General features: G+C 32.9%; 4 protein-coding genes across 4 annotated transcripts; 1 reads left to right on the forward strand and 3 right to left on the reverse strand.

Annotated features, from left to right (window-relative positions):
- The first annotated feature begins 18,359 nt into the window (after positions 1-18,359).
- Positions 18,360-19,136, forward strand: LOC135130519 (phospholipase A2-like). Its single transcript, XM_064057914.1, has 4 exons — positions 18,360-18,435; positions 18,543-18,644; positions 18,693-19,005; positions 19,061-19,136. Exons 2-4 carry the CDS (start codon positions 18,545-18,547, stop codon positions 19,134-19,136), a joined length of 489 nt encoding a protein of 162 aa, XP_063913984.1. The 5' UTR covers positions 18,360-18,435; positions 18,543-18,544.
- Positions 19,137-38,334: 19,198 nt separating this feature from the next.
- LOC135130273 (uncharacterized) lies at positions 38,335-40,097 on the reverse strand. Its single transcript, XM_064057629.1, has 4 exons — positions 39,975-40,097; positions 39,186-39,651; positions 38,800-39,136; positions 38,335-38,753 (listed from the first exon to the last, which is right to left on the reverse strand). Exons 1-4 carry the CDS (start codon positions 40,020-40,022, stop codon positions 38,669-38,671), a joined length of 936 nt encoding a protein of 311 aa, XP_063913699.1. The 5' UTR covers positions 40,023-40,097; the 3' UTR covers positions 38,335-38,668.
- A 173-nt stretch (positions 40,098-40,270) lies between these two features.
- On the reverse strand, positions 40,271-41,576 carry LOC135130419 (phospholipase A2-like). The gene is made up of 5 exons (XM_064057798.1): positions 41,494-41,576; positions 41,008-41,101; positions 40,826-40,957; positions 40,422-40,758; positions 40,271-40,373 (listed from the first exon to the last, which is right to left on the reverse strand). Exons 1-5 carry the CDS (start codon positions 41,548-41,550, stop codon positions 40,289-40,291), a joined length of 705 nt encoding a protein of 234 aa, XP_063913868.1. The 5' UTR covers positions 41,551-41,576; the 3' UTR covers positions 40,271-40,288.
- A 352-nt stretch (positions 41,577-41,928) lies between these two features.
- On the reverse strand, positions 41,929-42,678 carry LOC135130578 (phospholipase A2-like). The gene is made up of 3 exons (XM_064057980.1): positions 42,617-42,678; positions 42,403-42,510; positions 41,929-42,356 (listed from the first exon to the last, which is right to left on the reverse strand). Exons 1-3 carry the CDS (start codon positions 42,675-42,677, stop codon positions 41,929-41,931), a joined length of 597 nt encoding a protein of 198 aa, XP_063914050.1. The 5' UTR covers position 42,678.
- Between the last annotated feature and the right edge of the window lie 29,411 nt (positions 42,679-72,089).

Consider the following 72,089-nt stretch of genomic DNA (forward strand, 5'->3'; position numbering starts at 1 on the left):
CCAAGTCATTAGTGTCGTTTGAAATTTTATTCCCACGATTATCGCTGCTAATTTTGTTTTTTTCTGTTTTATGGTTTATCGATTATGTAGGATGTGACTCATAAACGCGGCTTTTGTGAAGCTACCGCTCTCCCAATCAAAATATTTTAATTATCTGTTTGTTTTGATCGTTGATCTTATTTATTAACCAGAATTACAAAAAGTCGAATTAAAAATAAATGTAGTCTACCTTACTCGAAATGTTTGTTGTCACCCCTGACCCTAATTCGTTGGTAATTTTTATGTTGTCTCTAACCTAAATTCCATAAAGGCAGATAATCAGTAATCAAGCATTTTTATTATTTTTTTAAATTGTTAATTGTATGCGCCGGTTGAATTTACACAGTAAAGTGTAAATACTAAGTTAAAACTGGATATGAAGCATAAACTCTTCTAATTTTAAACAAAGTTTACCATGTGTTACGTAATTTTTGTACATAGCTACAAAAAATTGTTATTCACTTTAACGATTTCGTGTTATGGCATCATTTTTCATAATTATTTATTCAAATTATTAAAATAAGTCAAACAAATGGGTATTTTAAGATTACTTTTAAATAAGTAGTTTGGTCTTATTCTTCCTTGATATTACGTACCTACTTATAATTTATTATTAAAAAGGAAGTGTACTGTTAAATTTCTGAAAAACTAGAAGGTGGAAAAGACACTAAAATAATTATTGTCTGAGAATTAAATGATAAGATCAAAATTTAAATGAAAATTAAAATAAAATACGGCAATTTTTAGGATTTAAAAAATAACTGCCTCCAATCTAATATTTTTAAAACTTGCTCTAGAACTATAAAGATGCTAAAATTTTAGAATTAATAAGTCGACATTTGTTTTCCAAATTTTTTGTAGATTTTTAGACAACTTGTTCAAAAGCTCAAAATTACCCATATGAAAATCGACCTCTTTTCGACAACTTTCAAAAATTATTTAAATAAAATTATGATTTTGTATATTTCCACCTCCAGAAGTTGCTTTCGGTCTTGTTTCTTTGGAAACTTTTACAAATTTTCCAGGATCACCAAACAAAATATTTCAATTTTTGATTTTTTTTTAAATTGTATTTGAAGCTGAACATTTCTAAAATTTTGCTTCGGAGCCATAAACAATCTATATTTTTGGAATCAGTTCGTAGAGATCTGTTTTTCAGAATTTTTTATGAATTTTTACGCAACGTTTTGAAAATAAGTTATTTTCGGTCTCATTTCTTCGAAAACTCCTACCATTTTTCTAAAATCACACAAGAAAAAATGTCAGTTTTTTTGATTAAAAAAAAATGTAATTTCAAGTCAAATATTTTTAAAATCTTGCTTCTGGATAGTAGATGCCGTTTGTCGAATCAGTACGTCGAGATCTGTTTTTCAGATTTTTTTGTGGATTTTTAGATATTTTTTTCAAAAGCTCAAAATTTCAATAAAAATGAAAATAAAATACGGCAAGTTTTAGGATTTAAAAAATAACTGCCTCGGGACCAATACTTTTAAAACTTGCTCTAGAATCATAAATATGCTATTACTTCCGAACCAATACGTCGACATCTATTTTTCAAATTTTTTTGTAGATTTTGAGACAACTTCTTCAAAAGCTCAAAATTTCCCATATGAAAATCGACCTCTTTTCGATAAGTTTCGAAAATTATCTAAATAGAATTATGATTTTGTGTATTTCCGCCTCCAGAAGTTGCTTTTGATATTCTTCGGAAATTTTTACAATTTTTCCAGAATCACCTAACAAAATATATCAATTTTTGTTTTTTTCTTTAAATTGTATTTGAAGCCGAACATTTCTAAAATTTTGTTTCGGAGCCATAAACAATTTATATTTTTGGAATCAGTTCGTAGAAATCTGTTTTCCAGAATTTTTTATGAATTTTTACACAACGTCTTGAAAATAAGTCATTTTGGGCATCATTTCTTCGAAAACTCCTACCATTTTTCTAAAATCACCCAACAAAAAATGTCAGTAATTATGATTAAAAAAAAAATGTAACTTCAAGCTAAATATTTTTAAAATCTTGCTTCTGGATAGTAAACATGCCGTTTGACGAATCAGTACGTCGATATTTGTTTCTCAGATTTTTTTGTGGATTTTTAGGTATCTCTTTCAAAAGCTCAAAATTTCAATGAAAATTAAAATAAAATACGGCAATTTTTAGGATTTAAAAGATAACTGCCTTCAACCTAATATTTTTAAAACTTGCTCTAGAACCATAAAGACGCTATAATTTTCGAATTAATACGTCGACATCTGTTTTCCAAATTTTTTTGTAGATTTTTAGACAACTTCTTCAAAAGCTCAAAATTTCCCATATGAAAATCGACGTCTTTTCGACAACTTTCGAAAATTATCTAAATAGAATTATGATTTTGTATATTTCCATCTCCAGAAGTTGCTTTCGGTCTTGCTTCTTCGGAAAATTTTACAATTTTTCCAGAATCACCTAACAAAATATATCAGTTTCTGATTTTTTTTAAATTGTATTTGAAGCCGAACATTTCTAAAACTTTGCTTTGGAGCCATAAACAATCTATATTTTTGGAATCAGCTCGTAGAGAACTGTTTTCCATAATTTTTTATGAATTTTTACACAACGTTTTGAAAATAAGTCACTTTGGGCCTCATTTCTTCGAAAACTCCTAAAATTTTTCTAAAATCACCCAAGAAAAAATGGCAGTTTTTATGATTAAAAAAAAATGTAACTTCAAGCCAAAATATTTTTAAAATCTTGCTTCTGGATAGTACATGCCATTTGTCGAATCAGTACGTCGAGATCTGTTTTTCAGATTTTTTTGTGGATTTTTAGATATCTTTTTCAAAAGCTCAAAATTTCAATGAAAATTAAAATAAAATACGGCAATTTTTTGAATTTAAAAAATAACTGCCCCCAACCTAATATTTTTAAAACTTGCTCTAGAACCATAAAGATGCTATAATTTTCGAATCAATATGTCAACATCTGTTTTTCAAATTTTTTTGTAGATTTTTATACAACTTCTTCAAAAGCTCAAAATTTCCCATATGAAAATCGACCTCTTTTCGACAACTTTCGAAAATTATCTAAATAGAATTATGATTTTGTATATTTCCATCTCCAGAAGTTGCTTTCGGTCTTGCTTCTTCGGAAACTTTTACAATTTTTCCAAAATCACCTAACAAAATATATCAATTTTTGATTTTTTTGAAAATTGAATTTCAAGCCGACCATTTCTAAAATATTGCTTCGGAACCATAAAAGTGCTAGATTTTTCGAATCAATAAGTCAATATCTGTATTCTAGATTTTTTTGTAAAAATTTTGCCCCTTTTTTCATCACTTTTGAAAATTATCTAAATAGAATTAAGTTTAAATTGTATGAAAATATATGTTTCGAATCAGTACGTCGAGATCTCTGTTACAGAATTTTTTATATATTTCCATACAACGTGGGTAAAAACTCAAAATTTCGATAATCACCCTTATAAAGATTTAGACCTTTTTTTGACTATTTTCGAAAATTATCTAAATAGATTTTTTTTAAATTCGATTTCCAGAAGTTCCTTTCGGTCTCATTTATTCCAAAAATTCCTACCATTTTTCCAGAATCACTGAACAAAACGGAATTATAAACATGTTTGTATTTTTCGCATTAGTACGTCAAGATCTGTATTCCAGAATAGTTTTGTGGATTATTAGACGATTTTTTCAAAAGCTGAAAGTTTCAGTATACTCCCCTAATGAAAATTTGGACCTTTCTTCGACCGCTTTCGAAAATTACCTAAATAGAATAATGTTTTTATATATTTCGATTTCTACAGGTTACTTTTGGTCTGATTTCTTCGAAAACTATTACCATTTTTCCAGAACCACCTAGCAAAATATGTCAGCTTTTTTTATTTGAAAAAAAAAACAAGCATTTCAAGCCGCATATTTCCAAAATTTTGCTTCGGCTATATTTTTCGAATTAGAACGTTGAAATCTGTATTCCAGAATTTTCCTAGATTTTTAAATAACTTTTTCAAAAGATAAAAATTTTAATAGTCGCCTTTAATCGACCACTTTCGAAAATTACCTAAATCGATTTTTATGTAGATTTTGATCTCCAGAATTTACTTTCGGCCTCATTTATTCGAATACTTTTACCATTTTTCCATGATAACTTACCAAAATATTTTAGTTTTTGTTATTTAAAAAAAAAATTGATCAGGTTGAACATTTCTAAAAATTTTGCTTCGGACCATAAACATGCTATATTTTTCGTGCATCGAGATGTGCATTCCAGAATTTTGTATGAATTTTTACAGATCAAAATTTCAATATTCCCAGTTAGGAAAATTTGGACACTTTTTAGACCATTGTCGAAAATTGCCAAAATCCCAATATGTCCATTTTTATTTGTTAAAACAATTAAATTTGAAGTCCAATTTTTCTAAAATCTTGCTAGGGGACAATAAACACGCAATATTTTTCGAATTAGTAAGCCGAGATCTGTACTCCCAAATTTTTTGTAGATTTTTAGACAATTCTTTTTAAAAGATCAAAATTTTAACATTTTCCCGTTATAAAAATTTTGACATTTTTTTCAATCACTTTTGAAAATTATTTAAATAGAATTAAGTTTTGATACATGTTGACTTTTAAAAGTTACTTTCGGTCCCATTTCTTCTAAAACTCCTATCATTTTTCCAAGAATCACTCAACAAAATATATTAATATGTATGATTAAAAAAAAAAAATGCATTTCAAGACGAATAATTCTAAAACCTTGTTCTGGAACTATAAACATGCTATATGTTTCGAATCAGTACGTCAAGATCTGGGTTATAGAAGTTTTTATGGATTTTTAATGTTTTCAAAAGCTCAAAATTTCGATAATCCCATTATAAAAATATCAAGTTTCTTCGACCATTTTCGAAAATTGTCTAAATAGATTTTTTTGTAAATTTTGATCTCCCGAAGTTGCTTTTGGGCTCATTTATGCCAAAACTCCTACCATTTTTTAAGGATCATTGAACAAAATATGTCAATTATTGTTTTTTCAAAAAATTGAATTTCAATCCCAATATTTCTGAAATGTGCTTCGGGACTATAAACAAGTTTATATTTTTTTCGAATTAGTACGTCAAGATTTGTATTCCAGAATTTTTTTGTGAATTATTGGACAATTTTTTCAAAAGTTCAAAATTTCAGTATTCTCCCATTATGAAAATTTTGACCGTTTTTCGACCGCTTTCGAAAATTAACAAAACAGAATCATGGTTTTATCGTCTAACAAAATATGTTGGCTTTTCCGATTAAAAAAAAATGTATTTCAAGCTGGATATTTCCAAAATTTTGCTTCGGGACCATAATTTTTTTTATACGTTGAAATCTGTATTGCAGATTTTTAGACAACTTTTCCAAAGAATCAAATTTCAGTTCTCCCGCCTTATATTTTTTTCGACAACTTTCGAAAATTTCTTCGAAAACTCTAGAATTGCCGAATTAATTTATGCCAATTTTTAGGACCCTTAAAAAAAAGAACTTTCCGACCCAAATTTCTAAAAACTTGCTCCGAGATCATAAACACGCTATATTTTTCAAATCAATGCGTCAAGATCTGTGTTACAGAATTTTTTTGTGGATTTTTACACAACGTTTTCAAAAGCTCAAAATTTTGATAATCACCTTATAAAGATCTCGACTTTTTTCGACCACTTTCGAAAATGATCGAAATAGATTTTTTTTGTAAATTTTGATCTCCAGAAGTTGCTTTCGGTCTCATTTATTCGAAAACTCCTACCATTTTTCCAGATCACTGAACAAAATATTTCAGTTTTTGTTTTTTTCAAAAAGTTTAATTTCAAGTCCAACATTCCTGAAATTGTGCTTCGGTACTATAAACATGTTTATATTTTTCGAATTGCTGCGTCAAGAACTGTATTTCAGAATTTTTTTGTTTGATTATTTATTAGACAATTTTTTCAAAAAGTCAAAATTTCATTATTCTTCTCTTTCGAAAATTTTGACTGTTTTTCGACCGCTTTCGAAAATTACCTAAATAGAATCATGTTTTTAATTATTTCGACTTCCAGACGTTACTTTTGGCTTTATTTCTTCGAAAACTATTACCGTTTTTCCAGAATCATCCAACAAACTATGTCAGCTTTTTTGATTAAAAAAAAACTATATATTTCAAGCAGAATATTTTCAAAATTTTGCTTCGGGACCATCAGCTTGCTATATATTTTGAATTTTTTTGTGGATTTTTCCAAACAATTAAATTTCAGTTCTCCCTCCTTATAGTTCGACTTTGTTTCGACCACTTTTGAAAATTTCTTCGAAAACTCTAGATGTGCCGAATGCATTAAAATATAGCAATTTTTTAGACTCTTAAAAAAAACTTTCCAACCCAATATTTCTAAAATCTTGTTCCGGGATCATAAACACGGATTTACTTTATATATCTTAAAAATGTTTAGATTCTGAACCAACTTTTCAAAACCTCAAATTTTTCTTATGAAAGCTTTTTTCGACCTTTCGAAAGTAGATTCTTCGACCTTCAGAAGTTAATTTTGGCCTCATTTCTTCGAAAACTGATACAATTTTTTTTGAATCGCCCAATATAAAACATGGCAGTTTTTAGAACTAAAAAATGTATTGAGTATTATTCGATTCAATTTTCAGTACAACAATTATTTAACTTAAATATTAACAGCAAACGTTATTACTTATTATGCAACGTTCGTGTTCCGCTCTATAATAATAACGGACATGAGTAGTCCTTAAGTCCCCAGCATAGTGATAGTAAAATAATTACTATTGTTACTTACTTTGAAAAAATGCAAATTTAAAACAGATATGGAATATTTTTCGATAAAAAACGGCATTTGCAATTTTGATCAGTTCTTGTCAGGTATATAAGGCTCTTCACACCTAGTATTTTTTAGTTTCCATACCCTCATCGTACAGCAATGGCGAAGAAATTATTGGTAAGAACACAATTTTTTTTTTAATTTTCATACTCTTATTCTTGATTTTATTTCTTTCAGTTAGTCTTACTGTTAGTTGCTGCAGCTTTAGCTGCCAGAAACGACCGCCCGGGAATCACCCGTTGATTTTAAATACACCATCGTGGAGTAAAAATAAAATGTTTTCCACGTAACGAAACTAAAATTATTTCTATCCTTCCTTTCCCAAAGTAGTTACATACTGCAAGATTCATCTATCATAGAACTGTTATTGTTTTTGAATGACATTAGTTGTCGTTCACTAAAAGAAAAAAATGGTCCAAAGTTACTATGACAGAACTTTCCTGGCCCTTTTTTCGATTGTTTATGTTTATACATCGAAAGAATGTCACGTAGAAATTTGTTTAATTTGAACGAGTTGTCTGCTCAAAACAGAGGCATAAAGTTATTAATTAAACCACATTTCTGAAATTGTGCTTCGGTATTACAAACATGTTTATATTTTTCGCATTAGTACGTCAAGATCTGTATTCCAGAATTTTTTTGTGGATTATTAGACAATTTTTTGAAAATTTCAAAATTTCAGTATTCTTCGCTTTTGAAAATTTGAAGCTTTCTTCAACCGCTTTCGAAAATTACCTAAATAGAATCATGTTTTTATATATTTCGACTTCCAGACGTTACTTTTGGTCTCATTTCTTCACTTAGCAAAAAATGTATTTCAAGCGGCATATTTCCAAAATTTTCCTTCGGGACCATCAGCATTGCTACATTTTTCGAATCAGTACGTTGAAATCTGTATTCCAGAATTTTTGTAGATTTTTAGACAACTTTTTCAAAAGCCAAAATTTTAATGGTCCTTTTTTTTATGAAAATTTCAAACTTTTTTAGACCACCTACGAAAATGGCCTAAATCGATGTTTCTGTATATCTTGGCCTCCAGAAATTACTTTCGGTCTCATTTATTCGAAAACTTTTACTATTTTTCCAGAATAACTTACCAAAATATTTCAGTTTTTATTATTAAAAAAAAAATTGAATGTCAAGTCGAACACTTCTAAAAATTTTGCTTCGGAATCCTAAACATGCTATATTTTTCGTATATCGAGATCTGTATTCCAGAATTTTGTATGAATTTTTGCAGCTCAAAATTTCAATGTTATGAAAATTTGGACATTTTTTCGACCACTTTCGAAAATTGCCAAAATCACCCAATCAAATGTGTCAATTTATATTTGTTAAAAAAATGAAATTTCAAGTCGAATTTTTCTAAAACCTTGTTTCGAGACAATAAACACACAATATTTTTCGAATCATTAAGTCGAGATCTGTATTTCCAAATTTGTTGTAAATTTTTAGACAACTTTTTTTAAAAGATCAAAATTTCTACATTTTCCCGTTATAAAAATTTTGACATTTTTTTCAACCAGTTTTGAAAACTATCTGAATAGAATTAAGTTTTTGTACATGTTAATTTTCAGAAGTTACTTTCGGCCTCATTTCTTCTAAAACTCCTATCATTTTTCCAGAATCACTCAACAAAATACATTAATTTTTATGATTAAAAAAAAAAGTGTTTCAAGATGAATAATTCTAAAACCTTGTTCCGGAATCATAAACAATAAACATGGTATATATTTAGAATCAGTACGTCAAGATCTGTGTTATAGAATTTTTTATGGATTTTTATACAACGTTTTCAAAAGCTCAAAATTTTGATAATCACCTTCTAAAGATCTAAACTTTTTTTGATCATTTTCGAAAATTTCCGAAATAGATTTTTTTTGTAAATTTTGATCTCCAGAAGATGATTTCAGTCTCATTTATTCGAAAACTCCTGCCATTTTTCGATAATTACTAAACAAAATATGTCAATTTGAAAAAATTTAATTTCAAACCCAATATTTCTCAAATTCTGCTTCGGGGTTATAAACATGTATGTTTTTCGAGAATTAGTACGTCAAGACCTGTATTCCAGAATTTTTTTGTGGATTAAGTATTAGAGAATTTTTTCAAACGCTAAAAATTTTAGTATTCTCCCCTTATGAAAATTTAGACCTTTTTTCGACTGCTTTCGAAAATTACCTAAATACAGTAATGTTTTTATATATTTCGACTTCCAAATGTTTCTTTTGGCTTCATTTCGAGAATTATTACCATTTTTCAGAATCACCTAACAAAATGTCAGCTTTAAAAGAAAAATGCATTTCAAGCCGAATTTTTCCAAAATTTTGCTTCAGGATAATCAACTTGCTATATTTTTCGAATCAGTACGTTGAAATCTGTATTTCGGAATTTTTGTAGGTTTTTTGATAACTTTTTCAAAAGCCAAAATTTTAATAGTCACCTTTTATGAAAATTTCCAACTTTTTTCGACCACTTTCGAAAATGACCTAAATAGATTTTTTTTTATATTTTGACCTCCTGAATTTAATTTCGGTCTCATTTATTCGAAAACTTTTACCATTTTTCCAGAATAACTTACCAAATATTTCAGATTTTATTATTTAAAAATTGAATTTCAAGTCGAATTTTTCTAAAATTTCGCTTCGGGACAACAAACACACAATATTTTTCGAATCAGTAAGTCGAGATTTGCATTCCAGAGTTTGTGGATTTTTTGAAAAATTTTTTAAAAGGTCAAAATTTCAACACTTCCTGGGTAAAAAAATTCGAAAATTACCTAAAAAGTATCATGTTTTTAATTATTTGGACTTCCAGACGTTACTTTTGGCTTTATTTCTTCGAAAACTATTACCTTTTGTACAGAATCACCCACCAAAATATGTTAGCTTTTTTGATTAAAAAAAATAAGTATATATATTTCAAGTACAATATTTCCAAAGTTTTGCTTCGGGACCATCAGTATGCTATATATTTTGAATACGTTGAAATCTGTATTCCAAATTTTTTCATGGATTTTTCCAAAGAATAAAATTTCAGTTCTCCCGCTTTATACTTCGACTTTTTTTCGACAACTTTTGAAAATTTCTTTGCAAACTCTTGAATTGCCCAATGAATTTATGGGAATTTTTAGCACTCTTAAAAAAAACTTTCCAACCCAATATTTCTAATATCTTATTCCGGGACCATAAACACAGATTTTTTTTTATATATCTCAAAAATGTTCAGATTTTGAACCAACTTATCAAAACCTAAAATTTTTCTTATTAAAGCTTTTTTCGACTTTCGGAAGTAGATTTTTTTGTATACTTCGACCTTCAGAAGTTAATTTTTGTCTCATTTCTTCGAAAACTGATACCATTTTTTTTTAATAGCCCAAAATATAAAACATGGCAGTTTTTAGAATTAAAAAAATGTATTTAGTATTTTTCGATTCAATTTTCAGTATAATAATAATTATTTAACTTAAATATTAACAGCAAGCGTTATTACTTATTCGTGTTCCGCTCTATAACAATAACGGACATGAGTAGTCCTTAAGTCCCCAGCATAGTGATAGTAAAATAATTACTATTTTTACTTACTTTGAAAAAATGCAAATTTTAAACAGGTATGGAACATTTTTCGATAAAAAACGGCATTTGCAATTTTGATCAGTTCTTGTCAGGTATATAAGGCTCTTCACGCCTAGTATTTTTTAGTTTCCATACCCTCATCGTACAACAATGGCGAAGAAATTATTGGTAAGAACACAATTTTTTTTTTTTAATTTTCATACTCTTATTCTTGATTTTATTTCTTTCAGTTGGTCTTACTGTTAGTCGCTGCAGCTTTAGCTGCCAGAAACAACCGCCCGGGAATCACCCGTTGATTTTAAATACACCATCGTGGAGTAAAAATAAAATGTTTTCCACGTAACGAAACTAAAATTATTTCTATCCCTCCTTTCCCAAAGTAGTTACATACTACAAGATTCATTTATCATAGAACTGTTATTGTTTTTGAATGACATTAGTTGTCGTTCACTAAAAGAAAAAAATGGTCCAAGGTTACTACGACAGAACTTTCCTGGCCCTTTTTTCGATTGTTTATGTTTATACATCGAAAGAATGTCACGTAGAAATTTGTTTAATTTGAACAAGTTGTCTCCTCAAAACAGAGGCTTAAAGTTATTAATTAAACCACAATGGAACAAAATGTTTTGAATATTATTATCATTGTTCCTAAAATATGTATACCATTCATTGCTACAATTTTCATTAAGTTTCCATACATATTTCAATATTTCATATCAGTGAAGTAACGATAAGTAACCTAAAGTTATTTTTATTATCTTTTTTTATAGAATTGCCTCCAGTGAAACACTTTTATATTTTCGACACATTAAATTGTCCCGATTTTTTCCAAAATGCGTACTCAAAAATTTCTAGAAAATTGGAAAAAATATACAAAACACGATGAAGTAGAATCATTTTTATTTTTGGTATTAAAAAAATCGTTGAGATTTTCTTAATATCCTTTTTCTACCGCCCACGTTTTTTGGTTTTCTAATAGAGCTATTAACGCACAGCAGTTCGTTAATAGCGGAAAGGCGTTCTTTAATAGATCTGGTGTAATTTAGATCGGTAAGATTGGTAGCCATGACGAGAAATGTCAGGTAAATGTCAGTGGCAAATGTAAACTTAAAATTTCCCATGTTTCCGGACGCATAACTTCTTCACAAGACGTTTTAACCAATTTTAAAATACAAAAACTCGAATTGATTCGAATTACAGTTGTTGTTGTGAAAATTCGAACCTCAAATATTTCGTGGTTAGTGTCAGACCAACCCATCACCAACCACGACAAAAGTCCCCAGATTAAAAAAAATGCAAATTTCAATTAAATTTTGGGAAAAAACGTGTGCGGTAGAAAAAATAGTATAAATAACTCGTTCATAAGGCCATTGAGGCACTCATCCTTTATATAACTCGCGGCTTCGCCGCTCGTTCTATAAACTTGGATTCGTGCCTCACTATTTGCCTTATGAAACTCGTTCTTTAATATACTATAAAATGGTTTAATTTAGTAATCGTGTTTTTTGTTTTGTTTTATTTAATTATAGTCATAAATGTAGATCAAAGTTATTAAAAAATACTTTCAAGGTGTTTCGTCCAAATTTAATATTTTTAGTGTCCAACTGTTGGTTTTTGTTACTACTTAAAACCACTTGAGGAATAATTATTCTAATTACGGACACATTAAAATTAATGAGTTCCAACAAAGAAGTTAAAAAGGCCATTAAATTTAAAAATATAATCTATTTGGACACTTTAAAAGAAGTTGTAAACTTAAAATTAAACGGCTACATAAAAGAAAAAAAGAAACGTAATTTAATAATTTTAGAACAATTTTTACGTATCCATTTGACAGTTATTAACAAAAAATCTAAAATCTTGCTCCCTGACCAACACGCTATATTTTTTTAATCACTATGTCGAGATCAATATCCCAGATTTTTTTGTGGATTTTTATATAACTTTTTCAAAAGCTTAGTTTTCAAAGGTGTCAACTTGGAATAATAAAAAATTAAGTGCCCGTTTAGGGTCGTATAACAATATTAAGGGTCAACGTTCATGTTCCGCTCTACAACAATAACGGACAGTGAGTAGTCCCTGAGTCGCCAACCTAGTGATAGCAAAATAATTATTACTTAACTTTAAAGTAACTTTTATCTACTCGTAAGACTTAAGTGCAAAGTCATACGACGTACTTGTTAAAATTCAGGTGAATCAGCTGGTATAATTTATGCCGTTTTGGTCTTGACCAATATTATATACAGTGTTGGGGACAGATACTTTTAAAAGTATCTAGATACAGATTGTTTTCGATTTTTTCGAAATGTATCTAGATACAGATACAAGAAAAGAGATAATTTTTGAAGCTTTGGCGAATAAAATAACTGAAAACATGTTTATGTATTTTTTATATATTGTTTAATGAATTTTTTAAAATTAACAACATTTCGAACGTATTGTCACCTAAATTATTTCTTCTTGGTGTCAGAATTTGGTTTCCGCTACTAAACACCCGTTCCACAGGTGCAGAAGAAGGGATTGTGGTATTAAATTTAAAAAATAAATATTTTACTGTAGCATAGTTATTCAAGACTGAAAAATCTTTTCTTTTTTCCTGTAATAGGCCATCGCTTCGCTGTTTGATGTGTCGCAAATTATGCAATATTTATTACGTACCTTTAAAAAGAGTTTTTTTTTTTATTCCCATACTACAGTGTGCAAATTGTGTTTGAGTATATCTAATAATTATCTCCAGCATTAAAATTAATATTTCAAAAGAATAGGGGAAATGATGATTTTGTGCTGAAGGTCTGTTGTCGGCAACGTGTCATAAATTATTATTCTTCAATATCGGCTTACGATGTTTTTATGACCATGTCGGGTAATCGTCTATCCCGGTGTGGCAGGTATATACATTTTAGGAAGAATTGCTGGTTCCGTTTAAGACAAAATAAGTACAATTTCTTAGAAAGGTTTTTAAACCCCTTACAGGATCAAAGGCTGCCTGGCAGGCCGGAATCACCAGAGTACAACTTTAAATTTTCAGATTTTTGTTGAAACTGATTTTATTTTAATCTCGTTTCACGATTTCTGAGAATATATCACGATAAATTATTCTACCGAGGGTTGTAAAAATATTAATTTTATTGCCCAAGATTAACACTTAAACATAATCGGCACATTCTAGGGCAAAACGGACCTGCCAAGCCCACCTCGCGTTAGGTCCAACACTAAAAAAGTGAAGAAATGACACATGTGGCAACAGGAAAAGATGCTACATTTGTCTGAAAAATCAAGGTATAAAACAGTAACAAATATGCGATTTATGCGAGAGAAATGTATGTATTGAACATTCGATTAGTCGATTAAAAAACTAATTTGTGCTAATTGAAAAAATTAATCATTATGTAACACGCAATTATTATTTTATAAAAATAATAACATACCTTAAACAAATATTTTTACTATTAAAATTACTCTTATTTAATAACAGAAATACAACCAGCGGGCCTACCGGACCGGGGTTGCTCAGGTACACAGATAAAATGCATTGCCCCGATAAGCGTAAAACGTAGTGTATAGTGAATTGTGGTTTATGGTTTTTAAAATACGATCTTACCATGGCTTAGATTTATTACTCCTCAAGTCCTCAGGATTATATTTAAGATGTATAAGTACTGAAGGCTACAATGTAGGAAATGATGGTATTTAAAATATGAAAATTTCCGTGACTGAACACTATTAGTGGACTTCTTACCTCTATTTTTGTTTATGTGACCAAAATCACCAACATGAAGTATCAAAAATTACTACTAGTATAACTCGGTACCACGTCAATTCGTCGCGCACAATTCGTCGCGCGACAACTGATCGCAAACAACTGTTCGCAGCGTCAATTGATCGCAGCGACAACTGGTCGCAACGACAACTGGTCGCAGTCACAATTCATCGCAACACAATTCGTCGCAAGTACAACTGGTCGCATGCGACAATTGATCACAGGCGAAAAATGATAGCGTTTATAGAGAAAATAAGTAATTGTTATGAATGAGGAAAATAAAATAAAGTGCTATATTCTCAAAAATTTCATTATTTCTAAAAAAGTGTCAAAATAAATACAGACAGTTCCATAAAAACAGTAACTATTAGGCTCATTTCCGAATAAACCAAAGTGCAAAAAAATGAAAATATTGTAAAATATTTTTTTTAATGCTGACACATATTTCGTCGGTATGCTACTGTAATGTTCATTTGGATTATTCGTCTTGTTAATTAGACACTTAAGTAAATGATTCATGCTTTTTTTCTCACAAGTTTGAAGTTTGTCAATTAAAAGAGTGAAAAAAATAGCTTTCAAAACGTGTTACACACGTCATTTTTTTTTAATAAAAAATGGATTTTAAATTATTACAAGTGTCAAATTAAAAATTTATAGATTTATCATAATCAATGAAATCGTGAAAAAACCCTCGTTACAGTTTTAAGTCAAAAAGAATTATTTTCATTACGTTTGATAGTTTAAAAAATTAAATAATATCCGTTCGCAAAACTCCCGCACTGTCAGAATGACATTCAGTTGGTATGAGAAATAATCCCCTAAAAGATTTTTAAGTTTATATGATTACCGCCTTGAATTTCAAATTTTCAAAATTAATTAATGAAAAATTAAATGTTTATTAACTATTTTAACTTTTTGATTTGCTGAAGTGTTCAATGTGTTTAAAGAACTTGTCAGTAATTCAAACAAATTGTAGCACCAGAAGCGTAGAAATGGACAGTAAGGTCAAAAATATATATTATTCAAAAAAAGCTTTCGTTGTCGTTCGTGTGTCATACTATTTCTTTACTTGAATTGATAAAAATCTTCAGTTAATGTGCTTTTGACATTTTTATTTGACAAGTTATTTTTAGTTACTAATTTGTCACTAGATTGCAATTTTGCAACATATTGTACAGGTTTTCACATCTTACCACTGAGTACACTCAGGTCATTTTTTCCAAATCTGACACTGACAGTGCGGGAGTTTTGCGAACGGATATTATATATATATATATATATTTTTTATAAATTTGGTGCAGAGAAATGTGAATTTATATATTAACAATTAATCTTAGAATTTATTGGATTCTTTGCAGACAATTTTTTGGTCACTACAAATTAGTTCTGAATTATCTTTAATCCATGATGATAAAACCAAAGATGTTTTTTCATTTAGAACTTTTTTGAACGCTCACACTGTTAATGAGGCGCTTGTAGATACGAAAGAATGAATAATTTATCTCATTCCCTTTGCCAAGTACCTACATACCAATCTCCACTTTTACGCCATTTGTGTAAACAAGATCGTAAAAAGATTAGTTTTGACCATGGAACAAAGAATATACTCATATTGGAGGAAGTGCCAGGCATAAAATGTGGGTTTCGAGCCAAACCGGTGAAGTGTCATAAACAGTACCCCTCATTACCCAGATAAGACTGCCGATGACTGTAACCTACAGTTTTTTTTTTGAAGCGGCCCATGGAATAAAAATTGTTGAACAAAACAACGCACATAACAGATTTATATTATCTATTATTAATATTATTTAAAATATTTAAATCAATCAATACATCACGAGTAACAAGTAATTGTTAACTGTTAAATTTTTTTTGTAAAAAAATTAAATGTACATATATTAGCGTTTTCTAATAACGTTGAATTTTACAACCATTTACAGCCATCATGAAAAAGAAATTAATGAAACGTAAAATCGTAATCCGAGAAGCGGGCCACATCTAAATTTCACCACGGCATCTTTGTTATAGGACGCTTAATTAATTATTTATTATAATAGACTGTGTGGTTTCTAAGATCAACTAGTTACAAAATGTTATTGTTATTACACTATTTTTAAGTCTTTTCCAAAAATTCATTTGCACAAAGTGTAGTAAATTGTGTACACGAATCAATTTTAAAGTGAAGCGTTTGTGATCCTTTTTAAAATGGGTGGCGACATCTAGAAATATTTTGGACAACGACCACCGATGACGGCTTAAAATTCGGGTCAGAAAGATCAAAGGCACCGACACGAGTTGTCTCTACTGATTGATTTCTATACTGTGCTCAAAGCATTCAGTTAGTATCAAGTGGTACACGGTATTTGTATTTTGGGTTGCGTAAAAATAATTTTCAGAAGTAATTGTGATGTATTTTTTACACCCACATATGGTACAACTGAATTTTTCTTCAGTACAATACTAGTCACATAATAATAATTAAAAAGTAAGCTTTTAGTTGCATAAGTACCTACATTTCTTAGATTTCCCGGTAACACAAAATTATTCTTGACGCTCTAACAAACGTTTTTGCAATATATATTTACAATACACGTAAACCTCTCTCAAACCTTATAAAAGATCCGCTGCAATTTACAAAGGATTAAAATAAGCATTATATCCGTCCAGTGGAATTTTCATTCGCTGCATATGAATACACTAGATGTACTATTAGTTCATAAATTTTATTGTTTGGTGATATGTATAAAGGCAAGAATAGACAATAGAGGCAATTCTGTACCAAAATGTGTTAAAATTTAAAAGTTGTTAAAAATATGATTTTTTAAATAATTGTATAATAAATCTAGTTAAGACCAATAAACACTTTTTTATGTTGAGTACTTATTGTAATGAAGCAAGTTCCTATAATATAATAGGTAAAATAAGCAACGACATAAATAGTAACAATCTCTTAAAAAAAATAGCCAAAATGATAATTTATTAATAAAAAATCTTATGTAACAAGGTGTTTACGCTCGTATTTTTTAATTTTTAAAGTGGAACTACAAACCTCGTCACTTATCTATATTCAACTTGTTTTTAATTCGATATTTACACGTTACCTGATTGCTAAATTTATTGCAACTTAAAATTCAGAATACAAAATATTTAGTTTTAATAAAAGAACATACTTCCCGATGAATTTTACCTTCCGATCAATTGACGCTGCGATAAATTTACGTGCTATCAATTGTCGCTGCGATTAATTTACGTGCGATCAATTGTCGCTACGATCAATTGTCGCCGCGATCAGTTGTCGCGTGCGACCAACTGTGCTGCGACGAGTTGTTTGCGATCAATTGTCGCGCGATCAGTTGTTTGCGACCAGTTGTCGTAGAATCGTATAACTCAACTAATAACTACTGAAAAAAAAGTGAAATAAAAAATGTATCTGTATCTGTGCTATTAATTTTGTATCTAGATACAGATATTTTGTGCTTAAATTCGATGTTATCTAGAGACAGATACTAGATACCCAAAAATATATCTAGATACTGCCCAGACTGATTATATATTTACTATTTGATTTTTTTAGTTCTCACTTCTCTTCAGTTTTTATCTGGCATTATTTTTTTACCAGTACAGTAACAGGTATACAATAAAAAAATATGTTTGAAACAAACCCTGAAGTTATTAGTTTGCGGTTTATTTATAACAGGGTATGTATTTTCGGAAATTAAATAGGCAACCAAATATACTTTAAAACATAGGTATTTTCATCATTACTATCTTAAATGCAGTCGGGTTGACAGATAATTGTCATTTGCCTTTTGTACATCCGTTTTAAGTTTTTTATTGCATTTTTTCACTTTTTTATGGTTTACGGATTTTTAGAATGCCGTATTTTTTTAGAACAAAAATAAATCGACAAAACTAAATTTTTAAAAATGTTCAAAGTAAGTATATTTTTGTGCAATTATCATTATCAGTTTCTGGGCATACGTAAAGTATTTCTATTATCTACATATTGTTTGATAGTATGGTAGGCGAACTTGTTTAGATAAGTCTCGCTGTCTAATTGCTTTGCCAGGGAAAATAGTTGTTCAAATTCGTTATTGCATAACGTAGAAATACATACATAAAATGTTAGACAGAAGTTCACTCTCATTTATAATAGTGTGTTTGTTGTTTGTTATAGTGTACCCCAAAGAGGATAACTTAAGCAAAAGATACGTTTCTACAAGTATGTATGTATTAAATTTTTACATTTTAAGTATATTGTGAAAACAACATTTCTGTAAATATGTAAGTAGATGTCTTTTAGACTATATTAATCTCGTTTTGCTGCAGAGATGTTCCACCACAATGTAAAAAGAACAGAAAAATCTGAAACAGGTATAACATTTCGTACCCTCCAACAGACTAATACTAAGATAAGAATCTCATTTCCTGGTACTTTTTTAATGTTTGTCAATATTTAGTCCTAAGTATTTTGTTTAGGTACAAAGTGGTGCGGGCCCGGTTTCATTGCAAAGTATTTCGAAGATTTGGGAGAAAAAAAGGAACTTGATAAATGCTGCCGAGCTCATGATCTGTGTCCACAATATATCGAACCCGGACGCAAAAAGTTCGGACTGCGGAATTTCAGTTTAAGCACAAAAAGTCATTGCAGCTGCGATGAAAAACTTTATAGGTGTTTGAAAGGTGTACAAGATGGTTGTGCCAAAGGGATCGGTCGTCTATATTTTCAATTTTTTAATACGAAGTGTTTTAAGAAAAGTTCGGTCTGTACGGGATGTGCTAAGAGAGTGAGGTGACTGCTGTATAACTCGTATTTTTTTATTGTAATGTATCTGTTTGCTTTGTAGTGGGAGATGTGTTGAGTATGATGTTGATAAAAACAGCAAACAAAATTTCCAGTGGTTCGACAATCCTAAGTTTTAAAGAATACTATGAGTTGTGTTAATTTTAAAATATGTTTGGTTTTTAATTTGTTAAGTTGTACCTAATTATAATTGTTCTGTTGCATAAATGGTGCTGTTTGTTGCTCAATTACTATAGAGAAATTACTAAAGATCAAGCGTGATTAAAATTAAATGAAAATAATTTAAAAATATTATTTGACGAATAAACGTCAAGTAAATTAGATAATTGACTTACACTTAAAATTATCAAAAAACATATCAATATTAAGGTGATGCATAATACAATTATATAATCTTAACCAAGCAATAAATGAACTGTCGAAGTGGTGGAAGGTATTTGGTATTTTATAGTAGAACATGTTAGGAGTTCTACAGTTTGTCCAAGGAACACAAAAACTTATTTCATTAAATAAATCCACGCATTTGACTTCACCATTAACAATCTTTTGTAAGAATATTAACCTAAGTACATTTCTCCTTGCAAAGAGAGGTTTTTCATTTATAATATTTAAAAGTACATTTTGTTCACAGTGCCTCTGCGGGTATGACCCAAACATTTTAAAATATAAGTACTACAGAATTTCCGACGCACATTTTCAATATGTGATATATGATTTTGTTGATAGGGACACCATACTACGCAACAATATTCCAACTTTGATCTAACTAAGCTAAAGTACAACAACTTAATACTAAAAATATCCTTAAAATCTTTGGTGTTTCTTATAATAAATCCTAATAATCTCAAATTTTTTAAATGTCCGGAAATATGTTTTTCATTTTTTCAATTCTGGAAAAAATGTTGTAATTTTCTGGGAAATGAAACCAAAAATTACTTCTACAAGTCGAAATGTACAGAAAATGTCAAAAATTCAATTCAACGATTCTCGAAAATGGGACTTAAAAATTATTATATTTAATAAAAAATATAGATATTTATTTTAGGCAGGTCCTCAACCTTGAAGATGACAACAAGGAAAATGAGTTTAAATTCGAAACAGGCACAGTCGAATATTTCAAAATTCGACAGTTTTTTGGACTAGAAAATCATCAAATTTTTAACAAATTTCGTTAAGCCTTTGATAGATTTGATTTCACAGTCGATGCTGCTCATTTTTTCATATTCATATCTAGTACTAGCTGACCCCGTGAACTTCGTTTCACCTACAATTTAATTTTGAATCTGCAAAATCGAATGCTTTGAAATCTTGCAGATGTTTTAAACATATGACAAGCATAATAAATTTTTATTCAAAATATATTTACTTATCCCCTCCAAAAAATTGATGACGTCAGCCCAAAATTTTCCCAAATGAATCCTATCTAAAATGTCTAAAATAGGATGAGACTATACTTGTGATTTATCATTCCATTCATATTTTTTAGTTTTGCTTATAGGGGGTGTCTCAAAAAAATTATCACTGAGTCAATTTATTTTATTGATTGAATCAAGAATTGCAAAACTGAATTTTGAAATATTGCAGAGGTTTTGAAGTTACTGTTTGACATGGTAGGTTTTCAATCAAAATATATCTGTTTATCAAGCCCAAAAACTTAAAGACGTCATCTCAAGATTTTGCCGAATAAATCCTATCTAAAATGTGGAAAATATCATCAGTACATTTTCGTAATTTATCATTGCATTCATATTTTTTAGATTTGCTTTTACAGTGACTCAAAAAAATATATGGATCAGTCAATTTATTTTAGTGAATAACTCAAGAGTTGCAAAAATGAATACTTTGAGATCTTGCAGACGTTTTAAAGTTATTGTAAGCATGGTAAATTGTTAAGAATATTTATCTATTGCCCCCAAAAAATTGATGGAATGGCTCACTCGATTTTCGCAGATAATTTTGGGAATACAATACAGTTATTTTTAGTATTACACTGCACCAATCCAAGGTGGTATACGTGTTGATCGTAAATGTTGATTAGGTCATCACAAAATTGTGTGAAGAAAAGACTCAACTCGAAAATGCTGAATATGTTTCATTATACTTTTGGTGCGAAGGAAGTTCTGTCGAAACAACGTTCGATCAACTTTTTGACAATGGTTGATATAAATAAAACTCAGTAGATGCTCATACTCGAAATACGAAGTATCTACTCGAATATCAAATCAAAATATTTCTAGTTTTTCTAGATGACATTAATACTTGAGTAGGGAACAGTTGATGCTCAAGTAGCATCTCGATACAACAAAAAAGGACAACAGTGACAGTGTTCAACCATCAAAGCAAAAATCGAGTCACCAAAATATAAGTTAGTATGGGGTAGACACCTTGAGATGGGAATCTCTATGACCAGTGTTATAAAAAACGCACTGCACAATTTATGCATAAATAAAAGTTAATTACCTGAAAAGTTTTCGATATTCCTGCTCCTAATGTGTTTTTCAAACTAAATGCACCTTTTGACGACGTTCCATGTTCATGGAAGTCGCCATGTTTAGTTAAAATTCACTCTTACAACGATCCTGCTCGTTTTCTAAGCTGCTTTACAGACAGCTCAGTTATTTGCCACGCCGATCCTCATTTTTAGATTAAATGCTCACAAAACGCGTAGATGTTCTATTTGTGTCCGGGGAGATACAATGTTTCCAAGTAGGTACTCAGTACATAGAGTAGCTGCTCAGGTATATAAGAGTAATAATGGAGTAGGTACTTCGTACTTCGAATATGAGTATCTACTCAGTTTTATTCATAGAGTTCCCTCAAACATATAAGGCGTTTATGAGTTCACACCAATTTGGCTCCCATTATAATTCAATAGGCCGTGACAACCGGATGTCTTAAACCCGCTCACCGATACCTACCTGAAAAGACCTTGTCTGGTAAAAGCACAGGGCAGGACAGAGTTTTGCATTTACCGACAACTGCGCCTTTCGATTTTTTTATTTTAAGCAAAAACAAAGTAACTTTGTACTCAATGATTTTTTATTACAGCAAATTAGTTAGAATTTTGACATACACAACTAATTACTTATTAAGTACTACTGCTTATTTATTGATCGAAATAGTCACTGTCATCATCACTCGACTCTTCTAAATTAACAATTAACGGTTTTATCAACCGTGCCCTGTACTGGTCTTTTACTGAATTTATTCTTCAAGAAGGCACTGTGTTTTGTAGCTTCTGCTACAAACCGCATTTCTATTTACAAATATATGTTTTCGGATCGTCGGCAAAATTTTTTGCTACAATATTTCGAAAAGTATTTAAGAATAAATTGCTACAAAAATACTAATTAAATGATCTATTATTACTAATTTTTATTTATTTGTCACTATTTAGTGTAAGACAATAATTTTTAAAAATTTTATTTATCCATGTATTTTTTTAATTTTTTATTAAAAAAATTAAGCTTGATAAACCTGTTTTTATAATTTGTAAATAAATTTAGTTGTGTTATTACACTTCTTTTCAATTTTTGGAGGATATGCAACTGCATATCTCTGCATATATTAATAAAGTTACAGCATATTTGCATAAATTTCATGCATATTACATGGTCATATTTCTCAAAATTTTGCTGCATACTTTTCGCTCTCTAGTCGTGTATTATTTTTAATATAACAGCAATATGAATGTACCCTCTGGATTTGAAACAAAGGACGGTGACATCGTCAAAATTATTTGATTTATCAAAAAACTTAATGGACCAGTTTTCTATGATTGCGATCGTTCTTATTAAAGATTTTATGTTTTTTGGTTTCAGTATCTTAATAATATTTTCAAATGTGCAGAATAATGATTAATTAATTAAGGTACGGAAGAAACGTTAAAAACAAAATTACTCTTAGTCCGGTCCTTCGCGTCTCGGCCGTCCCTGGCACGTGGCATGGTTTACATTTACTAAGCTTTATGAAGGGTCGGGTGTAAAGTACTTTAAACGTCAAAGCCATAAACGCCTTATAGGTTTGAGGAAACTATACCACCCAATGTCTTGCTTTAATGTTTGATTATGTTGATTATGAGCACAACGTTGATCAACTTCCATATCCGAATTACCCATGAAATAAATCATTGCGGTTTGCACCTGAGGTAGTTCGTCGCACATTTGATTGACTTCGAGGACCTATGTGAGGTTGTCGTCTTCTCGGAATTTTAATGAACTTCATAAAACGACACATAATTATTTTCACAGTCAATCAAATCTGTAAATTTTGTCTTGAGAATTTTAAAATATTGAAAACTTCAAATTAAATCCTCGAATAACGGTTTTGTCGAAACCAACAAAGTGAATATAGGTAAATAGAATGGCAGATCAAAATTAATAAGAAACTTTCGCAATGTGTAATTATAATTAAATTCACTTTAACCAAGACTTTTCTTAAAATAAACGACGTTTTTTTCTTACGAAAAAACCAAAAACGACTTGAAATGCAATATACTTTTCACAATTACACGGAAGAATTAGTTTTGTATGACACGTCAGTTAGACGACAGGTCCGTCATAAACGCCAACTATTGAAATTAATTCGAAGTGGCGATTCCCATACAAAATTTTTAGAATTTTTTTATTTTTTAACTGTTCTTTTAAGTTTTCCTTATTTTTTTTATTTATAAACCATTCCCGTAATATAAAAAATTCTTCAAATCGGTCAAGCCGTTTTTGAGTCTTAGCGAGACTAACAGGAACAGCAATTGATTTTTATTATATAGACGATTAAAAAATGGGGGTTGGTGGTAGAAAGGTGAAAATTTAGGGTTATGTGTATTTTTTGATGCCAATTCTTAAAAAAATAAAAATAAAAAATTTTGTCCAAAAAATAGACAAACATTTTTTAGGGTGGGCCACCCTTATGACTTAGGGGTTTAAAAAATAGTTTACAACCTATTCTCAGACCTACCGAATATACATAAAACATTTCATACAAATCGGTCAACCCATTTCGGAGAAGTTCGGTTACAAACACTGTGACGCGAGAATTTTATACATAATGCATTATTATTTTAGAACAAATTTCATTACCATAAAAAAGGTTATACTGACTCGACCTTAAAAGATAGACATATGCTGTCGGGGACTTTTCTTTAGAACTTTTAGAGGGGAACAATTTCGTCATACATGATTTTTACGTAACTTTAACCGTTTAAGCAGCGTAAGCAACGGAAGCTGTCAAAGGAGGAATAATTTTCCCGTTTTTCCGAATTTTTCATTGCTACTTTGCTCCTAATGATCGTAGCGTGATGTTATATAGCCTATATGTAGACATGATACATGGACTATCCAACACAAAAAGATTTTTTGAATTTGAACCAGTAGTTTCTGAGATTAACGTGTTCAAATAAACAAAAGCTTCAGCTTTATTATATAAGTATAGATTTGCTAATTCTTCAAGATATAGACTATACGTATATTAAAAAAATTGGTCTAAAGAGTTTAGACAGTACTTCCCTCGCTGTCGGAAACTTGACGACTGCATGCCTATTGTGTGTGTGAGTAAAGTAAATTTACGCTTTCATTTATTTTCTTGAATCACCCTGTATATGCAAATCCAAAAAATATGAATGGAGTGATAGATCACAAGTACAGACTGATCATATTTTGTACATTTTAGATATGATTTATTCGGCAAATTTTCGAGCTGACGTCATCAAGTTTTTGGAGGGGATAAGCAAATATATTTTGACTAAACATTTATTATGCTCTTTATAACCTTAAAACATCTGCAAGATGTCAGAGCATTCCGTTTTGTAGTTCCTGATTAAATCAATAAAATATATTTACGCATTCATTAATTTTTTTGAGTCACTCTGTATATGCAAATCCAAAAAATATGAATGGAGTGATAAATGACAAGTACAGCCTCATCATATTTTGTACATTTTAGATATGATTTATTCGGCAAACTTTCGAGCTGACGTCATCAAGTTTTTGGAGGGGATAAGCAAATATATTTTGACTAAACATTTATTATGCTCTTTATGACCTTAAAACATCTGCAAGATTTCAGAGCATTCGGTTTTGTAGTTCCTGATTAAATCAATAAAATATATTTACGCATTCATTAATTTTTTTGAGTCACCCTGTATATGCAAATCCAAAAAATATGAATGGAGTGATAGATCACAAGTACAGACTCATCATATTTTGTACATTTTAGATATGATTTATTCCACAAACTTTTGAGCTGACGTCATCAAGTTTTTGGAGGGGATAAGCAAATATTTTTTGACTAAAGATTTATGATGCTCTTTATAGCCTTAAAACATCTGCAACATTTCAAAGCATTCTGGTTAGCAGATTAAAAATTAAATTTCAAAATGTTGTTTTATAATTTTGATTTTTTTTTCAAAAATCTGGACGTTTCGGGTGAAAAGTCGATTCAGAGTTGTAAACTACATGTGTAGGACTATGTTATTTTATACAATTGAAAACCCATTTACTATGTACAATTTTGAAGTGACGTCATCGCATTAGTGGTGGGGATGATTAGACAAATTTTGGTTAGCGTTTTACCATCTACATGATATTCTTAATATAAGTACAAAATTTCACAACAATCGGTCGAGTACTTTCGGAGATTATCTGTCTAATAAAAATCCGGGACAACAGACGGACAGACGGACGGACAGACGGACAGACGGACAGACGGACAGACGGACAGACGGACGGACAGACGGACAGACGGACAGACAGACGGAAATGGGAGACCTATTTCTTCGTCTTCTAGGGGTCATGAAAGATCGAGAAAACGTAAAAGTAGAGAGTCGGCCGACGGACTCGATTACAATACTTCCTTTGCTTACGCTCGGGAAGTAAAAAGGGCAAAATATAAACCCCGCCCACCCACCCTCGTCTCAATTTCGATGATTTTTTCATTCATTGCCAGACAGACGGGCGGAGCATAACTGCAAAATCCATATTTGTCTACAAAAATTTGCCAATTTGGACAAGTTTTAAGTTTTTCGTTGCGAAAAGAAAACTACGAAAATTAAGAAAAACAAGGCAAAATGTAAAAACTTGTTCAAAATGGTCAATTCTTGTATGGAAACATGAATTCTGTCATTATGCTCCTCCCCCTCGTTCTGAAAACGAATAAATATCCATCACAATTCAGATTGGGGCGGGTCTAGACCTAGGTGGGGCTTAACCTTTGGCTTTTGCAGTTAAGCTCCGCCCCCAGCTAACGAGGAATAAAAAACATCGTCACAATTGAGATAAGGCGGGTGGGTGGGGCTTGCATTTTGGCTTGTTTTTCTTAATATCGTAGTCTTCTTTCTACAACAAAAAACCTAAAACTTGTTCAAAATGGTAATTTTTGTAGGGAAATGTGAATTCAGACATTATGCTCCGCCCCTTTACTTGAAAACGAATGAAAAATTCATCACAATTTAGCTGGGGCGGGTGAAGGTGGGGCTTAACCTTTGGCTCTCTTTTTCACTTAATACACATAGTTTCCTTGAACAACACAGTTAATTAAGAACTTGTTTTACTGGTAATTTCTTATAGAAAAATAAGGATTTTGCAATTAAGCTCCGCCCTCGGTTTACAACGAATGAAAATCGTCATAGTCCCGATTGAGATAGGGTGGGTGGGCGGGGTTTGCATTTTGTCTTGATTTTATTAATATCATAGTCTTCATTTCACAACACAAATCTTAAAACTTGTTCAAAATGTAAAATTTTTGTAGCGAAATATGAATTCTGTTATTATGCTCCTCCCCTCGGTCTGACAACGAGTAAAATATTCATCACATTTTAAAGGTGGGCGGCTCTAGGTGGGGCTTAATCTTTGACTTTCTTTTTTACTTAATATATATAGTTTCCTTGGACAACACAGTTACTTAAAAATTTGTTTGACATGATAATTTCTTGTAGAGAAATAAAGATTTTGCAATTAAGCTCCGCCCCCGGTTCACGACGAATGAAAAACATCATAATCCCGATTGAGATAGGGTGGGTGGGCGGGGCTTGCAATTGGCCTTGATTTTCTTAATATCACAGTCTTCTTTTCACAACAAAAAACTTAAAACTTGTTCAAAATTGGTCACTAGTAAACCAAGGAGGGTAATATTGGCGGTGGAAATTTGAGGGAGAATCTGTTTGCATAATTAGGAGTATTGAAATTACCTATCACTAAAAATAATTTGTACCTGTAATTGGTGTAACACTGTTTACACTCTTGGTCAATAAAATAATATTATTAATAGTAATAATAATAATAATATAAATAAATGTGTAGTGACGGCACCATGGGAAAAGCCGCAGAGAATCAGACTACGAATCATTACCTCGAGTGCCATAAATTAAAAATTCGGGTTAAACGAGCCGAAATTCTGGGTTACCTCCAAAAACAGCCATAATTTTTGGCTGAACAACATGGGCCCTCTCGCTGACCCCTGCGTGCCGCATCCGGGTCCGCCGCCGTTGTTGGCTATCCAAGCAGAGCGCCATTAACGGTTCCGCGCAAAAAACCTCATTCAAAATACTGAAATCATCTGCCAGTTTTACAGAATGATCAAAGGCAATATTTTGCTCAAGATACTCTAATAATTTCACGTATTTTGCGCAGGAAGAAGCTAGAGGCACATAGACAACTAAAACTGACAGTATTATATCATATATAATCACTTTTACACCGATAAGTTCAATATTGTTTGGAGAGTTAGGTAGATTAATATTTTTTACGTTTATTTTATTTTTGACAGCTGTCAACAATCTTCCTCTTCTACCATTTGTACGATCATATAATATCTAAATACTTTATATCCAATTTGCGAGGAAAAAGTTCATTGGAGAAGACATCTTCATGCAACCAGGTCTCAGTTAATAATACAAGATCTACATCCGCTTCACAAACATTAAGAAAAAAATTTTGAGTTTTTGTATTTAATCCTCTTGTATTTTAGTATAATATGTTGGTTGTCTGTTTTTTAATTTTAGATTTACCTCACCATTATTGGTGCGAGTTTTGAACTCCTTACGAATCAGATACGCATTGTTCTGTTGTTGTCGAGTAAGGTCTCTATTAACATAAATTTTGTTTGTTATTTTGTAATTTGCAATTATATTATAAGCAAGATTGGCCGAAGTAAGTACAACTCGAACTGGTCGACACTTATTTTGAGATTTTTTGCCAATGCAGTAGCATTTAATAATTTCAGCATTTTTTGAAGCCCTTTGATAATGTCAAATAAGTTGCGACCTTTACATAGATATTTAATTTGTCGATTCCCATTTTTTAGGCAAACAATCTCTTGTCGTGTTGTTATCAGAACACTACCTACTACATCAACGGACGAATATAATTTTGACGTATGCAATAGAAACGGCAAATATCACGAAAGGAAAAGAAGCTAAGCTGCAAGTATTCGAGAGAAAAGTATAATAAGAACGATAATAGGCCCAAAAGTAACAGAAGATAGGGAAACAAGAAAACATAGGCAGATTTTGCAAAGCACAGAAGATAAGATGGTACGGTCATATTTTCAGAAAAACCAAAAACGATCCAATAAGAATTTTAACGGAATGGAAACGGCGAGAGATTATCAAGAGAAAAACCAAGGAGCAGATGGAGAGAACAAGTGGAGAATGATATAAAAGAAATGAATGTGGGCAACAGAAACAAAAGCATCAGTAACAGAAAAGAATGGAGGAAGATTGTACAACAAGCGAAAATTTACCAGCGGCTATGAAGAGAAATGAACGGAGAATATGGACTGATCCACCAGTAAAAAAGATTGCAAGCGTCCGCAAGGATAGTTACTATTTCACTTGAAATGTATAACTAGTTAATAAAAAAAATCCTTTTGGTGTGGAAATTGACATTTGAATAGTACTTATTGATCATTGTGCGATTTTGTGCTCTGTGATTTTGTGATTATATTACTGGTTATCTTACGAAAATTAATCAAATTTCTTGAAGAAATATCCTATCTGGATGGTCTGTTGAAGTTACTACGCTTTCCATTTTGCTCAAGATAAGTGCATTTTGTTTAGATCGGTTGTGTTTATTGTCCTCAGCCTTGAGGTTTTTTACCTTCCACTATCAGTTTCTTTACTTGCGCTCAGCTGATAGCCTATATAGCTGTTTTTCTAACACCTTATACGAGGGGCGTGTAAATTTGGATCTCGGGAGGCGCGTATAACATGTTTTGCTTGTAAAAAAATCTCTCACGCAACATCGCAAAATTTGATTTCCAAAGATTTACTGATGGTAACTCCTCATGGCTTTGTGAGAAGTGCTCCGATAGTGGTTCTGGAGATAAGAATTCGCAGACCTCAACACCTGAGCCGTTAAATACTACTCATTTCCATGCTATCATGAATAAGATCGAGTAATTATGCAAGGAAGTTTCCACTTTAAAAACTTCTCAAATGGCACTATCTAATGATATTGCTAAATGCAATGCAACACTTGTAGCGGAAACAAAAATTTTATAAACTCATACTGAGCAACTGACTGTCCACGAAAAATCAATTGCTGACCTTCAGTCGGCTAATAAAGACCTTTTGGTACGTGTTGATAGTGTCACTGACGCATTGGAATCATTTAATCAGGATGTGAGGGCTTCTCCTTTTAGTGCCGACTTAGCTTCTTCAACAGATAATGTCATAAGTGAAGCTGTGGAACAAGCTCGCAGATCCAATAACATTATTATCTATGGTATCACTGATACAGACAACACCGAGCTTGACAAGGCAGTTGTTTCCAGACTATTAGACTGTTTTGCCATCGATCTTTCTACCGTCGCCTCTTTTAGCAGGATGGGCAATTTCTCCACGTCAGCTAAGAAGCCTAGAGCTTTAAAAATAATGTTTACCAACTCGCAAGTGGCTAGAACCATTCTGATAAAGAGGGTGACATGTTTATCCAATACGGAGTTCTCTAAATTGCAATTCTCAGATGATAAAACCCCAAAACAATTATCTTACCTTAAATCTATGAGAACTGAACTGAAGGGTCGTCAGGAAAAGGGTGAAAACGATATCACTATCAAATTCATCAAGGGTGTTCCCAAAATTATTAATATTATAAAAAACTAACTGCTGTTAGTGTTACTGAATACTGACACTTACTTATACTAATCTTTGTTCTCTTCCAGCTATAACGAATTTCTAGCATATATTCAACTTTCTAAACCTTCAATAATTCTAATTTCCGAAACGTGGCTTCATCTTGATTATACTGATCTAATTATAACAATTCCTGGGTATACTATGGTGGTGGTATTTGTGCCTATTTGAATAATTTTATTATCTCGTCTTTTTTGGTGTCAACTGTCAATATTTCCACGCCTACTACTGAAGCATTATCGATATTATGCAAATCTTCTACTCTGTCCTTTGTAATCATCTGTGTCTATCGTCCCAAATACGCTACTACTGAGGGTGACGCCATTTTATATAATAACATCCATAATGAATTGTTACAGTCAAATTGTCATAACCATTTCGTATTTGGAGACTTCAACTTCCCTATGATTAAATGGGATACTGGTATCTGTCCGGATTCTGTAGGTCCTTCTAAATTTATTGAATTTCTTCATAATAACAATTTATCTCAACTTATAGACAGACCTACTAGATACAGAGACGGAGATACTCCCTCAACTCTTAATTTATTACTAACTAGTGATCCCAATTTGATTTCCACTCTCGATTTTGATCCCCCCATTGGTAAATCTGATCATGTTGTCGTTAAAGCCACCATGCAGACCATCAGCTATAGCAATAAACAGAAAGTGACTGGGTATAAACGAGTGATACATTTTCCTAAAGTGGAGCGAGATATAAATGTGGTTAACTGGGAGACTTCGTTCTCATAACAGACTCTTCTTCATTGCTGGTGGTATTTTGTTAGTATCGTTATTTCCAACAGTAAGCTAAATCCATTTACCTACAACCCTGTTAAACCTTGGATTGATGATCATGTTTTCAATCTCATTAAAGTTAAACGCAAATTATGGCACAAATTTAAAAGAACTGGCTCCGTAGTCGATTACAGAGCTCACAGAGCATTTTCCAATGAATTATGTAAAACGATCTTTAATAAAAAAAAACATACTAGGAAAATCTCCTATCATATAACAACAACAAATTTTTTAAGTATGTGAGGTCGTCTTTAAGTTCCGAAGTTTCTCATCCTATACTTAGAACGAGTGACGGAAAGGTTACAGATGATAAGGCCCTCATTGCTAATATGTTTGTTGAAGCATTTACCAAATCTTACACCAGTATTTCCAAGTCTGTGAGTTACCCTAACATTTTATCTATGAGAATTGTTGACTCGCTTACTTCAATAATCTTTGATTCCAAAACGGTTGAAGATCTCTTGAATAAGATAAAAATAACAACATCTCCAGGGCTTGATCTTCTCTCGCCGCTACTACTCAAGAGTTGCTCTCGATATAGACTCATTAGTTTAAACCCTATTGTTACTAAAATTATGGAACGTATAATTGTTACTAACATGTATAGATTTTGCGCTCAACATAATATAATACCTAAAACGCAACATGGATTTATGCCAGGCAGATCAGTCGTTACTAATCTTTTAATCTGCATTAATGATTGGACCCTTGCTCTCAACAATAATCATCCGATTGATGTGATTTATTTAGATTTCTAGAAAGCATTTGATAAAGTACCACATGCTGTTTTGCTGCTTAAGCTTGATCATACTGGTTTCCGTGGCCAACTTTATCCTGGATTAAAGTATACCTTTCTGATCGTAAATTTTGTGTACGTGTTGGGGATCATTTCTCAGATTTTACTGCGGTTTCTAGTGGGGTCCCACAAGGTTCCGTCCTTGGACCATTACTATTTCTAATTTATGTTGCCGACCTTTCTCTGCACGTTAAATGCAAAATTTCTTCTTTTGAGGACGATAGTAAATTATATGGTAATCCACTTTCCGATTAAGCACGGTTGCAAAACGATCTCGATCAGATCTCCCTCGGGTGCGCTAGTTGGCAGTTGCCACTAAATGAGACTAAATGCTTGGTCCTATATTTGGGAAAGAATAATCCTAAATTGAATTATACCATTAATTCTGTAATTTTAACCAGTTCCGATTGTTATTGTGATTTAGGTGTCACTGTCTCTCATGATATATCGTGGTCACTACATATAACTTCAATATGTAAGAAAGCAAGATCAATGCTATTTCTAATCTCAAAGGCCTTTAAAACACTATCCCCATCCGCATTTGTTCGCCTTTTCTGTCAATATTGTCGTCCACTTTTTGAATATGGATGCATAGTCTGGAGTGTAGATTGGATCAAAGATCTAAACCTTATCGGAAATCTTTCTTCGTATAATGTTCTGGATTATCTTCTATTTCGTCTACACTCTCAGTAAATAACTATCATATCTAACTTTTCGGCATTGCTGAATCTTCCGTTTTCCATTCTTTGACACTACGATCTTTTATTTATTTTAATCTAGAAGTGACAAGCCAGAACACGAAAATAAAAGGTAACTTTTTGCTTGAGAAAGGCCATCGTATTTTTTTTTTAAATTCACAAGCCTTTTAAAGTTTCTAGATGAATACTGTTAAATTCAGTCATATATCATTGAAAAAAGAAGAAATGCTCTCTTTTATAGTACCACAAATTGTAGTCTTTTAGATTTAGAAAAAAAGTTGATGTCATTTCCGCAAAAATTGAAACGATCTCTGCTTAACGAATTTAAATCAATTAACTTCCAATCTTTAGTGATTCAAAAATAAAGGATGAAATTTACTCAAATTACCTGCTAATTAAATTAATCTTTGAAGAACAAGCAGGCCCTCGCTTTTTCATCTAATCGCAGTAGAACATAGCATAACCTAATAAAATATTTTGTGTAGTTTGTGCATTTATTCAGTTTAAATTGACCTACAATAATCGTCAGATTGGATCAAATAATTGAATTCGAGTCGTTCAGCGATTACTGAGTGAGGCAGCGAGAGTACATTTCTAGCTTGACGGGCTCCCAGGACATGTCACAATGCTGCCGATGGGGTTTTCAGGAAGACCCGCTGCTCTTCATCTCGGGCTTTTTGGATACTGCCTGAGTGTAGTTCGAGATGGCTCGTTTGACGGGGTCGGGCACTATGACGAATGAATGGATCAATTTGTGCATTTATTTCGTTTAATTTGTCCTACAATAATCATCACACCTCTATTTTCTCAGAGGGTATATCATTTGCCAAAATCGTTCTTATCTTATCAAGTACTAGCCCCGCCCACTCACCCTTTCCTTTCTTAGAAGATATATCATTTGCCAAAATTATTCTTATCTTATCAAATACTAGCCCCGCCCACCTGCCCTCTATTTTCTCAGAGCATATAGCATTTGCCGAAATCGTTTTTATCTTATAAAGTATTAGCCCCGCCCACCCACCCTTTCCTCTCTTAGAAGAAATATCATTTGCCAAAATCATTCTTATCTTATCAAGTACTATATTATATAGGTACACTAGGTTAATCCAAAGACACGATCGCCGAACTTCTACAGTGCGACGGAACATTGGATCGGGCGCGAAGTTCAAAATACGATTTTTAAAACCTTTTTACAGTAAATGAGCGCGATGCAACGAGTTTGCCATGTTAATTCCCTATGTCCAGACTTGGATGCGGCACCCTGTATATTGAATATGCCTAAGTTAATAATAATAATAATAATAATAATACGCGAAGTCTAGCCATAGGCTATTCCACTTAACCTTAGATTTACAAGAAAATACAACTAACCAAACAGTTTGTACAGAAAAACGGATTAAATATCTAGACAGGAGTCAGCTAGGTAATGATCAAATTAAACAATTTAAACTAATTAAATCTAAATTAAATTAAATTGAATTAAATTAAATAATCCATAATTAGAAACTAAATTTATACAAATAATAATAATAATAATAACAAAAAGTTAACAACAAGCAAGATAACCACAATAATAAACTTAAACCTAAGTATTAATCAAGCATTTTTTAATTTTTTTTCCTAAAACAATTGATGGAAGAACTTGAATTAAACTCTAATAAAAATTTATTGTAAACTTTGATAATATTGTACGTGAAAGATCTCTGAAAGATAGATGTATAATGCTTTGGCATTGACAGTTCTTTAAGATTCCTTAATGGAAGACTTGAGTTTAACATATTTTTCTTGTATGAAATTTACAACGCAAGTACGGCGGAGAGTTAGAGGAAAATAACTTGAAAGCAAAGATAGATAGGTGATACTGAAACAATTTGTCAATTTTCATCCAACCAAGCTCACAGATTTTCTGAGACACATGATCAAATTTCCTCAAACCAAAAATGAAACGACAACAATTATTCTGGATTTTTTGAAGACGGTATTTATCAATACTGTCAAGACATGGGTAATATATTATTAGGCAATAATTTATATATGACAAGACAAGAGACTCACATAATTTCTTCCTCAATTTAAAATTGAGTAAAAGGTAATTTGAATAAAGAAGTTTCAATGCTACATAAGATTTTTTAATAATGCTAGAAATATGAGTCTTAAAACGAAAATCGTCATCAATCACCAATCCCAAATTTCTTACAGTATGTAAAACTGGTAGTTTTATGTTATCAAATTTAACATTAATATTGTCAAAAAGAACATTTTTAAATTTTCGGGGAGCGAAGCAAATAACTTTGCATTTATTTATATTCAGTTGGAGGTTAATATCAGATGAAACATTTGCTATATTTTGTAAGTCATTATTTATATGGTTAGATGCTATATCAACTTCGTTAGGTAGGAAATGATGCTGCATTTGGGTGTCATCTGCAAAGGCTCTCTTTTTAGATACTGAAGGTATCTGCAACAATTGGGAAGTATATATAGTGAAAAGAATTGGGCCTAAGACCGAGCCTTGCGGTACGCCTGATGTTATTAAGCCAATTTTAGATTTACCAGACTCGGTTACAACTTGTTGATGTCGATTTTGTAAATATGATTTAAAAAAAGAAACAGAAATTTGATCGAACCCATAATATTCCAGTTTTGTGCAGAGGAGTTGGTGGTCCAAAGTATCAAAAGCTTTTGAATAATCCAAAAGAGTTACAATACTTGCGTGGTTTTTGTCAAGTTCCATCAGGCAATCATCGATAACAGAAGCTAAAGCTGTCGTTGTGCTATATCCCTTGCGAAAACCAGATTGATCTTCAGATAATATCTCTTCTTTTACTATAAAATTAAAGATTTGATTATAGATACATTTTTCTAAGCCTTTAGATAATGTTGGAAGAATACTTATTGGTCTTAGGTCTTCTGGAGAGTTTACCTCGTCGATTTTGGGAATAGGATGAATTAAAGCCACTTTCCATAATTCTGGAAAGTATTCAGTCTCCAGACAGCAATTAATAATGTGAGTAATTCGCTGAACTATATTAGGACAACATAATTTAATCATATAAGCAGAGATACCATCAATACCCATAGCATTAGATTTCAAGCTATTTATGATTTGAAACACTTCCTCCTCAGTGGCCAATGAAAATTTAAAGTTACTATTTGGTTTATATTTGATACCTTTTATGTTATTAACAGCTTCAACACAGTTTTGGTGAGGAGTGAATACTGACAAAAAATATTCATTTATTTCATCAGCACTGAATGTAGATAGATCACATCCTTTAACTTTTTTTTGAATATTTAACTTTTTTAGTGCAACCCATAGTCTTTTTTTGTTTGAAGCATTACTTTCATAATCTAAGTACGCTTTTTTTTCCCGTTTCAGTGCAGCAACCGTAGAATTTCTTAGCTGCTTATAAAATAGCCAGTGCTGAGCAGATTTAGTTTGCTTATAAGTATAAACTTAATGCTCGATTTCTTTGTTTCATCAATTCTTTAATAGAAGGGGTGAGCCAAGGTGTATAGGGCTTTGAAATGAACGAGGTTTTGAACGGAGCGTGATAGTCAAATAATTCTAACACAGTTGTGTTAAGGTACCTGATTTTATCTTCAATATTGAGGATGTAATAAATGTTATCCAAAGAATTTTTATTTAAGTCTAACATAAATTTATCATGCAAGAAGTTTTTAAAGTCTCTGTATGTAGTATATTTAGGAGTCATTTTAGGAATATTTATGTCTAATATGCAAAAGGCTAGACGATGATCAGATATTAGATCAGCATTTATAACTCCACTTCTACGAAATAATGCATTATTATTGATAAAAATAGGTTCGATCAACGTCTCAGAATTTCGCGTAACTCTGGTACTTTCAGAGATGATTTGTTGAAAACCATAGGCAACAAAACAATCATTTAGCTTATTATTGAAATGAAAATCTTCATTCAGGTCGCCAGTTATTAATATATTATCGTACTGTGGAGTAATAAAAGATAAAAAGTTGTCAAAGAATTCGGTGGCATCGTTTAAAGAAGAAGCATATTTATAGAATACACAAATGAGCAGCGAATGTTTATTTAGTTGAAGTCTGATACACAAAAATTCGATACCAGCAACACCACAGTAGTCATGAAGGATTACATCGCTATTCAAACAATTCTTCACATAGATGCCAACACCGCCGCCCGTTCTAGACCGATCAGCTCTATATAATTTGTAACCATCAATACCAACCACAGCAGAAGGGATATCCTCAGACAACCAAGTCTCAGTAACAGCTACCAAATCAAAATTATTGAAAGTGATTAAGCTTGTAAATTCAACAAACCCCGTAAAAAGCGATATTACATTTAGATGTGCAATTTTAAGACAATTTAAATTTATTTTTTTTGTTGAACCCATGTCGTTAATAAGATCTGAACTATGAACCATAATCAATTCGGTCGCGTAAGTCTTTTAGCCTATTCCTATAAACAATGCACTTCTGCTCATCTCCAGCATAGTGGTTGATATCGATATTTGATGACTTATTACGCTCCGCGTATTCAATACAATTTATGCATTTGAGGTGGTCAGAATTGCAATCTTTGGAAAAGTGATTGTCAGAGCACTTGTGACATATTTGCGTATTACTTGTACATTTGGAGCTGAGATGACCAAATTTGGAGCATTTAAAACAACGTCTAACAATCAGATGGTCTGAACATGAACACAAGCTCCAATCAACATATATTCTACCATTACAATTACTTAGTATTTCTCTGCGTAAGGCACTAGTTACTTCAATAATGAAATTACAATTATACTTATAATCAAATCTTTTTACAACTTTGATTTGATTCGCATACATTTCGATGTCAAAACCATTTAATATTAAGATGTTGTCAATTAGATCTTTGTCTTCCATAGTAGAAACATTCTTGCCAGCACCTCTAACATAAAGACGAGGGTTCCACTTTTGGGATTTTTCGACACTATAGTCAGAACCAAGCGAGGATTTTAACTTGGTTATGAGCTTATCGCAAGAAGAATCATTCGCACATTTAACAACTACACCTCTGTTTAATATTTTTGTTAATTTTTAATTAATTAATTTGAGTTAATTTGAACATTCAATTCAACAGGGTTTACATCTTTGCGAATTTTTTCTAACACTTTGTCAAATTTCACTTTTTCAGGACCTTGATGCTTAATGAAAACATCGACTGATTTCTTACTCACTGTTTTTAGGCAATCAGCGTATGAAGGTTGTTGTATCGGTGCAGATGTTTGAGTTTCAAGTTTTTCCTTTTGCAATTGGTTGACTGTTTCTAGCTCATTTACTAGTTTTTCCAATAAGGACACTTGCTTTTGAAAAAATACATTTTCTCGTACTAACGTTGTTGGAGACTTTTTTGAAGCGTCAAGGCTGGATTCACATGTTTTGCAATGCCAGTTTTCTTTGTCAATTGCGACAATCTTTGATAGAGAATCAAAACACTTTGTATGAATCACAATGTTGCACAAACTACACTTTGCTCTGCTTACACTTTTGCCTACATAACTTTTGCACAGTTTGCAATTTGTATACCTCGTCCGACATCGCGGTTAAACACGTTCAAATTTTTAAGTTTTAAAATACTTGAGATATTTGCGTGGAACATGTACGCTGGGACAACCGGTATACGTGTTATAGTGTAGTTACACTTCAACAATGTAACATGTACAAGACAAACAACTCAAGAGCTAACTGACTTTCTTGTTTATTTAGAAAACTTAACAATGTTTTGAATTGAAAATACAAATAAACTAAACATGGAGTTAACATTTGAATTAAAAAAATAAAATATAGCAATGGCAACATCAAATTAAAAACAAAGCTTATTTACGAGTCAGTTATCATTTAGTTTCCGTTTAAGAAGAATTAATGAACAATTGTTTGTAGATGCTTGCAAAATTTGTATCTTCATTTAACAACTAATAAAGAAAGAAACACCAAATGCCCGCAATATATTTTTCAAGTATAAACAGACAAAATGTGAAATAACGAATACTTAAAGAGAACATGTTTACGAATACGAAATAGTGGTTTACCGAACCAAGGTTAGCAAGCATCTTTGCTTATTACATCACTAAGTATCACTTAACTTAGTTGAAAACACTTAAAGCGAACAAACAATTTGATACCTAATTATTTATAACAAATAAGACTCTGTTTTGTCAAAATTAACCAAAAACCTTAACATCCCCCAGACAACTTAACAGTAGAAACCAGTATCAAAAAATTGATATTTTTTGGTACCCTTCAAATCCAAGTCATACTCTGCGCATCTTTTAATATCTCTGAAAAACAATATCAGAAAAAACGACAATAAGCTGCTAAGTTTACCTTTTTTTGTACACAAAACTTGTATACTGCCACTTGTTACACCCAACTATGGGGTAATCTTCCTTGAAGCATTGAATCCTGAAAAGCGTGAAGTACCCAAATCCTATTATATCAGCAACTAAACTGTCGACTTTTTTTAAACACTTCAATAGTTTATCCTCGCAGGAGCAGGCAGACAAAGCGAAAAACCCTTTGTTGGTTAGACCGTGTTTGGTTTCACCTACTTCAATAATATCAGTACAACCATCGTGTTCCCTGCAGCAAAGATCAGCCTCTCGAGCTGCACCAAGATCTCCAATTGACGCTGCCACGCTACCTCTGCCGCACCATTTTGTACCTAAAATGTGGCGAAACCAAAAATTGTATGACTGATTTTTTGTATGTACCTGGTACCATCAACTTTTTTACTTTCCCAGCTAAAACATTTACAGAATAGTTCTGGATTTTCTGCATGGTTGAGTTAACGTTTACGAGTGGAAGCAAATCTTTCACGTTTCCAACTAAATCCGTAATATCGAACTGATCCGTGTCTGCGTGTTGGGGATCAACGGTTTTGGTAGTTGATGTCTTTAGATCATTTCTGGTTTCTTCTACCTTGTTGGGGTTAGAAGTTTCCTGCTTTTCCAGCCGTAGAAAATTTTGTAGTATGTTTTTGAAGCCGTCATTTTCTGGAGGAAGGGAGTTGGCTTCGCTTGGAATAGGATTTGGTTCAGATTTTTCAGTCCCAAATTTAATCCTTTGTATATTTGTTAGAGGTTTTCTGTCTAGTGTTGTTACGTATATAGCAACAATAAGAGCCACTGCTATCAGTGAACCGATAAAAAGGCCACACAACATGTGTTTGGCTTTAAACTAAAAAAGTATTATATTAAATTTGTTATACTTATTTATCGTTTATAGTAAATTTGGATCAAGTTTGTAACTTCTATTTGTCTGAATATAGAAACTGTTTAAAACCAAGGACACGTTATGATGAAGATAATAGTCCTTAAGTAAACAGAAATTATAGATAGTAAAATATAAAACGTGAGTCCAAATGTATTAATTAATTTTTCTACTTGTCAAAAATATACTACTAATTTGAAAAAAATAAAAACTTTTACATTTTTTTCTGCCAAAATTGGTGATAGCAACTTTTGATTTCACTATTAGCAACTTATACATCTATCACTTACCCTTTTTTTTATAAACTTGTCTTTTTTTGTCGTTACAATGCCACCCATTATTTTAAAACTCAAGAAGCTTTCGCAAAAAAATATGCGTCTGTAACGTAAAGTCACAAATGCGCCAAAGTTTACATTAACCTGGTAAGTAAGCTCATTATTATTCGTACTGTTATCGTCTACTAAGGTCGTAACGTATAATACGTAATGTTTTTGTGAATATACTTTACACTAATTTTTTTACTTAGTGTATGATATATTGCAAAAAATCGGAAAGATACCAAGTAAAGATTTATTTTATTGACTAAGGAACATTTATTTACAAATTAATAATAAAGGTGATTATCAAAACACTGATATATTTTAGAACCGCTTTTATCAAGCACGGGCTCCACGCATCTCTTTCTGTCCCTAAAATTAAAACGCAACGTTACATGCTTAACAACAAGTAAAAATTACCGCTCTTTATACGCATACGTAGTATATTCGCATTTGTGGCATCCAACAACAGGATATTCTTTTTTGAAACATTTTGGTCCAAGAACGTTGAAAAACAAAAATCCAACACCATCGGAAATAAGATTATTGACATTTTTTAGACACATGCGAAGTTTCTCGTCACAATCACAGAGTGACCAAACGCCAAATCCTGTATTTTCTAGTCCGTGTCGAGTTTCTCCGGGCTCAATGCTGTCTGGACAAAGATCGTGGGCTCTACAACAAATGTCCACCTCTCGAGCTACACCTAGATCGTCGTACGAAACAGCTATGGAACCTTTTCCGCACCATTTGGTACCTGGAGATAGCAGTACGATAAAACAATTTTCTAAGAAAGATTATCATTGTAATGTTGATATTTTTACCTGGTACTATTAGATTTTGTAGATTGTTTTTCCCCGTCACAGATAGAGAATTGTTCCGTAAAACCTCTCTGATGCTAGGTGGATATTCGTCAGGTTCCAATCTGATTTCTTCAATTTGATATTTTTCAATGACTGAAGAGTAAATATTTACGCAAATCGACGTTTTGGAAATATTTACAAACCTTCATGGTATTTGGTAATAAATACTATAACAGCTGTGACTATGGCAATCAATATAACAATGCAGAAAATATTTAACGTGGTTTTTATCCGAATCTAAAAAAAAATTGTTGTTCCTAGGAGAAATACATTTTCATCGTCATGTAAATTTTTACTTTTTTGTTACCATGAAAATACACATATACAAAAGCAAGGTCATATTAAAGTACTTTCGACCAAAACGTAGCTGATAAAAGTTATTGCTCAAAAACATATGGATATATAAATACGAGCATTATAGTTGGCACGAAAGTTGTATTAAAAACTGTAACTATAATGTTACGAATTAGAACTTCAGACTATATTACTCTGAAGAAGATAAGTATTATGTATAAAAATTCAACAGAACTTTATCGTTCCATTGAAAAAAACAGCTATATATACTATAGTGATGGTCCATAGATTAACTCAAGTATTTCCTGTGGCGTTTTCTTGAAATTGACACTTACCCGTCTTTTCAAAAAACTTTCTTCTTTGTTTGTTGTTGTGGCGTCGTCGGGACACATTTTGTGTAGTGAAAACTAAACAGCACTGATAAGACCATATTTGCGTGCTCAGTAAAAATGCAAATATATTATTTACTATTGTTTATTGCTTTCATTATAGCGTCTGTTCTAGTCTAAAACCTTAACAAAATCGCTAAATGGACCTTGTTAACTACTACAAGGCCAAAAAAGTTTTAGTCCCCAGGGCTCTAATTTGGGTCCTCTTCTCTTTTCATTGTTTATAAACGACCTTTCAAGGGTTGAATCAATCTGCTGCTTCCATGTTTCTTGCGTCACATAAGTAGGTTTTTTTTGTAGGAATAAAAATTTTCTCAGTTTCAATTTTATTTATTCAGATAAACAAAAAGAGCGCGTTGTTTTACAATGTAGTATATCAAATCAGGGAGAATCGTTGTAGTCATAAAACGGGCTATCAAACCACTGAAACCTTTTCTCCTTAGTTTTATCGAAAACATACTCCACGCATCTTTTCGCCCTGAACAGATATAACCCTGGTTCGAAATTCTTGCATTTAACGATTGGGTACTCCTTCCTGAAGCACTGAAGTCGAAGTACCGAAAAATAAATATACCCAACAGTGCGGGCCATAACAGTGTCAACTTTCCCCAAACAGTTGTAAAACTGTTTGTCGCAGTCACAGCTGGATGCCCTGAAGAATCCTGGATTTACTAAACCATGGTCAGATCTTCCCGGATTAATGACGTCTAAACAGGTGTCGTGTTCTCGACAACAAAAATCCAGTTGTGCAGAACTGCCCAAGTCTCTATAGGAAACTGCTGTGTGACGTGTTCCGCACCATTTTGTCCCTAGAAATATGTCACACTGAAGAGTTTGATTACAAGTATTTTTTACCAGGGAACATTATAGGTGTTATTGATTTAGTGACAAAATTTATGGAAGGTTTGCTAGTAGTTTTTTCAATGATGGCTGACAGATACGTGGATGTGTTTTGTTCGGCATCTGAAATGATTAAAATTGAAATTAGTGTCTTAACTTGTTTCAACTAGATTGGTTTTTGGAGATATTTTGAAAAAAAATAGATTTGTTTGAATTATTTTATACTCACCTAGCTTGGTGCTGCAGATGCCCATTAACATCAGTGGAAGTATTTGATTGATACACGCCATTTTAATTAATGGTTATCCTGAAATTATACAAACATAGTACTAAAAGTAAGATTTAGGTATAATCAAAACAAATACATAATTTTAAAAGAGGTTAAAAATTATTATTAGAAAAAATATTTGATGGTAACATGTATGTCTGAAAATTTAAAAAATAAATTAAGACAACTGCAGCTGTAATGTTTTGGATACTTGAATAGATAACACAAAATTACATATTAAGTATACGAGCAACGTGCATGGACTGCAGTTTTAACCAAGTGTAAATATTGTAAAGAGGTATCGCGAACTATAGATATATTTGTTATCGTTTAGGTCTTGCGTTAGTTGACTAGTTATTATGTTTGTCAGTGTCATTTTTACTCATTCCTTATATACAGGGTGAGTATTATATAATAACGGAACCTTGACCAATTTTCAATGCAACACAAAATACGTCTATCAAACAGGTCCAGTGTGGCTTATTTTGGGACTAATAGTGACAGTTGTGCCGATTAAGAACCCCGTTATTGCCAAACCTTGCTTCATGGCTGAACAAAACTTTGAACAAAAAATTGTTAATGTTGCATCAATTTGCATAATTGTGTTCTCCTGGGAAAGTTTTCTTCTTTTAGATCTGATACTAATGTCAAATGAGAAGGGTGGAACTAATTCGCTATCAAAATTTTTGAAACGCAAGATTGAGATATTCCTACCACCTGTCGTGCCATAAATCTTTTTGGCTCACATGCGGGTCATTTACACGAATTTCATTTTCGACAGCAGTATAGCAGTAGTACAATTTCTAAAAATTCTGAAAAAATTTAGAAACGTAGATCTCGACATGCTGATTCCAAAAATATAGCGTGTTAATGGTCACGGCGCAACATTTTCGAAAAAATCGGCATGAAATTGGAATTTTTGAAAATTTTTAAAAGTTCGTTATTTCGACGGTCGATTCTGGAAAAACGGTTGCAGTTATCAAAGAATCGAGGCCGAAAATGAGTTCTAGAGTTCGAAAACAATAAGAAGATTTATTTAGTTAAGTTTCGAAAATGTCAAAAATTGGCCGAAATTTGAAGAAGTGGGGATCATTGGAAAAATTTCGCTATTTAAAAAGTCGTCTAAAAATTCTGAAAAAATTCAGGAACGTAGATCTCAACATGCTGATTCCAAAAATATACGTGTAGAATCTCGGGAACCCCTGTGGGTCTTGCTTTTGAAATAATTACAAATTATCTCGAGGATCCTTTTTTGTCTTATTTTAGAAATGAAGGACGAAAGGAGGAAAAGGACGAAAACGACGAACAGGACGAAGGACGATATGGACGAAGGACGAAAAGAACGAAAGACGATATGGACGAAGGACGAAAAGGACGAAGGACGAAAAGGAAGAAATGGACGAATAGGAAGAAAAGGACGAAAACGACAAAAAGGACGAAGGACGAAAACGACGAAGGACGAAAAAGGACGAAAACGACGAAGGACGAGAAAGGACGAAAAGTGCGAAGGACGAGAAAGGATGAAGGACGAAGAGGAGGAAGGACGAAAAGGACGAAGGACGAAAAGGACGAAGGACGAAAAGGACGAAAGACGGAAAGAACGAAGGACGAAAAGGAAGAAGGACGAAAGAACGAAGGACGAGAAGGACGAAGGACGACAAGGCCGAAGGACGAAAAGGATGAAAGACCAAAAGGACGAAAAATGAATATAACGAAAAGGACGAAAAGAACGAAGGACGAAAACGACGAAGGACGAAAAGTGCGAAGGACGAAAAAGGACGAAGGACGAAAAGGAGGAAGGACGAAAGGGACCAAGGACGAAAAGGACGAGAGACGGAAAGAACGAAGGACGAAAAGGAAGGACGAAAGAACGAAGGACGAGAAGGACGAAGGACGAAAAGGATGAAGGACCAAAAGGACGAACGACCAAAAGACGAAAAATGAATATAACGAAAAGGATCAAAGGGACAAAAAGGGCAAAAAAGACGAAGGATAAAAAGGACGAAGGACGAAAACGACGAAAAACGAAATGGACGAAAAACGAAAAGGACGAAGGACGGAAAGGACGATAGGGACGAAGGACGAAAAAGACGATAAGGACGAAAGACGAAAAGGACAAAAAGGACAAAAAGGACGAAGGAAGAAAAGGACGAAGGACGAAAAGAACGAAGAACGAAAAGGACGAAGAACAAAAAGGACGAAAAGGAAGAAAAGGACGAAAACGATAAAAAGAACGAAGGACGAAAAAGGACGAAAAGGTCGAAGGACGAAAAAGGACGAAAAGGTCGAAGGACGAAAAAGGAAGAGGGACGAAAAGGTCGAAGGACGAAAAAGGAAGAGGGACGAAAAGGAGGTAGGACGAAAAGGACGAAAGACGAAAAGAACGAAAACGAAAAGGAAGGACGAAAAGAATGAAGGACGAGAAGGACGCAGGACGACAAGGCCGAAGGACGAAAAGGACGAAGGACGAAAAGGACGAAAAGTACGAAGAGCGGAAAGGACGAAAAGGACGAAAAGGACGAAAAGTACGAAAAGGTCGAAGGACGAAAAGGGCGAAAGACGAAAAGGACGAAGGACGAAAAGGGCGAAGAATGAACAGGACGAAGTACGAAAAAAACGAGTAATAATAATAATAATAATAATAATAATAATAATTTATTTACGGAATATAACTCCACTTTACAAATAAAGGAAAAAAAAAAAACAGTGTTTCTTGATTCCACGATACAGTACAATATTAATACAAATTAAACAAATAAAAAGTTGAAAATTAAACTAAATAAGATTACATATTATAATAATAATAAACCGACACATCATTTTTAAATTTCAGCCTACTAGAATCAAAGATTGAGATTCGAATGCGGCAGGAATATTCATTAGCTTCTTCCATCATTCTTCTTAACGGATGATTTTGAGCCAAAAGTGTTGTTGATGTTGATATTCTAAATATGTTTCGACTTCTTGTTGTACGACTGTCAACTGCAGGGATAAGAAAAGACAATCTGTTCAACAGACTTGGATTGTCAATATGTCCATTAATAATGTCATGAAGAACACAGGCATCAGAAATTTTCCAACGGATAATAAGAGAGTGAATTTGACACTTATCCATAATCCATCGGTAGTCACCCTTAATATGAGAATGACCCATTTTAAATTCCACAGTTCGAAGAAATTTATTTTGTACTCTTTCAAGTCTCTCATAGTCGATTTTATAAAAAGGAAACCAAACAGAAGAGCAATAATCAAAATGCGATCGAACAAGAGAGCAGTAGAGAGATTTTAGGGCCAATGGAGACAGATCTTTACAATGACGCCAAATGAAACCCCACATACTCATGGCTTTATTGTAAATATGGTTATAATGGCTCTTAAATGTAAGGGTCGTATCAAAAATCACCCCCAAATCTTTTATTTCTAAAACTCGTGAGACGGAGACATTGTCTAATTGGTAATCAAAACTGATATGCGATTTGGTTTTATAAAATGATATTACATAGCATTTCTTAATGTTTAAATGAAGACAGTTATTTTGACACCAGTTAAATAATGCAACTAAGTCCAATTGAAGTTGTTTAGCGTCTTGAATGGACCGTATAGTTTTAAATAGTTTCAGGTCATCTGCATACAGTAAATAATTTGAAAAATGGAAACTGCAAGTTAAGTCATTAATAAATAACAAAAAAAGAATGGGTCCACAATGTGTACCTTGTGGAACACCAGAAGATACGCAAAAAGGGGCCGAAATATAATTATAAATTCGTACCTGTTGTTTTCTGTCAACCAGAAAAGAAGATAGCCATTTAATCGTACCTTCTCTAAAACCTAACTTATGTAGCTTTACAATTAGCAATCGATGATTAACCCGATCAAAAGCTTTTGAAAAATCTGTATAAACAGAATCTACTTGCGATCGATTGGCAAATGCTTCATTTAAAAATGATTTGTATTCAAGAAGGTTAGACAATGTTGACCTGTTAGAGAAAAAACCATGCTGACTACTTGAGATAATAGATGCAGATGCCCATCGGAGCTGAATGGATACAATAGCATCAAGTAATTTGGGAATTGCAGATTGGTTGCAGACCCCTCTATAATTGTCCACGTTGTTACGTTGTCCAGATTTGAAGATGGGAATTACATAACTGTTCTTCCATAATTGAGGAAAGACGCCTTCACTGAGTGACGTTTGAAATAAGATAAATAAAGGTAAGCAAAGAGAGAATTTACAGTTTTTTAGAACAATGCTGGGAACACCATCAGGGCCAGGATTACAAGATGACTTCAAAAAGGAAATATGGTTAAAAACATCTGATAAACTAATATATAAGCCAGAATCATTCACTTGAGACGATGAATCAAAACAACAAGCAAAATTCCTCAAGTCATCAACTGCGTAAACAGAAGAAAAATATTGTGCAAAAAGATTAGCCACTTCATCCCCACCTTTTACAGAGTGCTGATCAAGTGTCATTTCAGCAGGAATACTGCTGTCACTCTTCTTTTTGTCACGAACAAATTTCCAGAAAAATTTGGGATTATTAAAAATACTAACATTAACGTTAGATATATACGCAGCATACAGTTGTTCACATAACTGTTTACATCGCGATCTCAAGGATTTAAAATAAATATAATCTTCAAACCTGCCTGATTTTTTATAGATAGAGTGCGCTATGCGTTTATTGCGACAAAGATCTTTCAATTCTTTATCGAACCATACCGGATAATTATTACGAGCATTATGCCTTAATATTTTATGTGGAATAAATTGTTCAAACCCGTTAAAAACTATGTCATAAAAAACTGCCACTTTTTCATCCAAATTAAGACCAAGAAAATAATTATCCCAATTAATCGATGCATAAAATTCATTTAAAGAAATATAGTCACCATTATTAAAGTCAAATATTTGAACTTCAGAGTGAAGCGAAGATGAAGAGGTGCAGGAAATATACCATGAATACGGAGAGTGATGAAGACTTTGAGGAAAAATAGGATCTACAGCAGGCAAAACTGCAAGTGCAACAATATTTGTAAAAATAAGATCAAGAAAAACGTTTCTGCCATTGGGAAATAAATTAACTTGTTTAAGATTCAGAAATGCTGAAGTTGAGTTAATAACGTCATAATATTCATGTTTACTAGTCGATGAATCAAAAAGAATATCATTACCATTCCAGACGAGATGTGGTAAATTAAAATCACCGGCGATGACATAAGATGAATCAGGAAAACGCTCAAAAATTAATTCCAGGTCACTACAATAATCCTCGAAAATACTAAGAGGAGACGCAGGAGGAATATACACACCCCCAACAATCAAATCTAAATCATTATATTTTAAATGAACAAAAATGCTTTCCACAGAAATACTACAAAGAACAGTATGAACACAAAAATCATTCCTGATCGCAATCAACACACCACCACCACGATGTTTACCCGTATAATCAACATTGCGATCAGCACGAAAAATGCTATAATTATTTAAACCCAGTTCTTCGTTGGAAATACTGCTGCAAAGCCAGGATTCCGAAATAATAATAATATCGTAAACACTAGAATTAACCATTAACGAAAATTCCTTTAATTTTGACCTAAGGCCACCAACATTCTGATAGTAAAAGTTTATTACTTTTTTGAAAAACTATTGCGAGATGAACTTGTTTTGGTAATATAAGCTTGATTGTTTTTGTATTTTAAAGTTACGTCCTTCTCACCTTTAGAAACCCTGTCCTTAAATTCACGGCGAATATCATTATTAAAATCACGCTGAAGTTTAGTTAAATCAGGACGAAAGAATTTATCACGATTAGGGTTATTTTTGTTTGAGCGGAGAATGTCTTTAGCCAGATTCTCATTTTCACAAACTATTCTCAAAGGACGAACAGTGTTAGACTTAGGAGGACCAATGCGAATAACTTTTTGAGGATGAGAAATGAAACCCAACGGGGATAAAATAGACATAACCTGTTGCAAATCGTCCGCAACCCTTTGTGCAATCGATGTAGAAGAAGATTCAGGTAAATTAAACAATAGTACATTAGAGCTCCGTCTTTTACGCTCCTCAATTTCGGCCACAATCACATTAAGATCAGATGAATTGTTATTAGGCATTGTATTAGACGTCTTAAACGCTGCCCATTCCTCCTGAATTAGTCGTACATTATCCTCAACGGTTGTTAATCTGTCATTGATAGCTTTGAAGTGATTTTCAATAGTTTGTTTAATGTCCTGTTGCACCACACTTAGTTGTTTTATAATGATTTCCTCAATTTTTTCAATTGAGATTATGTTACTAGAAGGCGAGCATTTAGGACAAATCCAAGAAGATTTGTCGTTTATTATTTCAGCTATTTCAGACTCACTCAGTTTTAAACATTTAATATGTGCATGTTTTTTGCATGTACCACATTTTGTAGAAGGAGTCGTAGGGGTGATAGCATTCTCACAAATTAAACATAGAACTGCCATATTAATAGGATAACAAGGAAACAATTCTTCACACCAACGCGGTCCGTCGTGGTGACTGACAGTACTTGACAAACAGACTAGACCAGGGAAGGTAAAACAAAAGAGACAGAGGATACAGCTATATTGTAGCAAAAAGCTAAAGCTAATTAATCAATAAAACCAAGATAACGTTATCACGTGAAAGGGCAAAAAATGCAGAAGCCACGTACAAAATAGAGAAACCCCTTAACTTACGCAATCAAAAGGCGACAACAGTGACACAGGGCGTAGATAATCCTAATTTCCAGACACTGTCCAAAATTCAAGAAAAAACAAGGCACTTTAACCACTAAAAATTAATTAAAGAGAGAGTGTCGGTCTTATCACTGCTAATACGCTCTAACCTCTCTAGTAGGACCAAAAGGACGAAGGACAAAAAGGACAAAGGACGAAGGACATAAAGGACGAAGGTCGAAAAGGACGAAAAGGACAAAGAGGACGAAAAGGACGAGATGGACGAAAAGGACGAAGAGGACGAAAAGGACGAATAGGACGAAAAGGACGATAAGAACGAAAAGGACGAAAAGAACGAAGAACGAAAAGAACGAAGAACAAATAGGACGAAAAGGAAGAAAAGGACGAAAACGATAAAAAGAACGAAGGACGAAAAAGGACGAAAAGGTCGAAGGACGAAAAAGGACGAAAAGGTCGAAGGACGAAAAAGGAAGAGGGACGAAAAGGTCGAAGGACGAAAAAGGAAGAGGGACGAAAAGGAGGTAGGACGAAAAGGACGAAAGACGAAAAGAACGGAAACGAAAAGGAAGGACGAAAAGAATGAAGGACGAGAAGGACGCAGGACGACAAGGCCGAAGGACGAAAAGGACGAAGGACGAAAAGGACGAAAAGTACGAAGAGCGGAAAGGACGAAAAGGACGAAAAGGACGAAAAGTACGAAAAGGTCGAAGGACGAAAAGGGCGAAAGACGAAAAGGACGAAGGACGAAAAGGGCGAAGAATGAACAGGACGAAGTACGAAAAAAACGAGTAGGACCAAAAGGACGAAGGACAAAAAGGACAAAGGACGAAGGACATAAAGGACGAAGGTCGAAAAGGACGAAAAGGACAAAGAGGACGAAAAGGACGAGATGGACGAAAAGGACGAAGAGGACGAAAAGGACGAAAAGGACGAAAAGGACGAAAAGAACGAAAAGGACGAAAAGAACGAAGAACGAAAAGAACGAAGGACGAAAAGGACGAAGGACAAAAAGAACGAAGGACGAAAAAGAAGAGAAGGACTAAAATGACGAAGGACGAGAGACAAAAAGGACGAAGAAGAAGAAAAGAACGAAAAGGACGAAGGACGAAAAGGACAAAAAACGAATAAAAGGAATACGACGAAAAGGTCGAAGGACGTAAAGGACGAAGGACGAAAAGGACGAAGGACGGAAAGGACGAAGGACGGAAAGGACGAAGGACGAAAAGGACGAAAAGAGCGAAGGACGATATGGACGAAAAAGACGTAAAGGACGAAAAGGACGAAGGACGAAAGACGAAAAGGACGAAGGACGATAAGAACGAAGGACGAAAAGCACGAAAAGGACGAAAGGACGAAGGACGAAAGACGAAAAGGACGAGAAGAGGGAAAAGACGAAGGACGAAGAGGACGAAGGAAGAAAAGGGCGAAAGACGAAAGAGCAGGACGATATTGATGAGGGACGAAAAGGACGAAAACGACGAAAACGACGAAAAGGACTAAAAGGACGAAAAGGACGAATGACGAAAAGGACGAAGGATGAAAAGGATGAAGTTCGAAAAGAACGAAGGACGAGAAGGACGAAGGACAACAAGGTCGCACGACGTTAAGGACGAAGGACGAAAAAGACGAAGGACGATATGGACGAAGAACGAAAAGGACGAAAGATGAAAAAAACGAAAAGGACGAAAAGGACGAAGGACGAAAGGGACCAGTAGCATGAAAATGTCGAAGGACGAAACGGACGAAGAGGACGAAAGACGAAAGACGAAAAGGACGACAAGGACGAAAAGGAAGAAAAGGACGATAAGGACGAAAAGGACGAAAAGACGAAGGACAAAAAGCACGAAGGACGAAAAAATAATACGATACGGACGAGGGACGAAAAGGACGTAAAGGACGAAAAGAACAAAGGACGAAAAGAAAGAAGGACGAAAAGAACAAACAATGAGAAGGACCAAGGACGAAAAGGTCGAAGGACGAAAAGGACAAAGGACGCAAAGAACGAATAGGACGGAAAGGTCGAAAGACGTAAAGGACGAAGGACGAAAAGGACGAAAAAGACGAAGGACGAAAGGCGAAAATGACGAAGGACGACAAGGACGAAGGACGACAAGGACGAAGGACGACAAGGACGAAGGACGACAAGGACGAAGAACGAAAAGAACGAAGGACGAAGAGGACCATGGATGAAAAGGACGAAGGACGAAAATGCTGATGGACGAAAATCTCGGAGGTCGTAAAGGACGAAGGGCGATATAGACGAAGGACGAAAAGGACGAAAAGGACGAAAGACGAGAGACGAAATCGACGAAAAGGACGAAGGATAAAAAAGACGAAGGACGAAACGGACGAAGGGGGAAAAGGACGAAGGACGAAAAGGACGAAGGACGAAAAGGACGAAGGACGAAAAGGACGAAGGCGAAAAGGACCAAGGACAAAAAGGAAGAAGGACGAAAAGAACAAACAATGAGAAGGACGATGGACGAAAAGGTCGAAGGACGAAAAGGACAAAGGAAGAAAAGAACGAATAGGACGGAAAGGTCGAAAGACGTAAAGGACGAGGGACGAGAAGGACGAAGGACAAAAAGAACGAAGGACGAAAAAACGAAGGACGATATGGCCGAAGGACGATAGACCTTGTGTATGTTGGAAAAATAAAATCTATTATTAATCTTATTGTTATAATGCGTTGGAATGCCAAACTGTGGCGAGGTATCGATGACGAAAGTATGATACATTAATGAATTCAGAAAACAAGCTCTATAAGAATCACCAAAAAAATATATAGCGTGTCATTAAAAATAAGTGGGATGTCGTAGACAAAAAAGAAATAGTATGTAAAAACAAATTTATCCGTTGTCATTTATCTTATTATACGGTTCCTGGTATTACTTATTTATATTTATTATAATGTGTAATTGTTATCCCAAATAAAAATTCACAAAATCATTTTTTTAGTTTTTATGATGTGAGACTTGTTGTACTGTATTTTTGGGGTGAGATATGTCTTGTCGAATAAACTTTCGACAATTTTTTTAATATTGTGAAACCTTCTGGGGACTCCTCTTTTTTTTTAAAGAATGAAACCGGTCTCGCGTATCTTTTCTGTATTTTTTTTAATAACGTGCAATCTTTCCGGAGGGACTTTCTGATGTTTTTTAAATAACGTGAAACCTTCTCGGGGGCCACGACTGTCTTTTTCTCAAAGAATCTGAAACCTCCTGGAGGAGACCTTCTGTCTTTTTTTTTAATATTATAAAACCTTCTCGGAAGCTTCTTTTTCTCACAGCGCTGTCTTTTCTTATGTCACACAGTCCTAGGGGACCCTAATGTCTCTTTTCAAGGATGTTGTGAAAATCTAAAAAACTGAATTTGTGTTATTGCCTGTCTTGCAGAGGTGAGGGAAGTTCTATCTAACAGCTCTAAGTATATATTTTTGAAGTTATTAAAAATTGATTTTCTACACTTGCTAATGCTTACAAACCACTCCAAGGTGGAATTTAAGAGCAACGAAAAAATCTGTGAAAAAATCAAACTCGCACAAACCACAATCCGCAAAGCGGCCTACGTCACAAATTTTGAATTTTATGGGAATCAATCTATTCTCCGCTTTCAAATCTGTTTTAAAATAGATTGTTGCATTGTGTGGTAGTTACAAAAATACTAGGTTCATTACTGAAAGAAACTATTTTATTGATGACCGGATACAACCGTCTAAATTAATTTTTGTATTGTTAACATTCATATAAAACAATCTCATTGACTCACTTTTTATAAAAATGTACAAGCAGACACAAGTAAGTTACCAATCTAAAAAAATATATTACTTTTTGTTCTCGAATATTTCACTGAAATATACTTTTATAAAAAAGGCATATTCAAGTGGTAGAGTGTTTTTCTGTAAAAGGTACACACCAATAAACGTGCGCAGAAACGAAATTTGGTTCGGCATTGCGGGGTGAAAGAATCCAGCACGTGGTGATTAATCTTCAGTGGCGTCTGGCGTTAGAGAACTCTTTGGAGAATTTTCTTGGTTTATTGTGAGTGTATAGTTTGATTTTTTGGGAAAAAATTGTTACGCCTATGATTTTATAACATAGGAAAGACATTTTCACAAAATAAATTTGTGTTTCCATTTTTTTGGCTGTGATTTCTAGTACCACATATCATTGACCCCAGATTCAATATCCAAAAGATACGCCACTGTCTATAGTATCATCTATTCCCGCCAACTTCCACGCGCAGATCTCTGACTCCGCCCATGTACCTTTTAGAGAAAAGCACTCTACTATTCTTCCGCTACCTAGATGAATGGGTTCTTGTAAATTACACAGAAAAATCTGAAACATCTTTCGGTTGCTAGTGTTCCAACACGTCCAAGGACAATCGAGAGCAGTTTGGTAAGCGTACACAGACTGAAAAATAAAATATTCAATCATGAATTTTTTCTTTCTTTCTTACCGCATCTGTGACTTGTTGACCACCACAAAAAGCCATAAGGAAACTCATAGCTGCTGCTGTAATTGTCGTGATTATTACAGAATAGTCATTAGAATCATACAAGGCCTAAAAGACAACGACAGAGTTAGGTTTTATCGATGTTGATAAGTTTTACCATATCTAGGGAGAAGAAGCTGAACAGTATACCAATCAAATAGAATACTCCCAAATAAAAAGAAATAATCATTGGAATAAACACTATAGAGTTGAATTTTTTCGTACATCTGAACAAAAAAAGGAAGAGAAACTATGATTCGTAAAAAATGACAATTATTACTTTTTCAGTGTAGAATGATGGATAATGTAACTTCTCAAATTTTTAAATACTTCATGTTGATAATCTGGGTTTTCAACTAGAGAATCTTCGTCCAAGCCACCAGTTTTCAATTGCAAGTCTTTCAAATTTGAAGCTAAAATTTTCAAACAGATCTCTTTAAACTTCATCAGATGTGCATAAATTAGAACAAGAGTGATTGCACTGTATGTGAGAAAACTAACAGTAGATAAGTAGAAAGTACGTAAAGTTGAAGAAATTATTTTATTCGGGATGGAGTACGTAAGAAGCGATAATTCGTAGTAACGTTCAGCTGATTGCACTGCTTTAGAGGTTTGACAAATTCCGGTAAGGAAAGCAAGCACTAGGTGGATTAAATCAGCCCAGAGTAACATTCGTAGTTCGGAGTGAAATTCTTGGTGTTTCAAAAAGTCGAAATTTTGTAACTCTTCATAAATTGAGTGAAGTTTTTCGATTACTATTAATATTATAGCAATTTCTGTCACAGTCTGTAAAATATTTTTACTATTGATGTATAGGCTTCCAGGCACTTACCTTATTTATGACGCAAAAGTTTGAAATATATTTAATCAGTAAGTTACTGTCGAATGTTGACAACAAATTTATCAAAAAAATTGACTGTAGAGTTCCGTGGAGGATTAACATCACGTATGCAAGAAATTTGTACACTTTGCTTCGTAATATTGTAAATGTTATAAAATACCATCCTTCTACAGGTTTGTCTAAAATATTTTGTTTTTTATTATTATTAAAAATAATAGGGTGTAATAAATACTGTTCTTACCAAAAATAAAGTTCTTGAACATCTTCACTCTTGATGCAAAGTTAAAATATAAGTTTATAACAACGAAAAACATGTTAGGAGGAAAACCTAAGTGAACTAACGGTCTTAACAGAAAGTTTTACCTAATATATATATCTATATTTTACAAGCGACGTTTCTCGACATATTTCGTCAACAAGAGCTTTAAGTTTAAGAAAAGCCAGTCGTTTTATCACATTCAGTTCGTAGAAAAATGTTGTTTGTACAGGATCTGAAAACACAATATTAGAACCTGCCTGAATATTAGTGTATCGTTATGTCATGAAACAAACCCTGCAATTTTTTCAAAGCGTCTTATTAAGAAAATTATCCATCCGTTTCTGTTATAGGAAAAAGAATTATTTTGATTAGTTCCTATACACGTGTCTCACCTTTTCAGTAAAAATGAGACTGGCTGTGGTATTCTGGATTATCACACTAATTGCGAAAAATGTTTGTTTAAAAAAGGTCTTAGACTCTGTACAATTTATGCAGCAATCTGCGATGAATTATTTATAACCAACGTGATTTTGGTACGAGACTTTTCACTAAATGTCAAACATACCTGAATATTACTCCATTTCACCTGTATTCTTTCGATATATTTTTTTACTTCCTGGATAGGCCAGTTCACGCCTATGAAATATTTATATATTAAACAAAGATAAACGGAAATCGTTAATTTACTATTTAGTAAAATGGACAACTAAAATAGTTGACCTTCATTTTCATCTTATATATTTTGGAAAGCAGACAATTTTGTCTTTTGTTTTATTAAATGGAGACTGAGAGTGGTGGAAGAAAGTTTGAATAAATATTTATTTTTCAATTAACAATGACAATAATTATTTTAGAGAGCGGATTACATAACGTTTGCATATCTCGCATTTTTGATATGACAAACAAATGCTTTTATATATCTCTGACTTATTTATTTTAGGTTTTAGAAAATATGTGAGCATAAGTGCCAAAATCTCCACGAATCAAAAGTATCGCAAATTTTCTTGAATCAGTCTCTTGTCGGAACTTTAAGAAGAATGAATAGCGAGTATTGAAAAAAGATGAATTTAACATTTAAAAAGCAATAATTTGGCCACTCAACTGCACCCTTTCGTCTTATCCACCATCCAGGAAAAGTTTCATTCATGTAATGCCGTATTTGATGCCCGAAGTGAGGAGGTGCTCCATCTTGCCGCATAGATACAGGGCCAACTGACCTCATCCTTTTAGGATGATGAACCTCATCCTCTTAGGATGATGACCCAACGTCTAAGGGCCAACAGAACCCCCCAGGCCAGAGCGTCTGACGACATGGAGAATTCAGTCTCGGAACCAAAGAATGCACTGTTGCAAAATTAAAACCCAAGCAAATGCACCGTGAAAACAAAGCATTTGCACCACTGGAGCTAAATTAGCAAGACCCAAGTTAAGTTAGTAACAAATACAATATACAGTACAAAATGCTTCAATTACAAATGTTATACTATATAAATTTCTCCACGCTTGCTAACAAAGAGCGATGACTGTGCTCGCTCGTTGCTGTTGCCCAGCAAGAATCAAACAATACGAGGAGGTCTGGAGTGCGTCTTGCCATTAAAAGAGAGGACTAGGGTTTGATAGCATGGGTGAAGAACACCGTATTTTGTAAATTTGGACGCCGTACTTTAAGAATGATGCATACGGTATTTTGTGAATTATGAACGCAGTACTTTGTATAGTCTAAAGCCGTACTTTATCAGTGCTGAATGCATGTTATTAACAACAAATTTAAAAAAAAATCGGGCATTTTTGGAAAAATATCCACTTTCCTTCGTGTTCACAGCACTTAATACAAAACATTTTCGCTAATATTTATTAACAATAAATTAGAAATTCGCGAACACGTACTACTTTTAACCCAAAACGGAGCTCCAGTGTTGCTGCTACCAGACCGGAATCAAAATTGAACACAAAGGATCGAAAATGTGACCTTTTATCAGGGAGCTTACGTGACAGTGACGTCATCGTACGTCACGATGAGATTGCAAAAATTATTTTTCATATTTTGGCAGGGAAAATGCACATTTTCGGGGATAATTTAACATTATTTAAACAAATTGATTTGTTTTTAATAATTTCGGGTTTGTAGGAAAACGAGTTTCGGTTTAATTATCGTATATTGATGCTCATCATATTTAAACATTATAAATGATATTAATTATGTTTAAAATTTATTTATTTATATCGTGAAAATGTATAGCTTTGATGAACCAATTTCAATCGTTTCGAAAATCTTCCCACAATTTAAACATTGTCGAGTAAACGAATCACCGATCTCAATAAATTAAAACTGAAATCGTACTTACCCTGTTTTCGGTCCTTTTCGGAAAAATATCCATTTTCGTTCGTGTTCACAGCACTAACACAACATATTTTCCGCAATATTTATTAATAATAAAGTAGAAATTAGCTAAAACGCCCCAATTTACACCAAAATGACGCGACGATCTTGCCGCCATCAAACAGAAATTAATACTGAACACAAAGGACCTGAAACGTGACCTTCGGACAGGTAGCTCAGGTGACAGTGACGTCATCGTACGTCACGATGAGATTGCAAAAATTATTTTTCATATTTTCGCTCAGAAATTGTACATTTTCGGGGTTAATTTAACAATGTCTAAACAAATTGATTTGTTTTTAATAATTTCGGGCTTTTAGGACAACGAGCTTCGGTTTAATTATCATATATATTTATGCTTATCATGTTTAAACATTATAAGTAATATTAATTATGTTTAAAATTTATTAATTTATATCGTGCAAATGTATAGCTTTGATCAACCGACTTCAATCGTTTGGAAAATTTTCTCTATTTATACTGATTTTGCGAAAGCGTTTGATCGAGTAGATCAAAAAGTTATGATTTTGAAACAGCATAAACTTGGCTTCAGGCAGTCTACAATTGATTGGTTAATTTCATTTCTAACAGACAGATGGCAACAAGTTAAAATTGGCAACTATCTTTCGGATCCGTTTAAAGTTACATCTGGTGTTCCACAGGGTTCCCATTGTGGCCCAATTTTATTTTTTTGTTTATTAATGACTTAAGTCATTGCTTTAAATTTTACAAGTTTCTTTTTTATGCCGATGATCTCAAAATTTTTAAAACAATTACGTCTGTAAAAGATTGCCAAGAATTACAAGCAGGTTTAGATAATGTTTTTCATTGGTATGAATTAAATTTTTTAAGTCTCAATTTGAATAAGAAATATTCTTTGCTGTTGAAGGAATCAAGTGTATTTTAACGCGAATTAACAATTTGTTTCGGCGACAAAGTAAAAGAGATGATTAATAAAAATATTGGTTACAAACCCCTAGAAAATGTCAGTTTTAAGATGTTAATGTAGAATTGCATCTATTTATGAAAAAAGATGAAAGAAGTTATTGATTGTAAATTTTATTGACATATAGAAGACATATGTGCATAAAACTGTGCAAATAAATCCGCTCTTTAGGTCTTTTTCTCTTTTCCATTTATTCCTTGCTTGTCTTGCCCTGCTCCTTCATTTCATCAGTTATTACAATTTATTGTATCTTAAGTATGCTGAATTAGTTCGCTTCCCTATAATATTCTGTATTTTCCTTTCCAACTTTTCTATTCTGTCCTGTTTTACTGCCTGTTATTTCGATTTCAAATTTTCAACTATGCTTTGGACACTCACATATTTTTCTTCTATAACGTGACGTTGCTGAAATCCTTAATTTCTTAAATAGTTTATTACATTATTATCTTTCAATAACACCCTGTATTATTGAAAGAAATTATTTTATTGATAACCTAACATAACTATCGAGATGCACTTTTGTATTTTTATATTCGAGTAAAATAACTTCACCGACCCAGTTGTAGCCATTTTTAGTGACTGATTTTTTGGAAAAAAGTACAAGCAGAAACAAGTAAATTACCAAGCTAAAAAAATATATTACTTTTTGTTTTTGAATATTTCATTGAAATATACTTTTATGAAAAAGGCATATTCCAGTGGCACTATTTTTCCGCTACCTAGATGAATGGGTTCTTGTAAATTACACAAAAAAATCTGAAATATTTTTCGGTTGCTAGAGTTCCAACACGTCCAAGGACAATCGAGAGCAGTTTGGTAAGCGTACACAGACTGAAAAATAAAATGTTCAATCATGCACAGCTTTTTTCGTTCTTACCGCATCTGTGACTTGTTGACCACCACAAAAAGCCATAAGGAAACTCATAGCTGCTGCTGTAATTGTCGTGATTATTACTGAATAGTCATTAGAATCATACAAGGCCTAAAAGGCAAAGATAGAGTTAGGTTTTATCGATGTTGATAAGTTTTACTATATCTAGGGAGAAGAAGCTGAAGAGTATACCAATCAAATAGAATACTCCCAAATAGAAAGAAATAATGATTGGAATAAAAACTATAGAGTTGAATTTTTTCGTACATCTGAACAAAAAAAGGAAGAGAAACTATGATTCGTAAAAAATGACAATTATTACTCTTTTAGTGTAGAATGATGGATAATGTAACTTCTCAAATTTTTAAATACTTCATGTTGATAATCCGGGTTTTCAACTAGAGAATCTTCGTCCAAACCATCAGTTTTCAACTTCAACTCTTTCAAATTTGAGGCTAAAATTTTCAAACAGATCTCTTTAAACTTCATTAGATGTGCATAAATTAGAACAAGAGTGATTGCACTGTATGTGAGAAAACTAACGGTAGATAAGTAGAAAGTACGTAAAGTCGAAGAAATTATTTTATTCGGGATGGAGTACGTAAGAAGCGATAATTCGTAGTAACGTTCAGCTGATTGCACTGCTTTAGAGGTATGACAAATTCCGGTAAGGAAAGCAAGCACTATGTGGATTAAATCAGCCCAGAGTAACATTTGTAGTTCGGAGTGAAATTCTTTGTGTTTCAAAAAGTCGAAATTTTGTAACTCTTCATAATTTGAATGAAGTTTTTCGATTACTATTAATATAATAGCAATCTCTGTCACAGTCTGTAAAACATTTTTACTATTGATTACATGCTTGCAGGCACTTACCTTATTTATGACGCAAAAGTTTGAAATATATCTAATCAGTAAGTTGCTGTCAAATGTTGATAACAAATTTATCAAAAAAATTGACTGTAGAGTTCCGTGGAGGATTAATGTCACGTACGCCAAAAATTTGTACACTTTGCTTCTTAATATTGTAAATGTTATAAAATACCATCTTTCTATAGGTTTGTCTAAAACATTTTGAGTTTTTACTATTAAAAATAATAGGAGTAAATATTGTTCTTACCAAAAATAAAATTTTTTAACTTCTTCGTTCTTGATGCAAGTTTAAGATATAAGTTTATAATAACGGAAAACATATTAGGGTCTGGTTTAACCTGCCAGGAGAAAAATCTAAGGGACTAATAGCCTTAGCAGAAAGTTTTATCCACTAGCTAGATCCAGAATTGACCCATGTTTTGTAATTTTCTTAGTTATTCTGACCAAATAAAACACATCACAAACAGGTTTTGAATGAAAAAGAATTCAGTGCTCACAAAAGTGTTGTCTTCACGGAGTCTCAAAACACAATATTAGCACCTGTCTGAATATTAGTGCATCATTATGTTATGAAAAAAACCCTGTAATTTTTTCAAAGTGTCTCATTAAGAAAATTATCCATCCGTTTCTATTATAGGTAAAAGCATTATCTCGATTAGTTCTTGTACACGTGTCTAACCTTTTCAGTAAAAAAGACCATTTCAGATGAAAATTCGTTTTGTAATTATAGGTGTCGATTTATTTAACGGAAATCGTTAGTTTAGTTTAGTAAAATGGACTACTAAAATAACTGACCCTCAGTTTCACTTATATGTATGCATAGTTTGGAAGGCAGACAATTTTGTCTTTTGTTTTATTTTACGGAGACTGAGATCAGTTTAAATGCCATATATGAACTATTACCAAACTGGAGTGAGAAATTAAAAAGTGTACTATAATGCAACACTTACAATCATAAAAACATCCAGAAACCTAGTTATAACTTGATAAACAAAAGAATGAAGTGATTTTCCTAACACGTAGTACCACTTCTAGTTACTGAAGCCTATTATCCACCGTATAATGTAACCAATATGTATATCGACAACTGCGTAATGAATTTTGTAATTAATACATTTGTTAGTAGTTCAAATAAAAAGAAGTTTGGTAGTTTTCCACACTGTGTTAATGATGGGTATTAGTTCAGACAAACACAACATTGTCATAACATTTGCGGTAAGATAATGAGCCACCATGTAATGTGTAATGTATAATAATTACAGCCGATTGAATCTGGAGTAGCTCACCCTATTTTTTAATTGATTAGATATCAATATCAATCAGTGTTTTATTATTAGCACTGTATACGTGCTAGAATTGGCATACGTGTCCTTGCTGAAATAATTTTGATCCAAACAATTTCTTCTCCGCTCACGATCTTTATATAGTAGGGTTGGCCATGAAAATCTAGCAAGTTTGTTGGTATTCGATGCAGAAGAATAAAAATTCCATGAACTTTTTTCGTTAGGTTATGTTTTATTAAATTAAAGGTTAAAAAATATGCCTGAAATATAAACATTGTTTTCAGTAGCAATGACCAAGTTAGCGGTATCCATTTCTTAGAAAGCATAAAACTTTAAAACAGTTATTCGGCTTTTGTAAGTATTTATTTCATATGTAAGAAACAAACACTAAAATTTCACTTAAACATTGTGTTTATAAGAATGGGGGTTCCACATACGACTATTGTCACGTGCCACATTTAGTATCTCATCTTTAATTCTCAATCATCAGTTCGTTCTGCTCGCCCACACTTTTTAGAAATGGAAATTTAGACCTTTGTGAACAGCCTATTTCCATATCTTCCAACTTCCTTTTTCACTTTATTAGAATTACTAAAAGGGTTGGTAAAAGACAACAACCTTGCTCTAGTGCCTTGATGGGTTTAGCTCTTCTGAAACATTTTTCCGGCCTTAAATTGAATGATTTATCTATATAGCTATTACTAATGCTTACGTAAGTGCTCTTTATTTGCTTTTACTAAGTACTTCCAAACGCTTATTAATAAGAACGTTCCTATACGCCTTCGCCAGATCTATGAAGAGTTACAAAAAAAAAATGAAAATGCTTAAAATTTGGTGAAAAGTAACAACGTTGATGATCTAACTAAAATTATACTTATTTTGTTGTACGTCAGGTAGTTTTTCACATCTACCTTGGTAAATTTAGAACGAAAGATGCGTAAAAATATCACCCCCCGACAAGCTACAATTCACTCCATTTCCATTATTTCGCTATGAAAATCTGTATGATCACCGTCATTTTCAAATTCAGATTCTGAATCAGATTCACCTAGCGAAATAATGAAAGGAGGTATAGACTCCTACGAAAGATTTCCCATATTTTTTTCGCAATCTGCCAAAATAAGTTTTTCACAATGTTTTCAAAAATTTTGCCACATGCTTGGAGTACATTTAGAAAGCGCCTCAAGCCATAAATTCTCCACCCTATTTTTTAATGAAGGTTGAGAATTTATATGCTGTTGTAATAGTTCTTACAAAATCCCCACGCCATTTCAATTGGATTACATTGACAATAGTACGGAGGTAATCTAAGAACTTCATGGCCACTTTCTCTTAATGTCTCGTCTACCAAATATCTTTTTTTTCTATTGTTTTTAAAGGGTTTAATTAAATCCCACAACTGTTTCTTCGAAAATTTTTTGTCAAATTCAACAGTATGTTTAAAGAACCATTCCTCCATTTCACACCGAATGATACGGTGCATTGTCTAAAACCACCACACATTTTTGGTTCAACTTTGCCAAAACAGGAATGAGCTGATTAACCACCCAATTTTGAAAAATTGTCCCGTCCATCGTTTTATGATAGTCTCTATCGTTATTTTTTGAATTTAAAAAATTATTACAACCATCCAAGAACCCCGTTGAACAACCCGCGTGGAGAATAGTAGACCTTGATCCTTCACTTTTAATTTTGGTGGGATTGCTTGTTAGATCAGTATCGTGCACCCAGCGACGAATGGACGAACCATTTTGATAGATCTATGTTTCATCCAAATTCACGAAAGTCAAATTTTCACAAGAATTTAGAAACTGTAAATATGTTCTTAAAAAAGTAATTTTGGCTGCAACGACATGTTTTTGTTCACATAGAATTTTGCAACCATTTATTTCCCTGTGTTTATAACCCATTGACTTAAGAATTTTGTATAATGTGGTTCGCCCCCCTTTAAAATCTAACTGTTTCCTAAAATATGCCAAAAGAATATCTACAGTGAAATATTCGTTTTTTTCATTAAGTTGCCAAATTTGTCGTTGCAGGTCTTTCCGAAACATATAATTTGTAAATAAAGCCGTTGGTTTTCGCTTGCCAGATAGTGATGTTTTTAATTTTGGTCCCTTGTTGATGTTCCCACCTATGAGAAAAAAAAAATGGGAAAACTGGTTTGAAATGCAGGCACAACCTTACCATTTATCAATGCATTCATATTTTTGAAATAATTATTAAATCATTTATTCCGTTTTCAGACTAAATATAATAAGCGTATTTTCACAATATGAGTTCGAATTATAAACAGTTCAATAGGGTGATTCTGAAATGTGTGCAATAAAAAACGCGGAATAGCTCACAATAAGATTTATTGCACTATGTAAAGTTCAGAACGACTAGGATTAAGAACCAAAATAAGCGGCGCACTGATAAGCAACGTGCAAAACCACGATAAGAGTATCAGTTGGTTGCCATCGTGTGTTCGGTTAACGTCTTTGGCAGCGGTGAATTTTTCTAATTCACGGGGTGTCGACATGGTAATGGAAAGAATACTGCAAGCTGAAGAAGAAATTTTGGAACGCGTCGAAGAAGAGCCCACGTCTTGTAATTTACTGCGAATGGTTATTACAGCAATGTCGTGAATGCCCTAACTTTTTACATGACAGTTTCATAAATAAGTATCTTATTGCGTCTGTCATTCACTGTGTAGAAAAATCTACAAGCAGATAGAAGTAATTTAAAGATCTGAAAACAAAAATTACTTCGTGTTAACGAAAGTTTATATTTAGCATACTTTCACGTTATACGCATATTTTAGGGACACTATACTGCCACTGCCGATTTCCACAGGTTCTTCTAAATTACATAAAAAAATCTGATATACTTTCCGGTTGCTAGTGTTCCAGCAAGTCCAAGGACAATCAAGTGCAGTATGAAAAACGTGCACCGACTGGAAAACGAAACGTTAAATAACGCAAGATTTTTTTGGTTTCTTACCGCATCTACAACTTTCTGACCACCAGAAAAAGCCATAGAAAGACTCATAGCTGCCGCTAGAATTGTTGTAATTATTACTGAATAATAATTAGAGTCGTACGAGGCCTAAAAGACAAAAATATCGTTACAGAGCATTACAGCAGGTAAGCTTTACCATATCTAGAGAGAAAAAGCTAAAGAGCGTTCCAATTAAATAGAGCATACCCAAATAAAAAGAAATAATCAGTGGAATAAAAATTGTAGCGTTGAATTTTTTCGTACAACTAGAAATAAAAAATGTGGAAGTGTTATCAAAGCGAAGTACTTTTATTACGCTTTCAACGAAGAGTGATGAATAATATAGCTCCTCAAATTTTTAAACACTTCATCTTGATAATCATAATTCTCAATTAAAGAGTTTTCATCCAAACCGTCAATTTTCGACCTCAAGCCTTTCAAATTTGACGCTAAAACTTTTAAATGGATCTCAGTAAATTTCATCAGATGTGCATAGATTATAACAAGTATGACTGCACTGTATGTAAGAAAATTAACAGTAGATAAGTAGAAATTTCGCAAAATTGAAGATAGTGCTTTATTCGGGATGGAGAATGCAAGCAGCGAATATTCGTAGTAGCCTTCGGCAGATTGTAGTCCTTTAAACATATGACACATTCCTCCAATGAAAGCAAATACTAGTTGGATTAAATCAGCCCCTAGCAGCTTTCGTAGCTCGGATTTAAATTCTTCTTTTTCAACATAGTCGATTTCTTGCAGTTGTTCATAGACTGAATGCAGCTTTTCGGTCGTTACTAATGTAACAGCAACTTCTGTTACAGACTGTAAAATATTTCTTACTATTGAGGTACACACTTGCACATTGATCTACCTTATTTATGATACAAACATTTGAGATGTATCTAATCAATAAGTTACTGTCAAATGTTGTCGATAAATTGATCACGAATATCAACTCTAAAGTTCCATGGAAGGCTAACGTTATGCATCCAAAGATTCTATACACTTTGCTTCTTAGTATTGTAAATGTTATGGAATACCATCCTTCTATAGGTTTGTCTGAAATATATCAGTTTCTTACTGTGAAAAATTAGTGCTATTTTTACCAAATATGTATTTCTCCAATTTCTTCATTCTTCGTACACAATTTAAATACGTTGTTGTGAGAACGGAAAACATGATAACTCATTAAATATCCCTCATATTTTGTTCTTGTCAAGAACCTTTATTTTATAAAACGAACTGGAACTTAACATTGAATCAAATACTTTGTCTAGATAATAATCTGTCTAGTCTGCCATATAATTTTCACTCAATAATGTTCCTTACTTTTGCATATTAGGGTACATATTTATCATTCATTAAAAATGATTACGAATGGAAAATCTTACTTTTTCTGTCTGCTGAACCTAATCATCCCCCTTTTAATGTAACTATATGTGTCGTTTTTGTACTTTTGATGCTCACTGCGTCACTCTGTTGAAGCTTGTTATTTGATATTGAACTTATCGATGACTGCGTAAGTTGAAAAGAAGGTTGGTAGTTTCCCACATCGTGTTAATGATACGAATCAGCTTTAATTATAGCAAGTCTCATAATGGGCACAAAAAGTTGAGGTAAACATTATCATAACTTTTGTGATATAATAATAATGTGCTATCATTAGCTACAAGTAAAATTAGAACACGTAATGCGTTAAATAAATCTATTAGTAATAGCAAAGGCAGTAAAAATCCAATTTGTGAAGTTGTTGTCACCAAACTGAATTTCTTCTTCTGAAACGAAATTGTTTGGGTACTGTAAGAACTTCATGTGAAATTTTTACAGACAAATTTATTTTGTTGAAGAACATAATACCTACTCTATATCACCTAATGAGCACATAGTGTGTAAGTCGTCCGAATGAATAATGCCCTTTATGTACGACTCGAATACGACGTTTTATCTACGACCCTAACACTTCTGAGGCAAATCACTGTTACTGATAATTTCCACACAATTTGTAAAAAATATCTGTACGTATGACCAGTGGGACTATTCGCTTGGCTTGAGCATTCTTTTTAAATTATCAAAAAGGAAGGTGTATGGCGAAAGGAGTCACAACACATTTGAAGTTATCAAATCCAGAAGTACTGTTTCCTGACAAACATTTTGTAAAAATCTTCCACCAGTTTATTGATGGAGAAGGGAAAACTCTTCTGCTGTTAAGAATAAGGTTAGTTTCGATGTGAATGGCACACCGTGTAATTTTCAAGCTGTTCTGGGTATTTCACTTTTAATTTTGTTTATAACTATAAATATGCAACCAACAAAACACCACCAGTGAATAAAACACATAAAACATTAGTGTAGCGTTATTATATTCATATGGTTATAAGTACAACGACCGTTGAGAAGTCCTAAAGAAATCATTAAATATAGTGTGGTGACCGAATTTGAATCAAAGTTTTCGCGCTGAAATTAATTAACAGCGGCGCGAAATCACATTTGAATAATTTTAGTTTGAAAGAAAAAAAAATTCAATCACAAGAAAGGAAATCGTTAAAGATAGGCAACCTGGTGCACGGAAACGCTTGCTTGGTAGTCGGACGATTTAGCGCTAGGGGTTTTTAGTTGGAGGGTTGGTGGTTAGACAAAAGGCGCAGCATGGCGTAGCGTCAGTCTGAATGTGTTTGTGTGAGTACAAACACGTGGTAAGAGCTAGTTTAAATTAGTTGATTTGGTAGTTAATAAAATGGGAGGAAACCTTTGTGTAAGGACAATCAATAGTAGCCAACGTCACTCAGGTGTCCCCAACCCGCGCGGTTAATTCTTGCGGCCTTTTAATCGGAAAAATGCGGACTTCCGTTCAACGCGAAACACGTGCTGTAAATTTGTTTCATTGTTTGTAAATTCACCAATCATGTTAGTTCTTCTTAAACGTCAGCTAGTGCAAACACAGTTTAACAATCAGGATTATTTAAATAAACCACTTGCTAGAAGATATCATGAAATTCACTTAGTCAGGAAAACAACTTGTTGTTTAATTACGAATAAGTTTCTGGATGCATAAACTCTTGGAAAAGTGTGGCAATTATTAATCTCATGTAAATTTTGTTAACTCTGCAAATTTTCACCTCATACAATATTTCTTTAATCTCACAATTTTAACCTTAGTAACTTTCCTTTGTTGTATAATTTTAAATGAACGTAAATTTCATGCTCTACAGTTTTAACCTCACATAATATTTTTATTTGCACAAGTTTATTTCACACCAGATCTTTTGTTTTTATAAATCTTTGCAAAGTTTTGTTTTGTAGATACTTTGTTGATGAATGTTTCTATCATATAAATTATTTGATGTCCCATTTTTAATCTCACATAAGAATTATTTGTTGTTCAAAAATTTAACAAGATTGTATGGCCAATTTAAATGTTGCTTATTGCTCGTTGAAACTTTAACACTTGTTTAGTTGTTGTTAATATCAGAGTTATAAGAGATTGAATATTTAAAAATTGAATTGAGGTTAAATAACACAGAAAACGTGGCAGAAGCGAAGTTCGGCTCCTAGTCGAGCTGGCAAGATTGATCGCGTCACCTGCACAAGTCCGCTGGTTTGTATAGAGTCAGGGGGCGATCGCCGGTGTTGTAACGCTGTCGGCTTCGTGCTAGCCGAGACCCAACTACGGATCTGCGATCGTAGTGGCCTAGTTTCGCAGGGCACGTTCGTAATGGAGATATGCGTGCGGGTAGGCTTTGTGATAGATTGAATTACCGTCGTGGGAGGAGAACAGCCCCAGACCGGTAGCCCCAAACTCCGCTTATGCTAGAATGCCCAGGGGTACTGTTGTTGTGCTCCTGTTAACTGCCGTAACTTTCAAATCTGCCGCCACACGCCCTTAATAACTTGTGTATTTTCATCCAGTTACTTAATTCAGATTTTGCTTTGTTTTTATTAAATTTGTGATATTCAAATATTTGCATTAATTTCAAACAGTTTGAATTTTTGAATTTTTCGCAGGTCTTTTAAACTTTTTCAAGGTCAATTTGGAGGCAGGAAGTTTGGGTTATCACACTGTTGTGATAACCCAAACATCCTACCTTAAATTAAAATGTGAAAAAAAAATTGAAAGCCCGCGAAAAATTTGAAAATTCAAAATTTGACCTTGGTTGTGATCGTCTAACCAAATGGAACCTTCTACGTTGTGATTTTTGAAAAATGGGGGGAGGCGTTCAGATGCAACTGGTGAACCCCACGGTTGGAAAAGTACCGTTAATTAAAACACAAAATTTGTGGAGGACAGAAAAATGATTTATTCCTCCACTGACAAAAAAAAAAGAAAAAAAAGCTGCGAGTAAAAAAACTTTGAATGAATTTTAAATGGCATCAAATTAAACTTTCTGAATCAATGCAAATATTTGAAAATCACAAATTTAATAAAAACAAAATAAAATCTGAAGTAAAGTAGCTGGATGCAAATACACAAGTTATTACAGACATGTGACGGCAGATTTAAAATTATGGCAGTCAAAAAGAGCACAAAAGAGCGCTATAAGAATGTGGCGATCGAACTATGTCAATTTCATTCTAGAGTACAACAAAAGTGCCCATGTTGTAGCATGAGTGGAGGTTGGGATTCCTGGTCGTGACTGTTCTCCCCCACGACGGTGATTCTTTCTATCGCAAGCCTACCGCAGAGTACCTCTCCATGACGAAGATGCTATTCTACCCAGGCCGTTACGGTCGAAAACTCCACAGCTCCACGTCGTTCAGACCGTTCCCCTGACTTCTATATGCGTTGTGCAGATGGCGCGATACAACCCGCCAGCTCGACAAGAAACCGCGCCCTCCGCTTCAGCCACGTATTTCGGTGTTATTTATCCTCAATTCCATTTTAAATGTTCAATTTCTATACTCTGATATTAACGACAACTGAACAAGTGTTAAAGTTTCGAAAAGGCCAATAAACAACATTTCAATTCGCCATACACAAATAATTTGAGATTAAGGTTGGACATCGGATAATAATTTATATGATAGAAACATTCAATAACAAAATATTTACAGAATAGAAAAAGTAGCAAAGATTTATAAAAATAAAAGATCTGGTGTGAAACAAAACTTGTGCAGATAAAATATTACATGAGGTTAGAAACTGCGGAGCATGAAAGTTTACATTCAATTTAAATTATACTACAAAGAAAATTTTTGAGGTTAAAGTTGTGAGATAGAGAAATATTGTATGAGGTGAAAATTGTAAAACTAACAAATTTAAATGAGATTAATATTTGCCACACTTTATCAACGATTCAAACAAATAGCTTACTTTGTGTTAAATTATGTCTTGATCCAAGTGCTTGGTTATTTAAAACAGTTAGCTTTGAGAGTTCATAATATTGTGAACTGCTACCCCAAATAAAACACATGATAAATAAACACAAAAATATCCAGTCAGCGTTGCGAGGAAAAAGCGTCTCGGTGAAGTAATGATGATAACGATGATAATAACGATGAGCATTAGCATCCAGAAACCTATTCATAATTAGACAAAGAAAATCAAACGGGTCCTGACTAAGTGAATCTCATGAAATTTCCTAGTAAGTGACTGTTACATTATGTTAGAACCAGTTAACGATTAAAATCCTAACATGAACTGTGAATTTACAAACAATGAATTAAATTTACACGGGTTGGCGTCGTTCAAAAATTCACATGTTTTCCGATTAAAAAGCCGCAAGAATTAGCTGGGCGTATTGGGGAAAACTGTGGCGTAGGTGTTACGATTAATTGTCAATAAACAAAGGCTTATTCCCTTTTACTCGGTTAACTACCAAACCTACAAATTTAACCTAGCGAAGTTTTTTTTTTACGTTATTTCTCAATTTAATAGTATTCAAAATTACGATAGTGTAACTTTAGACTTGGCTTTTAGTAAAAACAGAACTTATGTAACTTAGCACACTTCTACCTGGTGAAGTCCACTCTTCTATCGATGTAACAATTTGGGACATTAGTGTACGTTGTGTGCTCACTGGATTCATTTCACAGAAACTGGATTCGTAATATTGAAGGCATAAAGTAGTTTAGTCAGTATTTATTGCATAAATTACATTCCGTTAGTATTCGAAACATAAAGAAAGTTAGTAATTACCCACATTGCGTTAATGATAGTACCAAGTACTAAATATAAGGATAACAATTCTCATAAGGAATAGGAAAAGTCCACGTCAGGTAGACACAAGAGGGTAAACTAAGGAGTGAAAAAAACTCCGAATTTTTTGTAGTGTGAAGATTATTTCTCCAAGAAGCAACAATGAAATTTTCCGATCTCTCTTAAACCGTTAATTATCAAAAATTCAACTTGAAAAAGTCCTTTCCGCCTTTTTACAGTCAAAACTTTAAATTCTCCAAAACTTATTTCCGTCTGTAGTAGATGTCCGACAAAAATTTAAAAACTAAAAATTTTTGTATACTTTGCTCCTTATTATTGTAAATGTTATAAAATACCATTTTTCTATAGGTTTGTCTGAAATTTATTACGTTATTATTGAGAAAAAAAAAATTTTTCTTACCAAAATTGAACATTTTCTTTATTCTAGGCGTACAATTAAGAGACATATTAAACAATTGCTTCATGAGGACATGTGTTTCAGTCTTGGATTTTTGTTTTCTGTAATATTTTGTCTGATGAAAGTTAACATTTCCAAATTTCATTTAAATGATTAGTTTTTTATAAATTTTGTTACCTTCCTTTTTTCTTGGTCATTTATCAGCTTCACTAATCACTCATGAGCATGACCAAAAAATGTTGCTTCTTGTAACACACGGTTTTAAGGTATGCTAACTTTAGACTTAGCTTTTAGTAAAAACAGAAGTTATGTTGTAACTTAGTAGATAATACTTTCATTTGCTGAAGTCCACCGTTCAGTTAAATGCACAAATCTGTGACATTTTTGTGTACAAATATTCTCACTGAATTCAGTTCACTCAAACTGGGTTCTTAATGAATGCCTAGAGTAGCTTTAGCAGTAATCATGTGTAATTTATACATCCGTTCGTATTCAGTTAAAAAAGATGGCTTGTAGTTTTCCACATTTCGTTAACGATGTTACTAAGCTTTTACTATAAAGATAGATAACAATGCTAATAAGGAATAGGAAAAGTCTACGTCAAACAGAACATTACCGTCTTTGTAATGAGGTAAAATGTATGTTACGGATTCATAATAAAGGTTTTTAATTTGTGTTAATTGTTTGAATATAGTATTAGTTAACTTCAGTTGTTCTAAAAACTTGTCTGTTATATTTCATTTTCGAATTTTTTACTATATTGTCGTACACTGGGTGTGTTTTTGGCTCGATTTGATAAGCTGCCATTAGTCATGGTCACTAGTCGTGATCAGTCTAGAGAGCGGATTATATGCAATTTGTATACCTATATTTTCGATGTGACAAATAAATGCTACAGTATCGTGTATAATACTCTTCAATTAGATTATTATTATAATGTGAAAAATCTACTAACAACATTACACTGAGAATAATTTACAGCATTTTGTTTTATTTATTAACAACATGTTTTCTAGTTTTCACAACTATCGAATGTAAGAAAATGAACCAAAATAAACGTTTTGCAAGTAGAAACCTCTTGACAATAAATATTTATTATCCAAGCTCACACAGAACCTTGATATTCAACGAAATTGTGTTTACCACTTAGATATGATTAAAATAGTTTAATTAGATCGTTGGATACACTAGATAGATTATATAGGTATGTGGTGTCTAAAACATAAGTTAGTTTTAAATG

This window comes from Zophobas morio, unplaced genomic scaffold (genome assembly GCF_036711695.1).
Source record: "Zophobas morio isolate AGI-343-1 ecotype UQ-CSIRO unplaced genomic scaffold, CSIRO_AGI_Zmor_V1 ptg000017l, whole genome shotgun sequence".
NCBI classification, from domain to species: Eukaryota; Metazoa; Arthropoda; class Insecta; order Coleoptera; family Tenebrionidae; genus Zophobas; species Zophobas morio.

What these genes read in the sequence shown, in the direction of transcription:
- LOC135130273 (XM_064057629.1), bottom strand. Translation starts at nt 40,022, where the DNA reads ATGGGTGGCATTGTAACGACAAAAAAAGACAAGTTTATAAAAAAAAGG. An exon ending in ACAAGTTTATAAAAAAAAGG is followed by an intron (nt 39,652 to 39,974) that starts GTAAGTGATAGA and finishes ATACTTTTTTAG; the next exon opens with TTTAAAGCCAAACACATGTT. An exon ending in AAAAAAGTTGATGGTACCAG is followed by an intron (nt 39,137 to 39,185) that starts GTACATACAAAA and finishes GCCACATTTTAG; the next exon opens with GTACAAAATGGTGCGGCAGA.
- LOC135130578 (XM_064057980.1), bottom strand. Translation starts at nt 42,677, where the DNA reads ATGGCGTGTATCAATCAAATACTTCCACTGATGTTAATGGGCATCTGC. An exon ending in CATCTGCAGCACCAAGCTAG is followed by an intron (nt 42,511 to 42,616) that starts GTGAGTATAAAA and finishes TAATCATTTCAG; the next exon opens with ATGCCGAACAAAACACATCC. An exon ending in AACACCTATAATGTTCCCTG is followed by an intron (nt 42,357 to 42,402) that starts GTAAAAAATACT and finishes ACATATTTCTAG; the next exon opens with GGACAAAATGGTGCGGAACA.
- LOC135130519 (XM_064057914.1), top strand. Translation starts at nt 18,545, where the DNA reads ATGTTCCACCACAATGTAAAAAGAACAGAAAAATCTGAAACAGGTATA. An exon ending in GATAAGAATCTCATTTCCTG is followed by an intron (nt 18,645 to 18,692) that starts GTACTTTTTTAA and finishes TATTTTGTTTAG; the next exon opens with GTACAAAGTGGTGCGGGCCC. An exon ending in GGATGTGCTAAGAGAGTGAG is followed by an intron (nt 19,006 to 19,060) that starts GTGACTGCTGTA and finishes TTTGCTTTGTAG; the next exon opens with TGGGAGATGTGTTGAGTATG.
- LOC135130419 (XM_064057798.1), bottom strand. Translation starts at nt 41,550, where the DNA reads ATGTGTCCCGACGACGCCACAACAACAAACAAAGAAGAAAGTTTTTTG. An exon ending in AAAGTTTTTTGAAAAGACGG is followed by an intron (nt 41,102 to 41,493) that starts GTAAGTGTCAAT and finishes ATTTTTTTTTAG; the next exon opens with ATTCGGATAAAAACCACGTT. An exon ending in ACGTATGCGTATAAAGAGCG is followed by an intron (nt 40,374 to 40,421) that starts GTAATTTTTACT and finishes TTTTAATTTTAG; the next exon opens with GGACAGAAAGAGATGCGTGG.